The sequence below is a fragment of the Erpetoichthys calabaricus genome, chromosome 10, assembly GCF_900747795.2.
Source record: "Erpetoichthys calabaricus chromosome 10, fErpCal1.3, whole genome shotgun sequence".
Lineage (NCBI taxonomy): Eukaryota > Metazoa > Chordata > Cladistia > Polypteriformes > Polypteridae > Erpetoichthys > Erpetoichthys calabaricus.
This window is the reverse complement of record NC_041403.2, coordinates 1009673-1067500: the sequence shown is the minus strand read 5'-3', so window position 1 is coordinate 1067500 and position 57828 is coordinate 1009673. Positions and strand designations below refer to the sequence as shown.

The window sequence follows — 57828 nt, the reverse complement described above, 5'->3', positions numbered from 1 at the left end:
CTGTTCTCAAGTTATAAACTCATTTAAAAAGCTGCAGGTATAAACCAACAAGCAGTAAAGTTCTAAATCACTGGCGCCATGCAGGAGGAATGTGCAGGACAAGGGGGGGGGGGGGCTGGCAAAGCTGCTTGGTGAAGTCCTGTAAACTCAGTCCGTCCTCAGCTGTTTGGGGAAAATGAAAACTTAATAGAAGAAGAGTGTAGTTAAAAAACAAAATGAAGATTTTACACTGCAGGACAGACGGAGAGAGGGATGAAGACACAAAGGAACTTCCAAAGTGAATGACAATGAGGACACAAAGGAACTTTCAAAGTGAATGGCAATGAAGACACAAAGGAACTTCCAAAGTGAATGGCAATGAAGACACAAAGGAACTTCCAAAGTGAATGACAATGAGGACACAAAGGAACTTTCAAAGAGAATGACAATGAGGACACAAAGGAACTTCCAAAGTGAATGATAATGAGGACACAAAGGAACTTTCAAAGAGAATGGCAATGAAGACACAGGAAATAAGACACAAAGGAACTTCCAAAGTGAATGGCAATGAAGACACAAAGGAACTTTCAAAGTGAATGGCAATGAAGACACAGGAAATAAGACACAAAGGAACTTCCAAAGTGAATGGCAATGAAGACACAAAGGAACTTTCAAAGTGAATGGCAATGAAGACACAGGAAATAAGACACAAAGGAACTTCCAAAGTGAATGGCAATGAAGACACAAAGGAACTTCCAAAGTGAATGGCAATGAGGACACAAAGGAACTTCTAAAGTAAATGGCAATGAAGACACAAAGGAACTTTCAAAGAGAATGACAATGAGGACACAAAGGAACTTTCAAAGTGAATGGCAATGAAGACACAAGAAATAAGACACAAAGGAACTTCCAAAGTGAATGGCAATGAAGACACAAAGGAACTTCCTAAGTGAATGGCAATGAAGACACAAAGGAACTTCCAAAGTGAATGGCAATGAAGACACAGGAAATAAGACACAAAGGAACTTCCAAAGTGAATGGCAATAAGACACAAAGGAACTTCCAAAGTGAATGGTAATGAAGGCACAAAGGAACTTCCAAAGAGAATGGCAATAAGACACAAAGGAACTTTCAAAGAGAATGGCAATGAAGACACAAAGGAACTTCCAAAGTGAATGGCAATGAAGACACAGGAAATAAGACACAAAGGAACTTCCAAAGTGAATGGCAATAAGACACAAAGGAACTTCCAAAGTGAATGACAATGAAGACACAGGAAATAAGACACAAAGGAACTTCCAAAGTGAATGGCAATAAGACACAAAGGAACTTCCAAAGTGAATGGTAATGAAGGCACAAAGGAACTTCCAAAGAGAATGGCAATAAGACACAAAGGAACTTCCAAAGTGAATGACAGTGAAGACACAGGAAATAAGACACAAAGGAACTTCCAAAGTGAATGGCAATAAGACACAAAGGAACTTCCAAAGTGAATGGTAATGAAGGCACAAAGGAACTTCCAAAGAGAATGGCAATAAGACACAAAGGAACTTCCAAAGTGAATGACAATGAAGACACAGGAAATAAGACACAAAGGAACTTCCAAAGTGAATGGCAATAAGACACAAAGGAACTTCCAAAGTGAATGGTAATGAAGGCACAAAGGAACTTCCAAAGAGAATGGCAATAAGACACAAAGGAACTTTCAAAGAGAATGGCAATGAAGACACAAAGGAACTTCCAAAGTGAATGGCAATGAAGACACAACCATGCCGTGGTTAAGATGGACGGACGGACTGCACCTGACATATTGAAGACAAAGCAAAATATATCAAAAAAACAACCTGAGGTGACGAGTGTAAAATTACCCGAAGACAAACAAACTCCAAAGCGGAGGCAGCAGAAGGCGTCACTTGGAGAAATTCCAGGGTCAAATCAGTGCGAGGAAAACCATAGCAGACAAATGTCAAACTCTGTAAAGAATCAGTTCTGTGACTCATGTCAGAGATGGACATGGGGCAGCAGGGTGGCACAGTGGTATCAACAAGGAGACCGGGCTTCGTGCCCTGGTGTGACGTCTGCATGTTCTCCTCACGCCCTGCGGGTTTCCGTTTGGAGCTCCAGCTTCCTCCCACAGTCCTGAGACATGCAGCTTAGGTGCCATGTCGGCTCCTGATGTGTTTTTGGGTGTCTGTTTGCCCTGTGGTGAGTTGGCACCCCACTTTACACCCGGCGATTGCTGGGTTAGGCTCCAGCTGCCCTGCAACTCAGCTTGGAAAAATCCAGTTAAGAAAACGGATGGCCAGACAAACATAATTCAAAAATACAAAACAGATCAGCTGTCAGTGTTTGTCAGAATTCCCAAAGAGAATAAAAGGACATGAAATGTGCACAAAAGGCAATCAGGAGACCAAGATGTGTAAAAGAATAGAAAGCACAACACGCCACCCTTTGTCTAAAGTTAAAACAGAGTTCTTGGAGTGACTGATATGAGGAAGCCATTTTCGATTGTCATCATCCCAGAGAGAATTCTGTCGGCAGCTGGAAAGTACAAAACATGAGCTGATGATACAGAGATAAAGGAGAACAGGCCGAGAACCCACACACCCGGCCCAGCGTTACACTCGGCACACACACTCTTACTGTAAACGGGCGGCACGAGCTCAGGGTCCGTACGCCTGCTGGAACTCAAAACGCTTTCGGCCCTGAGGATTAAAGAGACTTGAAATGTGCAGACCCCCGTGAATGGAAATCTGCAGCCTTCTGGCCGCACGTGAAATGTGTGAAACGGAGGATGGCGTCTGTCTGACAGATATAAACGAGTCGAGTCAGCAAGTACTCAGACCCCTTCCTTCACTGTCTGCACACTTCACTGTGGTGAAGATTTCATTTTAAGTTGACCGATGTGTCGTTTTTGCTCACTGATCTCCTCTCAGTAACCCAGAATGACAAACTCAAACTTGTGTACAGAAAGATCTGCAAATGTATTAATAATAATAATAATAATAATTCATTACATTTATATAGCGCTTTTCTCAGTACTCAAAGTATTCAACGTGAAACCCTGAAACCCCTCATTCATTGAAGCACTCAGACCCTTCATTCAGTATTTTGTAGAAGCCCTGTTGGCACTCTTCTCAGGTAAGTCTCTATAAGTTTGGCACACCTGGACTGAGGCACTCGATTCCATTCCTCCTGGCAGATCCTCTCAAGCTCCATTAGACTCATGGGAAGTGCCCATAACCTGCCATCTTCAGGTCTCGCCACACCGGCTCTATGGGGTTTGGACTTCGGCAGGACCATTCGAGGACATTCAGAGACGTGTCCTGAAGCCACTGCAGCGTTCTCTCTTTGGCTGTATGCCTCAGGTCATTGAACTGTCACCCCGGTCTGAGGTGGCATGCACTTTGAAGCAGGTTTTCTTCAAGGTCCTCTCTGTACTTGGCTACACTCATCCTGCCCTCAATTCTGAGCAGTCCTTCCACCACCAGTACCACCTACTTCTCGGTAGGGATGGCATTAGGCAGGTAGTTCTGCCGAAGGAGTTCAATGTTTGTCTCATCAGACCACTCGGTCTTCTTTCTCATGTTCTCAGAGTCTTTTAAATGCCACGTGCCTTTTATTGAAGAGTGGCATCCTTCTGATTGATGGAGTGTTGCTGAGAAGTCATCCTTCCACCTCAGCAGAGCTCTGTTAGAGTAACCATTGGGTTCTTGGGGTGACCTCCCTGGCCAATGCCCTTGTTGCCCACTTAACTCAGTTTGGATGACTGAATCCTGGTGTTTGCAAACTTCATCTTCCCTTTCACAACTCTGGAGGTCCTGGGAGCTTCACAAATGATTTCATCCCCTTGGCCTGACCTGCACCTCGGCACAGTTTGACCATGGAGGTCCACAGAGAGTTCACGGCTGACATGCAGTGGGAATTGTGGGCCCTTCGATACACAGTGTGATGGACGGCCGGCACACCCAACGAGTAGAAGGAAGTGGGAAGGCAGCTACTTTGGGACACGGCCTCGCCCAGGACGCTAGATGGTGACTTCCCTGCAGCATGGCGGTGCCCCAGATTCCCACAGGGCACCATGGGATATGGAGTTCGGCTTTACAGTCCTGCTGGGTACTGTGGGTGCCGCCAGGAGACGCTGCAGGGACACAGGGGGACTTTAGCCCAGACGTACTCCCAAGTCACGGGGACGGAAGCCCCAAAGTACTTCTGGGCTGAAGAAAACTCAAGCCCTCCATTTGACCCGTGGGAGGAAGAACAGAAGCACTTCCGGGTCAAGGACTACATAAAGGACTGTTGGGAACACAGCAAGCGAGCTGGACTTGGGAGGTATGGAGGAGACAATTGCATTGGTATTGTAATTCTATTTATTGTGTGTTTGGAATCACCTGTTTATTGTGGCTGTGATGCTTCAGAAAAGAATGAAGACCCCCGTTTGTGCTTTTACCAGGTGTCCAGGACGTCTGTCTGTCGGGTATGGGGAGCAACAGCGCCTTCTAGTGCCACAACAGGTACGCGTTTGCCGTCCAGTCAATTCACTTTCTCAAAGGCAGACTCCACTCAAGTTCTAGAAACTTCTCAAGGAGGATCAAAGCAAACAGGAAGCACCTGAGCAGAATCTGCTGTGCCACAGCAAAGGGTCAGAATACCCCTAGGAGTGAGAGAGTCACCCGTTATTGAGTTTAATAAATTTGGAAACCTTTCTGGAACTATCTTGTCACTTTGTCATTATTGGTTATTGAATATAGACTGGTGGGCATAAACAATGAAATTAGTATCCATTTAAAATGAAATCCACACCATAATAAAGTGTGCAGAGAGTGAAGGAGTGTGAATACGTTCTGAAGTATTGCTTATATGTAGACAAAGACAATAACCGTAGTCCGTAGTCCTCCCCACCACGCACTTTGTCTTGCGGGTTTAACAGAAGTCGGAGACACAATGCTGTAATAATTATGGTCTGAGTTAAGGCTGCAGGTCAGGTGGTTGGCTCTCCTCACTCATCATGGCGTATGTTGACATGTAGACATTATTAACAGCGTACGCTTGGGTAATATACTGACGTCAGAAGAATAACAGCACTCTCTGAAGCTTCTGGACCAGCGTAAAATAAACCGATCACGCAGTCTACGCTTATTACAAAACAAACATGGCACCAAAATCACGTGAGCTCTTAACAAGGGGGACACCTCTTTCAATCGAGAGCATCTTACATTTATATGTCAGCAGGTCAGCAGGTCAGCAGGTGCCAGTAAGAATGTCCCTGACGATAAGGACCCTGTAAACCTCCATATGACTACACACCCTGTTTGTGTTTAAGACTGGCTGTTCTGTAACTTCGGGTACTGTGGATACAAACTGCCCTTGAATCTACTGGCACCAGTGCCAGTGGCTGTGTGCCATCTGCTTGATATGAAATAAAACAGAAACAAGCAAGACTATCGATGACATGATGCCGACTATAAACTGCACCATGGGGTAAATTACAAGCAATGCCAGCTGAAGATACCAGTCCCTCTGTGTTTGGGGTCTGCCCACCTGTCAGCAGTACAGAATTCTGTCCTGGCATAACCTGTCACAAGTGAAAAGGGCTGAAGTGGGCATATCATGGTGTCTAATGTTCTGTGTTGTGGAAACACTAGAGGAGCAAACACATTGCGATGCATTTTTGAGCACAGCCTTCCATAAAAACAGAACTGACTTCTTCATTTACATAACGAATACAAATCCTTTGAACTTTTCCAATTTCATTTTTGTTGCAGGTTTTGTCATAATGTTCTCCCCGTGTCTGCGTGGTGCGCTCCGGTTTCCTCCCACAGTCCAAAGACATGCAGGTTAGGTGGACTGGCGATCCTAAATTGGCCCTAGTGTGTGCTTGGTGTGTGGGTGTGTTTGTGTGTGTCCTGCGGTGGGTTGGCACCCTGCCCGGGATTGGTTCCTGCCTTGTGCCCTGTGTTGGCTGGGATTGGCTCCAGCAGACCCCTGTGACCCTGTGTACGGAGTCAGCGGGTTGGAAAATGGATGGATGGATGGTTTTGTCATAATATCAGCAACCATTTGTTCTGTTGGACAGTACTTCAGAGTAATGTTTCCATCCATCCATCCATCCATCCATTTTCCAACCCGCTGAATCCGAACACAGGGTCACGGGGTTCCATCATGTAATATTAATAATATAATAATATATAATATTAGTAATATAAATACCTGGGAGTGCAGCTGGACGATAAATTGGACTGGACTGCCAATACTGATTATCTGTGCAAGAAAGGACAGAGCCGCCTGTACTTCCTTAGAAGACTGGCATCCTTCAACATCTGCAGTAAGATGCTGCAGATGTTCTATCAGACGGTTGTGGCGAGCGCCCTCTTCTATGCGGTGGTGTGCTGGGGAGGCAGCATTAAGAGGAAAGACGCCTCACGCCTGGACAAACTGGTGATGAAGGCAGGCTCTATTGTTGGCATAGAGCTGGACAGTTTAACATCTGTGGCAGAGCGAAGGGCGCTCAGCAGGCTCCTATCAATTATGGAGAATCCACCACATCCATTAAACAGTGTCATCTCCAGACAGAGGAGCAGTTTCAGCGACAGACTGCTGTCACTGTCCTGCTCCACTGACAGACTGAGAATATCATTCCTCCCCCAAACTATGCGACTCTTCAATTCCACCAGAGGGGGTAAACGTTGAACATTATTCAAGTTATTGTCTGTTTTTTACCTGCATTTTTTATTACTCTTTAATTTAATATTTTTTGCTGCTGGAATATGTGAATTTCCCCCTGGGATTAATAAAGTATCTATCTATCTATCTATCTATCTATCTATCTATCTATCTATCTATCTATCTATCTATCTATCTATCTATCTATCTATTGCTCTGACGAAGTGGTACCTCATGTCCACCTCTTTACACCTCTGTCTGCTTACTGGGTTCTTTGCTATGACAATTGCACCCTGGTTATCCTCATAAATGTCTACTGGTTAAGGCTGAATTTCACCATCTGTTCCTTTAAAGAGCTGTATGAGGTCCATACCCTCCTGTACTGTGGCAGTAAGTGCCATATACTCAGCTTCACATGTAGATGACGCCACAGTGGACTGAAATTAAAGCCCCCATTTTATTTAGACTGAAACAGTATCCAGTTGTGCTGCGTCTCTCATCTGCTTCACTATAGGCTTGTAATTTGAATTGATCTTCACATTTTCTATAACATGTAGCATAGTCAGCAGTTCCTTTCAAATATCGTAACACATGTTTTGCTGTCACCCACTGTTGGTTTGGACAAGTACTGTGATAGCTTACTGATGACAGAACTTCAGTCTGGTCTACTGCACGTCGTTAAATCGATCAAACTGCCAACTAGTTCTCTAAACCTTTTGGGATCAATGGACGTATCATACTCCTGGTTAGAATCCAGCTTCTGCTCACATGGTGTTGCTCTTGTTTTACATTCTGTCAAGTCAATACACCTGAACACCAGCAAAACCAAGGAGCTGGTGGTGGATTTTAGGAGGACCAGGCCCCTCATGGACCCCGTGATCATCAGAGGTGACTGTGTCCAGATGGTACAGACCTATAAATACCTGGGAGTGCAGCTTGATGTTAAATTGGACTGCACCGCCAATACTGATGCTCTGTGCAAGAGAGGACAGAGCCGACTATACTTCCTTAGAAGGCTGGTGTCCTTCAACATCTGTAATAAGATGCTGCAGATGTTCTATCAGATGGTTGTGGCGAGCGCCCTCTTCTACGCAGTGGTGTGCTGGGGAGGCAGAATTAAGAAGAAGGATGCCTCACGCCTGGACAACCTGGTGAGGAAGGCAGGCTCTATTGTTGGCATGGAGCTGGACAGTCTGACATCCGTGGCAGAGCCTTTGTAATGAGGTCGACTCAGTGTACAAACTAATTACTGGTGGCTTGCCCTTACCAGCGTAATAGTCTCTTATGATTTTTAGTGCTTTTCTGCCATCATCAGCAGCTTCTCACATAATAAGGGAGAGGCTCTTATCGTCTAGAAACTGTATTAATTCAGCATAGGCTTCACCATTTCTTTCAGCGTCTTCCTCTCTGTCTTCATCTTCACTTGGCTCGTGTAGTATCGTCTCTTTTAACCCTTGTAACGGCAGATGGCCCGAAAATTTTGTTTCCCGCAGTTCATAGTTCTTCTCTTCTCCACGAACACTAACCTACTCCATCGGTTACCCTGTTCTCTCTTTTTAATTCCAGTAGCCCGTGCGTCTGCAGTACCCGCCATGCTGTCTTACTCAAAATGTCCTGCTAATTAACTCACACGTGTCCTGGGCCCATAGCCTGTTGACATGAAGACTAAATGTCCTTGCAATGGCAAGAAAATTATTAACAGCGTACACTTGGGTAATATAATGACGTCAGAAGAAGAAGAACACTCTCTGAAGCTTCTTGACCAGGGTCAAAGTACACCAGTCACGCAGTCTCCTTTTATTACAAAAACAAAAAAATCTTTAACATGCACATGCGCACCACCGGGCACCAAAATCACACAAGCACTTAATAAGGGGGACACCTCTTTCAATCGAGAGCATCTTACATTTATATGTCAACAGGTCAGCAGGTGCCAGTAAGAATGTCCCTGATATTAAGGACCCTGTAAACCTCCATATGACTACACACCCTGTTTGTGTTTAAGACTGGCTGTTCTGTAACTTTGGGTACTGTGCATACAAACTGCCCTTGAATCTACTGGCACCAGTGCCAGTGGCTGTGTGCCATCTGCTTGATATAAAATAAAACAGAAAAAAGCAAGACTATTGATGACATGATGGCGACTATAAGCGGAGCCATGGGATAAATTACAAGCAATGCCAGCTGAAGATACCAGCCCTTCTGTGTTTGCGGTCTGCCCACCTGTCAGCAGTACAAAATTCTGTCCTGGCATGACCTGTTACAAGTGAAAAGGGCTGAAGTGGGCATATCATGGTGTCTAATGTTCTGTGTTATGGAAACACTAGAGGAGCAAGCACTGGGCAGCCCGCTGCTCTCTCATATTTAAGATGCTTTCCTCAGTAACGAGGCTCCAATTCACTATTCTGAACTTGTGGCTTCTTGGCCGCCTTTCCCGCTCCCACGCTTCTATTTGTGTGCCTTTATTTAGGGGAAAGTTTACACGCAGCCCTCTGGAGAGTATTAGCCCTCCATTGAAAGGATTAAAGTCCAATCCGACGGTGCATTGTGCTCACATAAAGCGTCGCGCACGCGAGTTCTGTCAAGCGGCCAGAGTAGGGCGTGTCCTACGATAATGAGGGGCGGTGCCGCTGGCTCCTTGTACCGCCTCGATTTTAACGCGCCTCGTCCGCAGTTTGGCGACATTCGGGTGCACCGCCGGCTGCCCCCAAACGGAAGCGTTACTGTTGTTCGACCAGACACCTCGATCGCTGAATATGTGAGTAACTCCGTCGACACTGATGATGATGATGATGATGATGATGATGATGCTGCTGTGGCATCTTCCTGGATAGCAGCTGCATGGGTGAGCTCCTGTTCTGCGCGCTCAGCGAATCCCTCAGCTGTCCGCTGCTATTTATACCCTTGGACGGTGGCAACGGGAAGCTGTACTGACGGGCGGGAAGCGGGCGAAGTGTCTCGCCGAAATCCTTTCGAGACACAACATAAACGCCTCCTTCACGTGCCACAGGCTGCGAGGCCACTCCCCGCCGATGACGGACACAGACTGGCTGGCTGGCGCGTCTTCTCCGCAAAAGGTGAGTGCGAACTCGGGCCGCCACGACCGTTATCTGGAACCGGACCGCCCACGGGTATTGGTTTCAGCTGGTCTTGCCGGGAGATAGACACCGGGGTTCCGTTATAGCGCCCAGCGTGCTTCGCTTCTAGTCAAGGCGGCCCCCGTTTGAGTACTTCCCTCTTTCCTTCTCGTTGTTTTCGACTCTTCAAGGAAGAAAGCTGAAGGCGCTGACCTCCTAACACGCGAGTTCAAGACGCCTGGTGAACTGAACATATGCGCCATGGGCCGTCTCGACGTTTATTTAGTGCCAGGTACGTACGTCTGGGATGGCGCGGGGACAGCAACGCCCCTCGGCCGTCCATCAAAAACAATAAGAGGGGCAGCCCACCGCCCTCAGTTCATTTCACTCGCGACAGGTCCGCTCCTCCGTTCAAACAACGCAACGAGCGCCGTAGCAGTGCGCAGACGCCGCCGGTGATCACGTGGCCCCGCTCCGCAGGGACTCACCCGCTCTTTTCTTTCACTTAAGAATTTTTTGCCCCACAAAATGGAGAACCAAAGAACTCTCAATCTGTAGGCCAGGGGTCCCCAACTCCGATCCTGGAGGGCCCCAGTGGCTGCCGGTTATCATTCTAGCCCTTTTCTTAATTAGTGACCGGTTTTTGCTGCTAATTAATTTGTTTTGAATTAATTTTAATTGACTTGTTTTTTAAGATTTGTTCCCCTGAGTTGCTTCATTTCTTTCCTTAAATGGCACCCAAACAGAAGTTAAATGTGGAGTGAAGGAGCCAACAGACCACCAACTCAGTCAGGGCCTCAAACTTCAACCCATTTCACTCCAACCAGTTGCTTAATGAGGCGCTGATTCTTGTTGTTAATTAAACTCTTTCTTTAATTCCGTGGCCTGTTGCTGCTCTCATTGTGTAGTGGCAGACATTTCTGAAATTGTTGATTTTCCCTTTTCTAAGAGCAGATCAACATTCCTGAGACCCGCATCTTTCTTTATTTTCAGATCTTGTATGATGGACACAGCCTGCTGGTCCTGATTTGGCTCATTTTGTATCTCATTATTGTTTGGCAGCTAATGAAGGGGTCTGAGTCTTCAAGAGCAAGTCAATTAAAATGAATTCAAAAGAAGTTAATTAGCAGCACAAACAGGTCACTGATTAAGAAAAGGGTTAGAATGAAAACCAGCAGCCACTGGGGCCCTCCAGGACCGGAGTTGGGAACTGAAGAGCATTAATTTAATTTGATTTGTATGTGTGGATTATTTGGGTTGTTACCGACATCCAATGTGAATTTCATGTCAAGAGCCCCATTACAAATATCTTAACTGAGAAACACGTTGTGAGAGACACCCAGAGGATGGAAGGATGGGGAAGGCCGCTATTTTTGGGCACTGCCTCCCTCCAAGTGCTAGATGGAAGCTCCTCGAGTGTAGCGGTGCCCTGGGTTCCCGCAGAGCATCCTGGCACTTGGAGTTCAGTTTTACAGCCCTGTTGGGTACCGTGGGTGCTGTTAAAGGACCGGAGGAGCCAGTGCCTCATCCATAGCCCGTAAATACTCACAAGTCACAAGGACAGAAGCTCAGAAGTACTTCTGGGCTGAAGAACAAAAAAAAAACCAGTTGTCCATCTGACCCGGAAGTGCTAGCAAGTCACATGGGCGGAAGGTCAGAAGCAGTTCTGGGTCAAGGACTTCATAAAGGAGTGATGGGAGCCCAGCAAGTGAGCCGGAGTCGGAAGGTAGCAGACCACGCTTGCTGGGAGGTGTGGAGGAGAGCTTTGTGCTTTACGGTGATCGTTATTGTATTTATTTGCTGGTATTAGTGGTGGCTGTGCTGCTATTCCTAGAAGAAAGAAAATTAAATATCTTCTTGGTGCTTTCACCCTGTGTGTCTGTTGGGGTTAACCAGGCAACAGCGAGGGACCCCCTAGCGTTTACAGCGTTCAGTCCTTATTTTCCCAAGACATGAAGCTTTGTAGGGTCTCCCCTCTCATTTTTACACTCTTGTTGAACCATTTTGTGTGCAGGAAATGACTCAACAGTAGGAGTCAAAGCTTTTTATAAGTTTTCCTAATTTAGGAATCTACCGCTAACTTCACTAGGATTTTTGCAAGAGCTGGGGAGCTGTCCTGAGATTCAGGCAGACACCGACACACACATTCCAGGAGCAATGGCCAACAGTGAAGTCGTTAAGAGGTATCGATTTGACAGATCTGTAATAAATCTGGCAGGTTACCTGATGACTCTGCCTGTGCGAAGAAAGGAAGGTGTTGGTAACGTTACTCGTTACATGCGGCTTTACAATAACAGCGGTTTAGTGGGTCGCAGCCAGGCATTACTCGAATTTTACACCAAGCTTACGACACGCAAGGCAATACACATCTGTGAACATCTGTCCAGCACGCAGTGTAAGGTGATGTTACGGCAAATCAGCAGGCACAGAAAGATCACAAACACGTCCTCTGCGAGTGACATCACAGCAGCAACACACGGGTGTCATGAAGTGCGCAGTACTGGAGTGGCGGACATTTTATTGTGAATGATTGGGTGATTGACGGCAACACAGTGGCGTACATGGGGGGGGGGCAAGGGGGGACATCTGTTCCCGGGCACAGCATCCAGGGGGCACCAAATTTCCCTTCCCCATTGCATTTTGGTAAACAGGAGGGGGAGCGAAATCTTCAGTTGTCCCCGGTCCCCTGTGTCTCTGGTCACACAGTTACACTGAGCTCTGCGTTCTACAAGGCCCTTCGGATAATCGCGTCACAAATGTTCTCCTGCTGGCAGAGTGGGTATCCTTTTGGCCCCTGTGTGTGTGTGCGTGTGTGTTCACCCTGTGATGGACTGGTGTCCTGCCTTGCACCCAGTGCTTGCTGGGATGTTAAGATGGGTGGATAGATGGATTCTGTAATTGGATTTGTTGTCTGGGCTTTTTTTTTTCAGATGGTATTTGAAACTTGCTTTTGAATTTCCATTCGTTTTCAGACGATGCCAATGCTGGCACACTTTAAATACAAAGCAGCATTTTCCAATGAAAGCAATCTGTCCACACAAGCATTTTAACATGGTTTATATTTTAATTTCTTATTTTGCCTTTGGCGGCACGGTGGCGCAGTGGGTAGCGCTGCTGCCTCACAGTTGGGAGATCTGGGGACCTGGGTTCGCTTCCCGGGTCCTCCCTGCGTGGAGTTTGCATGTTCTCCTCGTGTCTGCGTGGGTTTCCTCCCACAGTCCAAACACATGCAGGTCAGGTGGATTGGTGATTCTAAATTGGCCCTAGTGTGTGCTTGGTGTGTGGGTGTGTGTGTCCTGCGGTGGGTTGGCACCCTGCCCGGGATTGGTTCCTGCCGTGTTGGCTGGGATTGGCTCCAGCGGACCCCCGTGACCCTGTGTTCAGATTCAGCGGGTTGGAAAATGGATGGATATTTTGTCTTTTATTTTTCTTTTCTTCATTATGTAAAGCACTTTGAGCTACTTTTTGTATGAAAATGTGCTATATAAATTAATGTTGTTGTTGTTGTTACGAAACTCAAAATCTCGTCTGCGCTAAAATGACTGAAAAGACATATTGACAGGGACTTATCTGGCTGACGCCTCCTTTATCCAAGGCTCCATCTCTTTTGGTTTTCCACGTGGAGCCCAGGCAGGTGACGTGACTTGCTCAGGGCCACACACTGGTGTCAGTAGTGGGATTTGAACCCACAAGATCAGGGTTTGAAGGCCAAAGCCTTAACCAGTGCACCACCCAAATAAAAATACATTTGAATTATATAGCGCCTTTCCTATGATTAAGGCGCTTATTTAAACAGCAGGGTTTACGGTATAAAACACTGCGGACAGATACGTCTGCATAGGACACTCAACAGATAAATACAGGAGAAGGACAAAGGAATTATAAAAAACAATAGAGTGTAGTGAAATAGTACATTCAGTACTGTAAGAACGGCCTAGCAAATAACATCACTTGTGATAAAACACACACACCAATTATCCTGAGCATCTGGACAGAGACGAAGACGAGACTAAAAGAGAAGGCCAAAGGTCGGCTGAAGTGTGACTCCTTCCTGAGCAGATGAGTTTTCAGTTGTTTTATTAAAGAATGAGTGGAGTCCGCTGATCTCGTTATTCTCATTCCAAATTCTGGGTGCTACAACAACAATAGCAACGTTTATTTCTGTCGCACATGTTCATACAGATGATGAGCTCAAAGTGCTTTACAGGATGAAGAAAGAGAAAAAAGACAAAATAAATAAGAAAATAGAATTAGGGGGCGGCACGGTGGCGCAGTGGGTAGTGCTGCTGCCTCGCAGTTAGGAGACCCAGGTTCGCTTCCCAGGTCCTCCCTACATGGAGTTTGTATGTTCTCCCTGTGTCTGCATGGGTTTCCTCCCACAGTCCAAAGACAAGCAGGTTAAGTGGATTGGCGATTCTAAATTGGCCCTGGTGTGTGCTTGGTGTGTGGGTGTGTTTGTGTGTGTCCTGCGGTGGGTTGGCACCCTGCCCAGGATTGGTTCCTACCTTGTGCCCTGTGTTGGCTGGGATTGGCTCCAGCAGACCCCCGTGACCCTGTGTTCGGATTCAGCGGGTTGGAATATGGATGGATGGATAGAATTAGGGAACACTACTTAACATAGAATAAAAGGAGGACAGAAAAAACAAAACAAACTCCAGACGGCTGGAGAAGAAAAAACAAAATCTGCAGGGGGTCCGAGGCCATGAGACCACCCAGCCCAGCCTCCTCTAGGCATTCTACCTAATATCAATGACCTCAGTCAGTCCTCAGGGTATTCAGGGTTCACATGGAAGAACTTGATGATGATGGTCATGTGGACTTCTGGCCTTTGATCCATCAATGGAGGGACATCACGGTGCTTTGATTAGGTGGTGGGGGCGCAGATCAACACCACAGAAAACTGGAAAAAGAACAGCAGAGAAAGTAGGGGTTATTACGGATTTCGGAGCCACCAGGAATAATAATGATACAGTAATTAATTGAATATACAGAGCATCAGGATTAAACTAAGATGAAGCTCTGAGAAAGCCATGTTGCAGTAATGTGTTTTTAACAGTTTTTTGCTCCACCGTATCAGCCTGGCGAATTTCTATCAGTCAGCTATTCCAGATTTTAGGTGCTGTGACACTAGAGTGCTCTGTCACTCCTCTAACCTGACAGATAAAAGTCCAGGGGCCTCATGTATAAACGGTGCGTACGCACAAAAATGTTGCATAAGAACTTTATCGCGATGTATAAAACCTAACTTTGGTGTAAAGACACGCACATTTCCACGGTAGCTTATACCCTGGCGTACGCAAGTTCTGCACTCGGTTTTGCAGACTGGCAGTACCCAGCGTCAAAGCAGTACTACTGTTTCTGTGTGGTTACCCTTTCTTTTTTAGATCCACATCACTGACGCAGCTTCATAAATTCACTGAAATTAACCGCATATTGTTTATTAGTTTAAGGCATCTGATTGTAATTAACCTGTAACAATATAATGGTCCACAGAATGGTCAAACTATTCTAAATACCATAGCTGCTTTAGCGTTGTTACTCTCACTGCACCTTCTTCTTCTTCTTCTTCTTTCAGCTGCTCCCGTTAGGTGTTGCCACAGCAGATCATCTTTTTCCATATTACTCTCACTGCACCACTCAGAGTATTTATATCACTGTATCTGAGTGTGGAATCACAGCAGCAGCTGATGAGAAAGACAATCATCGGGATGCAGCATCAAGCACACGCTGCCTCAGCCATTCGCTATTTGGACTGCTCTCATGTGACAAACGCTTCAGCCTTTCTTGTACGGACCTCACGGTTCACAAACAGTTTCATCCCAAGAACTATAAACGCACTCAATCAGTCATCAAGTGCTCCTTGTAGAACTGTCTGGACTTATAAGTTCAATCACCCCACTGTAAACTTGTGATACAGTTATAATATTACACAACCTGAGCCACTTTATAAAACACATATTTACATATGATGGCGATATCATTTAAAGATGAAATGCAGCAAAATATGTTTATTATATTATACAGATAAAACTTTAACTTTAACTACACGGTGCCACAGCGCTTAGTGAGGAGCTGGCGCTCCGTTCACGGATTGTTCCTGCCTCACGTTGTATTCTTGCTGTGACTGGCACGATACTAGAAGGATAGACGGATAGAATAATTAAACATGTACTATGAAGATATTTCAATGTTCCTTAAAAGTTTTGAAGAATCGGCGTTCTAAGCTTACAGATGGCTTCATGTCTATTACAGAGCTGATTGTGTGGCGATTGGATATTTGGAGAAAGAAAAGTAAGAACAGGAATTGGAAGTTAGTACGTTTGAAAGAGACAGTACTGCTGCAATAAATTATTTCATCGAAGGTCACACATGGCGCAGCAAACATCTTGCGTGAGGCTTCAACAATCACTGCGCCACCGTGTTCCCATGTTTAATAACATGCTTTAATTCCTATCATCATGAAAATGATATCACGTATACATCTCAGTATTTTAATTATTCAGAGAGCTGTAATATTACGAATGTCATGGATTCTGTGTCCTGTCGGAGGAAGAGAAAGCCTGGAAACATGTAGAGATTCACAGACACAGAGCACACAGAAGATCAAATACACAACAAAGCATTTAATGTGCTACTTTAGTTACGATGGGATTTGAGAAACTAGTAAATTAAACGATTTAAAGATGAAGTTTATGGCGTTCTACTTTAATGACAAAATAAACTACGTGATTAAAGTGGACATTTCAAGATGAAAGTTGACATTTCGTGCTTTTTTTCCCACCGTGTCCCAAATTATTTTTTTTTCTCTGTACCCTAATAAGCTTTCATATGACACTCAGATGGTGGGCTACAACTCTCCTTTTCACAGTGACTTTGATATCTGACCACTTCTTTTTTATTTCAGGCACTGTGAGACTTTCTGAACTTGAGCTTTCGAGTTTCTCCGACACGCAATGTCACTCGATCAGCTTCCTTTTCTTGTTTATACCACTGTTTAAACCCACAAATAGTACGTTTTTCTTTGCCTCCACTTGGTATTTGCTGAAATTCTTCTATTTTCCTTCGTACTTTTTCCATTGTCTTTTCACAGAATGCTGAGTGTAAGGGCTATTTATATTGATTTGCATATTCAAAGAGGCGTAATTCTGGGAGGAGTTGGGATGGGACAGCAGGCGCGTGCACGTGCGTTAATTTTCACACTGACTGGGATTTATGTAGCAGAAGAACGTGGAAGTTGGCGTTCGCACAGATTTATGCATCTGGATTTTTTTGTGCGTACACACATTTCCGCTTTTGTGCTTACGTCATGTTTTAGTGTGAATTCTACGCACAGCGTTATGCATGAGGCCCCAGGTCTTTTCATAACTCCCCCTGGCAGCACCCACTGAGAAACTGGACTCCAAGTCCCAGGATGCCCTGCAGGAATTCAAGGCCCCACTACACTCCAGGAGAACTGCCATCTAGTGTTTTGGGGTAGGCAGCGTCCTGAAAAAGCTGCCTTCCCCCATCCTTCCACTTCAGGGGCGTCCTAGCCGTCCACCACAGTACATCACACCAGAAGCCTGCCTCACCACTTCTTTTAAGTTTGGCTCTTGGAATTCTAAGCAGACCCTCATTTGAAGATCTACGGTTATGATGTGGAGTGTAAGGTGAGAGATAAAACATTCTGAGATAAAAGATGGAGCAGATTATTGAAGGCTTTGTAAACCATCAGCAGGATTTGAAAGTCAATTCTAAATAGTTAAGATTCTGGCAGCTCCATTCTGCACTCGTTGTAACCAATTGACGTCTTTTTTGGGTGGTCCTGAGAGGAGTGCGTTACAGTAATCTAGTCGACTGAACTCATTTCTCAGCATCTTGCAATGTTATAAGAGGTCTAACTTTTACTATATTACAGCTGAAGGTCCTGCTGTCACCCACAGAATGCAGGTTAGTGACGGACACAACAAGATGGCTAGAATCAGAGGACCTTAGAAGGCACACAGGAGCAGAGTGATGGAGAAGGTCACTGCTGTAGTCCGGTGGGAGGACATTTAAAGCTTTGCAGGTTAATAACAGAATTTTATATTCAATCATGTGAGACTCAGGGGATAAGTGGAGGTCAAGCAGGATGGTGTGATGTGCTCACTGTTGGTGGTCCGTGTCAGGAGTCTTGGAGCAGAGATTTGAATCAACTGGAGCTGTGATTTAAGATTTGAATGGAGACCTGCTAGTAGGGAGTTACAGTAATCAGTGAGGGACGAGTGTCTCTGCATTAGAAAAGGAGAGGAATACGTGACGGAGGAGGAAAGTAAGAAAGTTTCTTAATGTGGTTTATGTGGGTGGAACAAGAAAGGGAGGAATCAAAAATGACACCGAGATTCCTTGTATTAGAAAGTCTGATGAGATCATCGTCAAGAGTGGCTGAGAAGGAGCCCATTGTCTTAAGTTGTGCTTTAGTGCCAATTAGCAGGAGTTCAGTTTTGTTGCAGTTTAATCTGAAAGAGTTCTGCTCCATCCAGGTTTTAATTTCACTGAGGCAGGTTGTGAGCTGAGAAAACTCTGATGAAGTTTCACTTTTGACATTGAAATAGAGTTGAGCATCATCTGCATAAAAATGATAACCCAGTAGTCCATAGTTACAAATGACTTGGCCAAGGGGAAGCATAGAGATACAGAAGAGCAGAGGCCCAAGGACAGAACCCTGAGGAGCTCCTTGTGTGACCGGCGCTGAGCTGGACCTGCTGTGGTCTGTCAGTCAGATCTAAACCACTGGAGGGCAGCACCAGACACCCCCCAGCATGTTCTCCATTCTGGACAGTACAGGGTAATGTCTAATGGTGTCAAGTGCTGCACTGGGGTCTAACAGAATGAATACTCTGGTCTGTCCAGAGTCCCGAAGCCCTGACACCACATTGGAAGGGTTCCATCAGATTATTGTCATTGGAGAGCTGGGAGGCCGCAACTCACTCAGGAACTTTTGACAGAAAAGAGGAGTGAGAAATTGGCCAAAAATGAAGACGGGTCAGCGTCAAGAGCGGACCTTTATTCCCAGTGGGGTTGCAGAAGTGATTTTAAAAGTGGCTGGGACAATGACAGTGTCAAGGGATGCGTTTATTGTTGTTGTCATAGTCGGGATTGTGGTGGATTTGAGGAGTACGGTGGGGTTGGGGTCCAGCGCCTCATCTTACAGAGCAGGTCTTTAACAAACGCAGAAGTGGCTGGTGAACTGGATGGAGTGGGAAGACAGGGAAGGACCTAAACAGAGAATGGTGTCACGTTCGTTGAATTGCTTATTACAGAAAAAGTGGAGGAATTGTTCAGACTTCGGTAGAGGAGGTCATTAACTACAGAGAACAAAACCCTGGGGTTACCACGGCCACTATCTGTTACTCTGCCATATTGAGTGTTCTTGGCCGCAGTCAGTGATTCCCTGTAAGCCCCTTGGTGGTCAGAGAAGGCCTGAACGTGCACAGTGGGGCCAGTCCTACGTGACGTCCTCTCAAGGTGCTTTCAAAGGCTGTGATTCTGACTTGTACCCTGGAGCTGAGCGCTTAACGGAGACCACCTTATGCTTTAAAGGAGCTGTGTGGTCGCGTGCTGAATGAACGGCCGAGTTATAGTAGTCAACCAGAGTAGAGGAAGACAGAAGAAGATCAACAAGGATAGAAGGACAGACATTGTTAAGGTTTCTGAAAGAAATGGGACCTTTACAGGTAAAAGAGGTAAAGAGATGGTGAAGAGGACTGAGGGTCCCAGCTCTCAGTGTTGCCGACAGATAAGCCGGATGCCTGCCTGACTTGCGACGTAGACCCTCGCCTACACTTGGCATGGACCTTCATTTACAGCTCCTGTTCACACCACACTGTTCTTGTCCAAATCTGCTGATACTTGAAGAGGCGGTTATGTTGTCGGCCACAGGATTTGTTGCAAGACCGTAGCAACCTGTCAGCGATCTGCCTTTGGCGTATGAATGCAGCCTTTAAATCGGCAAAACGTCATTTACAGTAGATACAAACAGCTAAGCAACACAACAAGAGCCATGGAAAGCAACTCCTCGGTGTCCACTATGTTGGACTTTGTGTGCAGGGTGACCAGTCAGTGCATGAGACCCTCTAATGGGAGGGGCTACGTAACAAGCACAAACCAATCAGAGCGCAGTTGGAGACTCCTCGGGCTGTGAAGTCCAAAGCCTGAAGCCCACGTCACTCAGCTTGCCCTAAAATGCAGAACTTCACTTGACGCGAGGAGCCCCCCGACTGCTGTGCCCACTCGTTCAGTTTGGCTGTCCACGCCCGTGTATCATCCTGGCAGATGGCCTGTCGCATTCCTCTCTTTAAATACTCCAACTCGAATGACTCCAGCATACCAGCAAGATGCTTCCAGTGTCACGTCGGCCGCTTCTGAAACTGCAAAGTCATTTGAAATTCCTTTGGTTGACCTCATGGCCCCCAAAGAGCTGCTCCACATCGGACCGCCCTCTCGCAGACTTCCCAGACCCTAAATGTCCGGAATTAAACTGCCATCTAAGGAAAGTGAACCTCTGTCGGCTCGTCTTCTGACTTATTTTATTGCATTCATATTTTATGTTCATTGTTGCCTTTTACGTTATTTTGGGGGCTCAATGGTCTGCTCAGTTTCCACCTCAGCCCACCATTCTGGGTTGAAAGCTGACACCCTCCTGTTGCCTGTGTGCAGGTTACCTGCTCTTCCAGTATTTGATGTTTATTCCCACTGCTCTCTACTCACGGGCGTACATGTTGATATGTTTATTGTGAATTCTGAGCTGGGCCAGGGTGGGTGTCATGGGGCCTGAACTGGATTAGGCACGTCAAGGGTGGCACGTCCTGGGAGAGCAGCACCTCACTACACAGTCGGTGTCCTGACGTTCAAGTGCTGCCCACGCCGAGTGCCCTAAGCTGACAGCCCAGGCTTCTACCTGTGGTGACACGGGCACAGTCATCTTGGGCAGTGCTTGTATACAGTTTACAATACAATACAGTTTATTTTTATATAGCCCAAAATCACACAGGAAGTGCCACAGTGGGCTTTAACAGGCCCTGCCTCTTGACAGCCCCCCAGCTGTGACTCTCTAAGAAGACAAGAAAAACTCCCAAAAAAAAAACTAGTACAGAAAAATAGAAGAAACCTCAGGAAAGGCCATTCAAAGAGAGACCCCTGTCCAGGTAGGTTGGGCGTGCAGTGGGTGTCAAAAGAAGGGGGTCAATACAATACAATACACAGAACAGAACAAATCCTCAATAAAAAATTAAAAATTTTTTAGAAGTATGGACCAGAATTTAACAGTAGATGATATCACATAATAAGATTTAGATAATTTTAGAGTCCTGGAGACCTCATCCATCAAGCTGCCTCCCCCATTTGGCCATTCCACGGCTGAAACAGTGTTGGGCCAGCCAATCTGATGAAAGGACCCCTCTTTCTCACGATTCCTGCACTTGTATCTGGGTAGCACTGCCACCTTTCTAATGTCTCTCCGGTGCTCACTTCACATTTCTAGAGTCCTCAGCTGCTGATGGAGGTGGGCATATCTGTGCCGAGCAGACGTCCCTTGTGAGTTTACGTGAGACAGAGTGTCAAGGAGAGATGAGGAGCCTCTGGACTGCAGCAAGGTGCGGAGCAAATGGAAAAAGGTAAGAGCTGTGTGACTACTGGGATTGAGGGTCCATGTGAAATCAAGGTGGAGGATTAGTGGAACTTCAGACATTACAGTTTGAATTGGGGGTGAAGGTTGCTCATCATTTAATTAACTTCTGCCAGTGTTTGGTGACATCTCAGTGATGTCTGTCCTTGACCTCACTCACCACAGCCTCGCGTCACCGTGGCTCAGTAGAAGAAGGGGCTTAGATGATCACACAGCTGATTAGTTTTACCTTCAGCAATATTGGTAATTAATTAAAACAATGAAGAAGAAGCCCACCCAGGGGGAGCCAAATCAGTGTCAGTTGAGTAAGGGACCTCTGGGACACCGGAAATAGGAAGAGACCTGCACAGATTATGAACAAGATTTATAAAAGTCTACGTGAAGCGCTTTCACTTCGTCAGCTGTGATTCTCACGCAGCCATCAGCTCAGCGTCAGCAAACACACCTGAGTGGACAATAAACAGAATCAGACAATTGATTTATAATAACGTACAGTAAGGATAGAAGAAGATGGATAAGGATATGTATAGGTAGACAGTGTGTGTGTGTGTGTGTGTGTGTGTGTGTGTGTGTGTGTGTGTGTGAGGGTTTGTGTGTGTGTGCGTATGTGTCTCTGTGTGTGTGTGTGTGTGTGTCCGTGTGTGGGTGTGTGTGCGTGTGTGTGTGTGTGTCAGGGTGTGTGTGTGTCTCTCTCTGTGTGTGTGTGTTGGTCTCTCTGTGTGTGTCTGTGTGCGTGTGTCTCTGTGTGCATGTGTGTGTGTTTGTGTTTCAGGGTGTGTGTGTGTGTGTGTGTGTGTGTTGTCTCTCTCTGTGTCTGTATGTGTGTGCGTGTGTGTCTCTCGCTCTGTGTGTGTGTGTGTCAGGGTTTGTGTGTGTGTGTCAGGGGTTTGTGTGTGTGTGCGTATGTGTCTCTGTGTGTCTGTGTGTGTGTGTGTGTGTCCGTGTGTGGGTGTGTGTGCGTGTGTGTGTGTGTCAGGGTGTGTGTGTGACTCTGTGTGCGTGTGTGTGTGTGTCTCTCTCTGTGTGTGTGTGTTGTCTCTCTGTGTCTGTATGTGTGCGTGTTTGTGTGTTTGTGTTTCAGGGTGTGTGTGTGTGTGTGTGTGTGTGTGTGTGTTGTCTCTCTCTGTGTCTGTATGTGTGTGCGCGTGTGTCTCTCGCTATGTGTGTGTGTGTCTCCGTGTGTCTGTGTGTGTGTCTCTCTCACTCTCTGTGTGTGTGTGTGTGTGTGTTGTCTCTCTCTCGCTCTCTCGCTCTGTGTGTGTGTGTGTGTGTGTGTGTGTGTGTGTGTGTGTGTGTGTGTGTGTGTGCGTGTGTGCGCGTGTGTACACTCACTGGCCACTTTATTAGGTACACCTGTCCAACTGCCTGTTAACACCAATATCTAATCAGCCAATCACATGGCAGCCACTCTGTGCATTTTGGCCTGTGGACGTTGTCAGGACAACAACAACAACAACAACATTTCTTCCTATCACGTGTCTTCATACAAATGACGGACCTCAAAGTGCTTTACAAGATGAAGAAAAAAAAATAAAAATAAAATAACAAAGAATAAAATAAGGTCTGATGGCCAGGGAGGACAGAAAAAACAAAAACTCCAGTGGGCTGGAGACATCAAATGAAATCTGCAGGGGCTCCGAGACCACAAGACCACCCGCCGAGCCCCCTCGAGGCATTCTACCAGACATCAATGATCTCGATCAGTCCTCATGGTTTTCAGGCTTCACGTGGAAGAACTTGATGATGCTGGTCATGTGGACCTCTGGCCTTCAGTCCATCAATGGAGGGACAGCATGGCACCCTGAGCAGGTGGTGGTGGCGCAGATCGACACCACAGAAAAGAACAGCAGAGGAAGTCGAGGTGAGTACGGATTGTGGAGATGTGATAGGAATGATGACTCAATGCATGTACACTAACTCCATTAGAGTTACACTAAAAGTAAAACAACAACCTGACGTTCAGACTGAGCATCAGAATGGAGAAGAAAGGAGACTGAAGTGACTCTGAGCCTGGCATAGTCATTGGTGCCAGACAGACTGGTCTGAGTATTTCAGAAACTGCTGATCTACTGGGATTTTCACACACAACCATCCCGTGGTCTGAAAAAGGGAAAATATTCAGTGAGTGGCAGCTGTCTGCCTTGTTGATTCCAGTGGTCAGAGGAAGATGGCCAGAGGGGTCTCGTTACAACCGAGGTGTGCAGAAGAACAGCTCTGAACATGTTGAACCTTGAAGCAGGTGGGCTTCATCAGCAGGAGAGCATACTGGCTGACATTCCCATCAGCTAACAACTGGTAATTGAGGTGACAATTCACACCAGAATTGAACAAAAGATGACTGGAGAAACGTCACCTGCTCTGCTGAGTCTCGGTTTCTGCTGCGACATTCAGATGGTGGGGTCAACAACATGAAAGCAGGGATCCATCCTGCCTTGCATCAACGGTTCAGGCTGCTGCTGGTGGTGTGATGGCTATGTTTATATTTTCTTGGCACACTTTGGACCCCTTAATACCAACTGAGCCTCATTTAAATGCCACAGCCTACCTGACCATGTCCATGTCTTTGTGACCGCAGCGTCCCCATCTTCTGATGGCTCCTTCCAGCAGGTTAACGTGTCATGTCACAAAGTTCAGATCATCTCAAACTGGTTTCTTGAACATGACAAGGAGTTCACTGGACTCAAATGGCCTCCACAGGCAGCAGAACTCAACCCAGTAGAGCAACTTTGGGATATGGCGGAGTGGGAGATTCTCATATCATGGATGTGCAGCCCACAAATCAACAGCAACTGTGTGATGCCATCATGTCAATGTGGACCACAATCCCTGAGGAAGGTTTCCAGCACCTTGTAGAATTAACGGCATGAAGAAGTATGGGGGGGTCCAACCAGGGTGTACCTAATAAAGTGGCCGGTGAGTGCGTATAGTCAAAGGACAACAGAAAACCGCACAGGGCAGAACATCTCAAAAGCTTAGTTGAGCTTCTTTTCTGTTTTTAGAAAAAGGCACATAACTTATGAACAGAGAGCTTGGAATTCATGGCACTAGGATGGGCGAGTCCTTCAGCTGGTTATGGAGCTCCTGTTGCTGGTTTACTCGCAGGTGGTCTACACTGGCCTGCCCCGTGTGTGGGTGGGAGATGCTGCTCTGCTCCTTCCTACTGGATTTAGGAAGACACGTCTAACAGCAGGACATTCTCCTTCTCAAGGTTGTCATTCCCCTTTGGTTACGGTGACACCAATACCGTCACACATTAGATAGATAGATAGATAGATAGATAGATAGATAGATAGATAGATAGATAGATAGATAGATAGATAGATAGATAGATAGATAGATAGATAGATAGATAGATAGATAGATAGATAGATAGATAGATAGATAGATAGATAGATAGATACTTTATTAATCCCAAGGGGAAATTCACATTCTTCAGCAGCAGCATACTGATACAATAAATAATATTAAATTAAAGATTGATGATAATGCAGGTGAAAAACAGACAATAACTAGGCGCCTTTCCTCTTAATTCTGCCTCCCCAGCACACCACTGCGTAGAAGAGGGCGCTCGCCACAACTGTCTGATAGAACATCTGCCGCATCTTATTGCAGATGTTGAAGGACATCATTAGTTGACTTGTCCTAACTGCCGAGTTACCATTAATGGTTTTCTGATGTAATTAGGGGTTCTAGTAAAGGAGAAGCTTCGTCCCTTTCCTGGTCGGCTTTCTGCAGGCACATGGAGGACCTTCAGCGTCTCCTTCTTCTCTTCGGTCGCACCTTCTGGTTGCAGGTGATGCTGCAGTTTTACACCCAGCAAAATGACACCCGCTGGGTGAGCTTGCGATCAGTCGGCCCCCCTGTCGTTGGCAATGTGAATGCGTGGCTCTCACGTGTGGTCTTCCTCTGCTCAGTTCCATTGGTTTCTTAGGTCACGTGATCCCGTCCTTTATGGATGGCCCTGAAGGTGGCCACTTGTTGAACTGTAGCTCTTTGTTCTAACACGGGTGTCCGGATGGCGCTTTGAAGCGGTATCTCCAAGTGTCACTTGGTCTGTGATCGCTCACAGAGGCAGCGTTCTTAAGAGAGACCCCCCTCCATCAAACCTTACCAGCATCTTTTTAATCCATGCCAGTGTGTTCAGGAAGGTCACAATGGGTCATGCCAGTCTGTCCCACATCGCCGAGCCTTTTGAATGTGAGTGTCACTCTGTCACCTGTTGTCTTTCTCAGCAGAGTGTGACCTGTCCTGTCTGCCTTCCCTGTGTCCCTGTGCCCACCACACTGCGGTCTCTCGGACTATCGGACTATTGGAAGTAAAGAAAGACATCCTCGTGTGAACGCAGGTGAGTCTTTAAAGTGAGAGTGCGGACCTCCATAGCATATTGGCATTTTATTTAAGACGGGCACTTTACCAGCCCGAGGAGGCAGAGCAGCAGAAGGATACTGATAGTAATGCTCCACAATTTGATGGAGTGAGTGCCTTGTATAAGGGGTCTTACCACTGTGTCAGAGACCCAGACAGTACTAGGAGTCCTGGCACCTAAGGTGGGCTTGACGTGCCGTGACGTGGCTGAGTGTGACCCGTGGACAGAGCCGAGTGCCATCAGCGGGGTCTCAGCTCCTCGCCTTTACGCCTTTTTCACTTTGATGAGGAGTCCACATCCAGAGCTTCGCCCACATGCTGAAAACAGGGCAGCAGCGCTGCAGATCACACATAAAAGGCGCGTGGCGTGCTGCCACCATGTGTGTGTGTGTGTGTGTTGCAAACAATTTCACACAATTTCAGAAAAGTAAAAAGTGTACAAAGTAAATGCACACGTAATAAAAAATTAAGAGTAACCACACACGCAATGGGGGCTCAGAAGTGATTTGCCTCTTTTGTGTAAAGAAGCAGAAAATATTCAGAGTGGGTACTGAGTGGGCATCTGTCCACTATGTGTGGTGCCCATTGGCCTGCTGTGTGAATAGCAATGGTACCCTCTATTCTTGTATATTTGTCACACACTGAATGTCTTTATTGTTAGAGAAAGGAAACCCGAGCGAACATACAGAACAGTGGATTCAGAAAGACCCCTTCACTTTCTACACACTTTCCCATGTTGTGGATTTAATTTCAAATGGGCACAGGTGCCATTTTTGCCCATCCATTTACAGTCAATAACTCAGAGTGACAAAATGAAAACACATGTTTAGAAAGGTTGGCACATTTATTACAATACAATACAACTTATTATTGTGTAGCCCAAAATCACACAAGAAGTGCCGCAGTGGGCTTTAACAGGCCCTGCCTTTTGCTTTGCCCCACGCTTACCCCCATCGCCCCCCCTGCCTGCCAAAAAAACCCTTGTAGGGAAAAAATGGAAGAAACCTCAGGAAAGGCAGATCATTAGAGAGACCCCTTACCAGGTAGGTTGGGCGTGCGGTGGGTGTCAAAAAGAAGGGGGGGGGGGCTGTCAATAAAGTTCAATACAATACACAGAACAGAAGAAATCCTCAGTACAGTATAAAAATACAAATATTACAAGTATGGAGCAGAATTTAACAGGAGATGACATCCCATAATAAGATTTGGATCTGTTCAGAGTCCTGGAGACCTCGGCCATCAAGCTGCCTTGCCCTATTGGCCAATCCACAGCTCAGTCAGCACTGGGCCAGCCAATCCGATGACAGGACCCCTCTACCTGATGATTTCTGCAATCCTCCATTTATTAAAAATCGAACCCTGAAGTCTCTCCTTCATAAAGTCACTGTAGTTTGTCCCATAATTCAGTAGTTTTTAGAAGCCCCTCCAGCAGCTTTGAGTCGTCTTGGTGAGTCTCTACAAGCTTGGCACACCTGGATTTGGGCAGTTTATCTCGTTCTTCCACGTGAAGCCTGAAAGCCATGAGGACTGATTGAGATCATTGATGTTAGGTACAATGCCCAGTTGGGGTCTGGGTGGTCTCGTGGCCTTTTTTTGTTGTTTTTTCTGTCCTCCTGGCCATCGGACTTTACTTTTCTTCTATGTTAATTATTATTGCCTAATTTTATTTTTATATTTTTTTCATCTTGTAAAGCACTCTGAGCACCTCCATCATTTGTATGAAGACGTGGCTATAGAAACACGTTGCTGTTGTTGTTCTTCTTCTTCCTGGCTGCTGCTCTCCAGCTCCATTGGACTGCATGGGAAGCCCCTGTAAACTGCCATGCTGAGGTCTGTCCAGACCTGTTCTGTGGAGTTGAGCCCACTGGTGTAGCACAGGACTCTGGGGCCCTCAACATAATAAGCAGTGTCTGTGGACCCCCTCCTCTTCACAACAAACTTTTTATTCCAGACTTCGAAGCCCCCCTCCCCAGGGGTCATCATTACCCTTTTCCCCCTCACTGCGATGCCCAGCCACTCAGAGACTTGACCCGAAGCCTCTCCGCTGTTGTCTTGGCCGTGTGCTTCAGGGTGTCATTATGCTGAAAGGTCAACTGTCACCCCTCACTCAGGTGGCATGCACTCAGCTCTGTATTGGCTGCGTCCATCCATCCATCCATCCCTCAATTGTGAGCGGTCTCCCTGTCCCCTACACCCCCACATCATGGCGCTGCCATCTCCATCCTTCACCATGCAGATGCTGTTAGGCGGGTGGTGACCACTGCTTGGCATATTTGAAACAAAGAATGGCCTCAGACCTTTAGACAGGGCATGGGGTCTGAACACTTTCTGAGTCCACTCTAGTAAGTTGATTTATTTTATTTAGCATTCTTGGTGGAAAGCACCACAGCAAATGCACTTATTGATTGATAGATTGATTGATTGATTGATTGATTGATTGATCCACCCACCCATGTCCTACATCTTCAGGCTCAGGCCCGAGGCACAAATCAAACCTGGGCAAGATGCCAGTCCATCACAGGGCACAGTGTTGTCAACTGGGACTCCTCAGAGATGACAGTTAACCACCCAAAGAAAACCAGAGTGCCCAAGAATATCCGACCCAGACGTGGGGAGAGCATGCAAACCTGACATAGATGGCAGCCGTGCCAGTTCAGAGCCCGGTCTCTCAAAGCGCTCGCCACTGCGCCAGTGCACCACTTGTGTTGTGTGTCACACCTCGAAACCCATCAGACATGAAATGAGAGGGGTGGCTGACTAAAAAACACGGCACTGAGCCCAGGGGCCTGAGATTGGCACAGCAGAGAGGGAGGCTTTGCAGCGGCCGCCATTTTGATTTGTGTGGGTCAGCTGATAGTTGACAGCCCCCCCCCCCATTTCTTTCTTTTTTATTTGCTTTGATCTTCATTGCTTCGTAAATCAGCTGGAAAAAATCTTACTGGAGACAATCCAATGGGAAAAGAATTTGGGGGGGCCGAGCCTTCTGCAAGGGACTGTAGATAAAGCAGAGCAGATCTTTTACTAGAAGGCTTGAGAGCAACTGCTGTGACGGGGTGGGGGGCATGGGGGGGTGTACATCTCCTTGGTGGGTTCCCCCGTTTACCAGAATCCACTGTAACCTCCAGAGGCGGTGTAGGTGACGGGTGGACAGCTGGTCTGTGCTGTGCCCCCATGTCTGGGCAGACCATGTGGAGGTTTGGCATTAGTTCATCGGACTGGCGCCCCCTCCTGGATGTTTGTTGGATAAACTAAAAGACGACTAAGAAATCTGAGGCCCTCTTTAACTCAGCACGTTGAGATGCTCAGGCAGCTTGTGGACCAAAATGAAGTTAAACGATGGCGGCGATGCATTGTCACAAGAGTGAGACTTAGACATCATGAAGGTCCGGGGCAGCCACCCATATGTGTTGAGTTATCGTGAGCAGAGATGTTCACAGATTCGAGTCCACAATAGAACTGATGGCATTGAGGTACGAGGATGGCTTTAGAGGCCAGTAAAGGGAATGACGTCATCGAGGGGGCAAGGGGGGCACAGGAAGTGACGTCATCGGGGGGGCAAGGGGGGCACAGGAAGTGACGTCATCATAAGGGGTGGGACCGCAAACACCATTGTCCAGGAGGTGGGGGCGTGGTGGGCGGAAAGTGACGTCATCATCGGGGGGATTTCCCGTGGATGGTCTCCAAGACACTGAGAGAGACAGTCAGCGCACCCCGCCGTCCTCTGCTCTGGCGTGGAATTACAATCATTTAGGACCTTCAGCTGTCTCCCAGTCGCACGCATGTGACAACATACACAGACCGGTGGCTTTATCTCATACCCTGTAAGAGTCCGCCATCTTCTGCCTTTTGGAGGTGCTTGCTGTGGAAATCCACGCAGGTATATACGACACATGGGCAGTGGGTGAGCAGGCTCTGTCCTGGGCATCACCATGTGGGCCCTCAGCCTGACAGGAGGAGACTCTGGGTGTGGCAGTGGGTGAGCAGGCTCTGTCCATGGTATTACCAGCCTGACTGGAGGGCACTCTGGGGTGGCAGTGTCTGAGTGTGGGATTCTTGACCTTCCTCATTAGCTGCGTCTTCTCTTCCAGACCGGCAGCCATGAGCCCCTGGAGCTGTCCACAGGCAGCACACAGGAGGAGCCATGCAGATGGGGGCTACGGATGGGTGGTGGTGGCCTCGTGCTTTACGGTGACGGGCCTCACGGCTGCCATGATCAAGTCCTTTGGAGTTTTCTTCGTCGACTTCCAGGACTACTTCAATGAGCCGGCCACCATGGTGTCCTGGGTTAGCTCCATTTGTGTGGCTGTCTTTCACCTGGCATGTGAGTAGGTGCCCCTTACACCCGTATGTCACCTCACTATGACCTGCTAACTCTTGTTGTTCTACTATGCCAGGCCCCATCGCCAGCGCCTTGAGCAGCTGCCTCTCCCACAGGGCTGTCATCATGCTAGGCGGCTTACTGGTCACGCTGGGAGCCTCATTGGGATCGTTGGCGTGGAGCCTGCCGTGGATGTATGTCACCACTGGGGTGGTGCTGGGTAGGCCATTCTGCTTGTTTGATGTCCAAAGCCACTAACCTTTAAGACCCAGGCAGTCCAACACGAAGTGTGACAGTCTGCCCGGGTGGGAGGAGTTGGCAGTGGCGGTCACCTGTCCCCACGGTGGGTGTGAGTTGCAGTGAATGTCCTCGGGTGCTGTGGCTCTGGCCTGGCCTGCCCTGCCGCTCTGAACTCTGTCCACCGTTCCACTTACTAGCTCTTTGGTTGCTGATTGCAGGTCTTGGCATCTCCCTGGCGTGGGTCCCAGCACAGAGCATGGTGAACCAGTACTTCAGCGAGCGGAGGGCTCTGGCTAATGCCCTGGCCAGCAGTGGTGAGTGTGTGTTCATCTTCAGCCTGACACCGATGTTCCAGTGGCTCGTTACCATCATGAGCTGGCGGGGCGCCATGCTCATCATCGCTGGCATCCAGCTGAACTTGTGTGTGTGTGGTGCCCTCATGAGGCCCTATAAACACGTGGAGCCCCGGCCTGGCACTAGAGGCCCTCTCCTTGATCTATCTCTTCTCCGGCTGCCAGAGTTCATCTGTGTTGCCATATTCAGCCTCCTCACGGTCATGGCATTCTTTGTGCCCTCCATCTACCTGATTCCATTTGCCCAGAGTAATGGAGTGGACCAGCTGAGTGCCACGTTCCTGGTGTCTTACTGGGCCGTTACTGATTTGACTGGGCGTCTTAGCTGTGGCTGGCTGGCAAACTTGGCACTGGTCAAGAACATCCAACTGCTGGCGGTGATGGTGGCTATCCTGACTGTGGGCCTGCTGCTCATGCCCTCTGCCACCAGCTACACATCCATGGTGGCTCTCAGCTGCTTCTGTGGCTTCTTCTTTGGAGCCATGATATCCCTCCTCATCACCGTCCTCATTGATATTGTTGGAGTCTCAAAAGTGGACAGCGGTCTTGGCATCGCCATGTTGCTCAGGGGATTTGGGTGCCTGTGTGGGCCGCCACTCGCTGGTAAGTTGTGGGCAGACAGGGGGTGGCATGGCATTGTTAAACTATTTAACCCAAGTGCTTTGTGCCTGTAGGTCTCTTGGTGGATGCAACCGCAGACTTTGGCAGCAGCTTCTATCTGACTGGAGGTGCCCTCTTTGTCTCTGTGGTGTTTCTGCTGTTGGCCGACTTCTTCATGAAGAGGAATCATCAGAGGAGTGAGGACCAGCATGTGGTGGGCACCGAAGGAGTGCAGGGATGACTCGGAGGGACTGAATGTAAAGGGCACTTCCACTTGAAGGACCCCTTGTGTGGTGTCTGTCACTGGTGAGAGGTGCCAGGGCCCTGAGCCCAGCTGGTGACGTTGTCTCCACCGCCATCTGTTTTCTGACAGCTCTACTCGGGTCATGTGCTGCCCTCTTGTGCCACTGCACCCCAACAGAGACTCTCATATGAAGCTCCAGGTACTCGCCTACCTGTGCTAATTGGCTGTGCCACTCTCTGGATGGCATGATCAGTGAGTATTATTACCTTGTGGTGAAGAGTCTGCCTTCCTGACCTGAACAACCTCAGGACAATAGAAATGAAGCCCCAAATTAGATGGCGTGGTGGGCTGCCGCCCCATGACCTGAGCCCCAACTCACCACATGTGCCAAGTATTCTGCTACAGCATTTTTTATTATTACAGAGTCAAATAAATAAACCAGAGTGGCAGTGAAGCCTTGTGCCACGTGTCAGCCATGCTCCTGCTCGAGCTCGCAGCCGTCCTGCAGGGCTTCATCCACCTGCCCGTAGTAGAGGTCGTCGCACACAAAGCTGCCCTTCAGGAAGCTGATGCTCTCGGCGTGACAGCTGCATGTGCCCACACAGGGGTCTGAGTCGATCATGGCGATGTCCTCACAGTCCAGGCTGGAGTCTGCAGTCGCCTGGAGCGATGCCAGCGGGGCACCCGGGCTGCTAAAGTAAAAAGAGTGCTGTGTGAGTGGAGGGGATGACCTGTCCCAGACCCCCAGGGGTGACACTGCTGTCCCCACCCTCAATTGTTCCTGTGAGTCTCTCGCTCCGACTTCCTGGCTGCGACGGGAGAGCCAAACTGCCCCCCCCCCCATACTCCCATTTCTCACATTCCACTTTCAGAAAGCAAGGAAGTCCCAGCCTGGAGAAGTGCCAGGGTGGCATACAATAGGTGGGATGGCGGCCAGTATTCCAGGCAGAAGTGTGACAAAAACAGATGGGCGACGCCCAGGCCTGCTGTAATGGTGGCTCGGGGGCCTCGGCTGAGCCAGCTCTGAAGTCACCCCCTGGTATGGCTGCCTGCCTTCTGCCCATGCTCGTCGGGATAGGCAGTGATTATAGCATTAAAGGAGGGTAAAACATGCGCAGGTCTGTAATCGTAAGGGTCCAACTCCATTTCTGTTAATGGGGGTCTCGGGCTGCGGGTATCGGCTGAGCCTTCTCGCCCACCTGCTCATGTTTTCTGCTTTCTCAGTCGGGCTCAGTGTCAGAAGCAGGTGCAGAGATGGGCAGGGTGTGAAATACCAAAGGTCCTTGGCGCCTGTAGTGCCACGCCAGACGAGTAGGTGGGCTGCATTTATTTTTTCTCATCTCTGGATATCTCATGGTGTCCGTCTTCTGCCATACCCTGAATTAGCGGTTTCAGGGCACTGGTAGGTGGAAGGGTCATTTCAGATGGGTGCTGATCGGCCGAGAAAACACAGTGCCAGGTGTTAGTGGCAATGAGGCGGGCAGGACGGGGCAGTGCCAGTTGGGCTTTATGTGACCCACGCAGCATGAAGCGTCTGTGCCCACCAAATGCAATAAGACGAAGCAAGTGAACACCCGAAACGGGCACAGCTGCCCACCCAGAGTGACACAAACGTGACAATTGTGTTTCGATTACAAGTGAGACGGACGTGGCTGTAGACAAACTGCCCTCGCATGCCCAGTCATCCTCCATTGTGGAGGCCATGCAGCCCACTGATAAAGGGGGGCGGGGGTCTGCAATTAAACATCTCGTCGTAATCTAAAGAGAGACTTGCAGTTAATGTCTGAGATGTTTCGATCTTGTATGTCCTGATAGGAAACGAGCACGGAACCCACTCATTAAAATAAAACGGAGACATCGGGAGACGGCAGAGCGAGGGGCTTACACCCCGACTCTCCCCTTTTAAACTTTTATACCCCACAGTTCACTCCAAATTACCCGGGGAGCTTTATGAGCACACGTGAAAAGAAAGGGGGCAGTGATGAGCAGGGGACAAAGACACTGAGAGAACGTGCCAGCTGTGCCCAGGCACTGAGGAATGAGAGAGTAGGCAAAGCTTGTGTGCTGGGATTTGTCACCATCTGTGACTTGTAGTTGTCGGGTATGCCAGACTACTAGCCGACTGCAGTTGACGATCTTGTCACCTGACTGTCTCAATTTAAATGGCAGCTCAGATTTAGTGACTACATGACGACCTCCCAGCGCAGACGCACTCGCCCCTCGATCCGATAGCCGGTAACCTGCTGCCGCTGTACGAGGGGTTAACGGGCACAGCGTGCCACCGTGGTACACAAGGACAGAGTGACAGTCACTACTTTCAGCACGTTGTACCTCCAGAGGGGCAGTTGCTGGCCGACATCACGAGGACGACTTGAGACAAAATCAAACCTGCCTGAGGGGCGCGTCACCCACTGGTGGGAGTGGGTCACTGAGGGAGAATGAAGGTCACAGGAGCACGTCACCCACTGCCTCTGACTGAAAGTCAACTGACATGTCAAAGGAGGAAACAACTCGGGAAAGCGAAGCAGAAACCTTAAGAACCTCTGAGAGGAATCGGGATGAGATACGGGGACAGCAGAGCTGGGAGCTAAACAGACAGGTGACAGACGGACTGGGTGGTCTCCTCTTGTGGGTCAGACTTCGTGTGGAGAGTGGAGGTCCACACGGGCTGGCAAGAACTTCACCGTGTCACCAGATGCAGTGTAATGTGGAGACTCATATATGGAACACAAATATAGTGCCTTTCATGTCTGTCTCTGCTATGGTGCACTTCACATCTATCTATCTGTCTTCAAGCCTATCATTTATCTGTCTATTATATAGTGCATTTCACTCTATCTGTCATATAGTGCCTTTCATATCTCTAGCTATCTTATATAGTGCCTTTCATGTCTGTCTATGATGTCGTGCTGTTCACATCTATTTATCTGTCTTTTATATAGTGCCTTTCACTCTATCTGTCTATCTGTTATATAGCGCCCTTCATTTGTCTATCTATAATGTATATAGTGCCTTTTACTGTATGTATCTTATCTAGTGCCTTTTACTATATCTGCCTATTATGCCTTTCATCTGTCTGTCTGTCTATTACAGTATATAGTGCCTTTCATGTCTGTCTCTGCTATGGTGCTCTTCACATCTATCTGTCTTTGATATGGTGCCTTTCACTCTATCTGTTATATAGTGCCCTTCATTTGTCTATCTATAATGTATATAGTGCCTTTCATGTGTGTATATATATATATATATATATATATATATATATATATATATATATATATATATATATATATATATTGTTTTCAGAAAAGCGCTCTCGATATTTACATTTTGAAATCTCTTTTTTATTATTTTTTTTTTTTGCTCATTTTCTTTTCAATTCCTCATCTCCTGTTGAAGTTCCTCCTCTAATTGTATTCAAACACTGGCCATTAGTGTCGGGCAGGGCAGACATGGGGGACAAATTTCACTGAGTGCCAAAGGGACACCTCTATGCTAATTAGTAAGAAAAGCTGTAAATAACAAGAATATTAAAAATGAAAGAGCAACACGACCAAGTCAAAGAAAGTTGACATTTAAAGCTGCAAGCCCAGCATGGCTCCACCTTGGTGACCGTCACTTTCATGTTCGGGTTCACGCCAGCACGGTTTCTGAATGTAAATGAAGAGCCACAAAGCTGTGACATGCGCCCACCCTGAGGTTCTTCATTTAAGTAAGACGGGAGTGTCCACCGCTTCATCACTTCACGGGCAGTAAACAGCCACCATTATGACATGACACATTACATGACATGGGGACCTGTCTGTCTGTCTGCCTGTCACTGCACATCTCAGGTCTGCCTGTCTTCTCTTATATGGCGCCTTTCACATCCGTCTGTCCTCCTGAGGTGGTTCTGCTCACTGATGGCTGTGCTGCATACTGATGAGCACAGTCAAGCAAGACGTTCCCTGTGCAGGGGACACCACGAGCCCCCTGAGCATACGGCGCCTGGCCAGGGTCTTCAAGGACGTTTTCACATCTTCTGTGTGGTGTCTGGTTCATTGTCACAGAGCTGAACAGATGAGTTTGGGGTTGGAGTCAGCTGACCTGATTAATGTCGATAGGTCATTCCAGAGTCTGGGCGCCATACAGCTGAAGGCCCTGCTGTCACCCATGGAGTGTAGATTAGTGAGGGGCACAACAAGATTGCCAGAATCAGAGGACCTTAGTGGGCGTGCAGGCACATAGTGATGGAGAAGGTCACTGATGTAGTTTGGCGCGAGGTTATTTAAAGCTTTGTAGGTTATTAGTAGGATTTTATATTCGATTCTGTAAGACACAGGGAGCCAGTGAAGACGGAGCAGGATGGTGTGATGTGCTCACTGCTGCTGGTTCGAGTCAGGACTCTTACAGCTGAGTTTTGAATAAGCTGGAGCTGTGATATAAGATTAGAAGGGGCACCTGCCAGTAGGGAATTACAATAATCGATGCGGGATGTGATAAAAGCAAGGACAAGTTTCTCAGCATTAGAGAAGGAGAGGAAGGAGCGAACACAGGATATGTTACGGAGGTGAAAGTAAGAAAGTTTCTTAATGTGATTTATGTGGACGGAATAAGTGAGGGAGGAATCAAAAATGACACCAAGATTTTTTACAGTAGAGGCAGGTCTGATGAGATCACCGCCAAGATGGACTGGGAAGGAGCTCATTTTATTAAGTTGCATTTTAGTCCCAATTTGCAGGAGTTCAGTTTTATTGCAATTTAATTTTAAAGAGTTCTGCTCCATCCAGGTTTTAATTTCACTGAGGCAGGTTGTGAGCTGAGAAAGCTCTGATGAAGTTCCACTTTTAACATTGAAGTAGAGCTGAGTATCATCTGCATAAAAATGATAACCCAGTCCATAGCTACAGATAATATGGCCAAGGGGAAGCATATAAATACAGAAAAGCAGAGGACCGAGGACAGAGCCTTGAGGGACTCCTTGTGTGACTGGCGCTGTGCTGGACCTGCTGTCACCTGTCAGTCAGATAGGACTTGAACCACTGGAGGGCAGTGCCAGGGATACCCAGTGGCATGTTCTCCATTCTCGACGGTAGACTGTCATGTGTGACCTGAGTGTCAAATGCTGCACTGAGGTCTAACAGAATTAACATGCTGGTCTGCCCAGAGTCTGCTGCCATAAGCACATCATTGGTTACCCGTAGCAGAGCAGCTTCACAGACTGAGAGGGTCCATCAAGTTATTAGAAGTGAAGTAATTGGTGAGCTGGGAGGCTACAACACGCTCAAGAACTTTTGACAGAAAAGGTAAGTGGGAGATAGGCCGGAAATTGTTAAGATCGTCAGCATCAAGACCAGACTTTAACATGGGGGTTACAGAAGTGATTTTAAAAGTGAGCGGCACAGAGCCAGCGACGAGGGGTGAGTTTATTATTGTGGTAACAGTCAGGATTATGGCATGAAGGCAGGATTGAAGTAGTGTGGTGGGGATGAAGTGCAGTACACAAGTAGTCAGCCTCAGATGTGACTGGTGAGAACTTAGAGAAGGAGCTGGATGGAGTGGGAAAACAGGGAGAGATATAAACAGATGATGGATTTATGTTAGTTGAATTATTTAGATCTTTAATTTTGTTACGGAAAAAGTGGAGGAATTCCTCACAGACTTCAGTAGAAGAGGTAGTTGGGCCAGATGTGGGTTCGAGTAGTTTATTAACTACAGAGAACAGAACCCTTTGGTTATCGTGGCCACTTTCTATTATTCTGCCGTAATGGGTGTTCTTGGCAGAAGTTACTGCTTCTCTGTAAGCTTTTTGGTGGTCAGAGAAAGCCTGGATGTGCACGGTGAGGCCAGTCTTACGTGACATTCTCTCAAGGTGTCGACCAGCTGCTTTCATAGATCGCAATTCTGAGTTATACCAAGGAGCTGAACACTTACAGGAAACCTCCTTATGTTTTAAAGGAGCTGCTTTATCTAATGCTGAATGAAGGGCTGAGTTATAGTGGACAACAAGACTATCTAGTGGTGATGGAATAGGTGAAGATCAAAGAAGATCTGAAATGGATCCAGAGAGGACAGAGGGACAGATATTTTGAAGGTTTCTGTAAGAGATTTGTCACTTACAGGTAAGAGGAGTAAGAGGTCATGAGACAGTGAGAAGTGCTGCTTTATGGTCGGAGAGTCCCACATCAGTGCTGTGAGTGTCAGCCACAGATAGTCCAGAAGTGAAGATCAGATATATGACCACCAGAATGGGGGGGAAATCAACATGTGGTGTCAAGTCAAAACAGTCCAGTAAGGGTAGGAGGTCATATCTCAGTTTAGATGTGGGGGTGTCAATATGGATGTTGAAATCACCGAGAAGGACTCTCTGGGAGAAGGAGCTTAAGTGGGTTAAGAGTTCAGTCAGATCAGATAAGAAGGACGCGTTGTATTTTGGAGGACAATAAAGAACAATGAGTGAGACCATTATTAGTTTAAGAGCCGGACATTCGAATGACAATGGACAGTCAGTTGGGACTCGTTTGATGTTTAACTCCACTCTGACAATTACTGCTTGGTGTGTCCCAGCCAGCCAGCCATTTCATGACATCCCTTACAACACGTTGGCCCACCACTCCACGTGAGGTGACGTGACAGCACCCTGCATTCATGCAAATCCACAGCCCCTAAAGCTCATCGCCTCGAGTGACACCCACAGACAGGTGGGCACTGCAGCAGCCAGCATAGCAATGTGAAGGTGGGCGGGGCTGGATGGGTGATTGACATGTCACCGAGCTGTGCTGAGCTCTCATGGAGAGACACCTGCATGTGCACAGAGGCTCGAGGCCATCATGGCTGCCATCTGCTCAATACTGAAGAAGGAGCGTTTTACATTCGTCTGGGGTGTGCAACTTCAACCACCACCAATTTGCAGACATTTCTGTGCCACTACGCTCAAAACACATTAGGCGGTGATGAAGGGATGATAGACATAGCCAATTAGAGACAGGGGGACAATTGGGGGGGGCCAGGCAATATAGCCAGGGCACTGCGTACTCCCCTGCTCTTTACAAATGAAGCCCAGACATCTTTTATGACCGCAGAGAGTTGGCCCCTCAATTTTATGTCTCATCCAAAGGACGGCGCCACTTTTACAGTACAGTGTCCCTGTCACCGCACTGCAGCATTGGGATCCACACACAGTGTAACGCGCCCCCTGCTGGTCACCAACACCTCTTCCAGCAGCAACCCCAACTCTTTACCTAGATCAAGGGTTCCCAAACTTTTTTCAGCCTCAGACCCCTTTACCAAAAACTTTTAAAACCGTCGACCCCTAATTACATGCAATGGTTTTTCATATCCGCACTTGCTTTGATATGTTCGATAAGACAATGAATAGACATGTTTGTGCTACATGTATTTTTCATGCATTCTTACGTGTGACTCTTTTAATGACACATTTTTACCTTTTCGTTCGCAAATTTGGTATGTAATGTGTTTTTTTTAAATGATTTTACTTCTTAATTAGGTACCTATTGGAATCATAGATATTTTGAAGTAACAAACAAATAGCAGTAGTAAGGGGGTCTATTTTTGCTGTCGTTGACCCCCAAATTTTTTCATTGAAACTATCGACCCCTAGAAAGTTCAAATCGACCCCAGGGGGTCAATATCGACCACTTTGGGAACCCTTGACCTAGATGGTCGCCCATCCAAGTCCTGGCCGGAGCTGAGCAGGCTTAGCTTCAGGTGGGTTACCTGTTCGGATGTGCAGGTGGGGTGGCTGCTGGCAGTTTCAGGGGGCTGAATACCTGTGCAATCATTTCTGTTATATTTCTCACTGATGTAGACCCCTTTGCCAAGATGTGCTTTCACTTTACCGTTAAAGAGTCTTTGTCTGCTGATCAGTGTGAAAAAGCCAAAGGATTCAATGTAGTAAAATGGAGCAGAAGAAGGCGCAACAGAAACAGCGAAGCCGAACACCGAGGCTCCAGAAAGACAGAAGAAGAGGCGCAAACGAGCCACACGCACAACTCCAGGCAGCCCGAACCCCGTAACGATACGCGGGCACGCGCGCGCGTACACACAAACGCACACACGCACGCGCCAGTCCAGCCTCGTTAACCGCACGTCACGTCACATTCGGTGCACGCGCGCCGTGGACTCGCAGGTCACATCAGGTGAGACTCGCGAGCCGCGCGTTCCAAACGTCCCGCTCCACTCCGCTCCTCTCCTCAGCCGGCCGCAGATGGCACCGCAGCTCCTCCAGGCGGGTCACAAATCCGCCGGCCAAGTAACTTTCAGCGTCAGGAAGAAAAGCAGAGCGCGTCGGAGCGAACGTCTCGGAATTCCGACAGGCCGGCCATAACAAGTCTTGGATGTCTGAAACAAAAAGTCCCGACGCGCGCGCCGGCAAATCCTTCAAAAGAGCGGAGAAGGCAGAACTGAACTTGGAGGGAGAAGAAGCGACAGCAGAAGAGCTGATGGCACCACATGAGGGGAAACAAAATCAAAGCAAACACAGCGAGTCAAGTTTAAGAGGCTGCGACCCCTCGTTTGTTTTGTAGCACACTTTTCACATTTACTTGTTTCTTTGGTGCCCCTTACTGACAATTGAATCGGTCGTCCATTTTTATGTCATTTAGTGCACTTCACCAAGCGGCAGTGTGGCGTGGTGGTTAGCGTAGCTGCCCCCCCTTTGGGCTCCATCCAGGGCTTGGTTGCTGATTTGTGCCCAATTCTGGTGGTCTGTGGTGGGCCTGCAGCCCCCGATTATCAAACGCCTCTGCTCTCTCCTGGGCAGCGGGCATTTCATAATTTTCAGTTACCGCTCCACGGGCAGACTGGCACGGCTAACTTGTACCTTCAGCAGTCAATGTTGTCATCCTGAAGGAAGAGCCAACACCCCAGCAATGGCAGTTTCAGCTTTTCATTGAGTGTGACTTCTCATTTTGTCCTTTATCCAAAGTGACTTACAGCATTTCAGGTACGGCTGGCTTCATTTATTCTGTTTTTCCAGCTGGAGAGCAGGCAGGTGAAGTGACTTGCTTGTGGTCACGTGGTGTCAGTAGTGGGATTTGAAGCCACAGCCTCAGGGCTGGAAGTCGAGCACAGCTCAGTTTCACAGGGTGTGTGTGTGGCAGGGCACTCCAGTCGTGGGTGTCGAATGGTGATTACCTGGCGCCCACTGAATTGGGGGGCCTTGAAGCCAGGAATAATAAGTTTGTTTTGGAGAGGAAGGGGTCCACAGAGAGACTGCTTAGGTGTCCTATGCTACACCCCTACTCCAGTGAAGACTGGGCATCAGTCAGGCATGGGGCACCTCCATAGAGCACAGCTGAGGAAGGGAGTGACTGATGGTGAACTTGACCCGTGATCTACTCCAGGGGTTTCGACATCAGTCCTGAAGGACCCCTGTGGTCTGCAGGTCATTCTTATTCAGTAGCTCGTTGGTTATTCTTGCATTCACTCTAGAAGGAGACATTCCAGAATGAGCGTTTCTTGCCGTTAGCCCTTAAACTCGGAAACTTTCCTCTCGTGTTCCTCTGAGGTCCACCTTGTCCTGAAGAGTCTCCTCCTCTAGTCGTATCCAGGTTGTCACCAGCAGAGCAGACGTGGGGTGCCAATGACGGTGAGTGGCCGCTAAAGGCGAGTGGATAGGTAAGAAAAGGCTGGCATCACCAGGCCGTGAGAAACAGCAACACGGGAAGAGATCGGCAAACGAAAGTGGAGCTGAAGGACAACTCCACGTTTCTGAGTTTCTTTTACACTCTTCTAAGTACCGCCTTGTAATGGTGTCTCAGTGGCTGTGTGCCCCCCGTAGAGCCGTCAGTTGAGAACAAGCCTTGCTGAAGTTGAGTCTTTGGGCCTTAAACTGGTGGGCACCATTACTGTATGGTGGCCTACCTGTAGTAGGAAAGTCTGAACTCGGCCTTTGTGACTGAAAGCAGCTGGCATTTTATAAATCTCTTAGCATCTGTTGATGCCGATGAATGGAATAAAACACAAGGGAATCGCTGCTGGCTTTTTAAGGAACTAAAAATGGCTGCCCAATGGCATTGCTCTGCAGGAATCACCCTGGCACCTTCATCTTTAAGACTAAAGCACATTTAGCTGAGAGAGGCGTCTGAAGACCCTTCAGCTCACTGAACATCTGCCCCCCTGATGATGGCATTGATGTGGCACCCTTGGGTCTCGTGTCACTCGGTGTGGCTTGTGGTGACCTTGTCCGGTAACTCTTGTTGCTCCTAAACACCCATAGCCCCCAAACCCCAGCCCACTACTACAGTTGTCTCCAAGTACGGTCACCTACTTTGGAAGTCACTTTGGATAAAAGCACCGGCTAAGTGAGTAAATGTCATTGTAGGAGAAGAGGAATGCTGGCCGGATTCCATGAACTCCATAGAAGTTGGTCTGACGTGTCAAATCTGAAACTTGACTTCCACTTTCAGGCACCATAAACGTGAGGACTGTCCTGCTAAACTGGAGCGTTACGCCATCGGGCCGATTCTTCTTTAATTTATTAATTGATTTTTGATTACAGTTATCTCTCCTGTAAAAAGTGACACCGTTGTAGCTCTGACTTCTACATTCAGTAGAAGATAAACGCGCTGAGCGCTCTCACCTACAATTAGGACCCAAAGTTCACCTGCTTAAACAAACAATGAAAACGAGAAGTAAATCTCCACAGGTGCCCTTCGCCCAAAAACAGACACACCAGCATTGAGAAATGGCACTCAGAGAGCTCCTCAGGCTGGCACTTTCATGCACTGGAGAGAACTGAGCGCCAACGGGTCGCTTTCAGTGTGAATTGGCGCTCAGTCGAGTTAATCAGAGCGACTCAAAGGCACACAAAGAGCAAACCTTTCATCTAGAGCTTGGGGGGGGGGGGGGGGGGCAGGAAACCTCAGCTGACAGCCAGTGCCCACCGTCTGCCCAAAAGCCCGAGCCCAACCCGTCAATTGGTGAGACTGGGCAGAATGAATACCACTCTAAAAATGAAAAGGTGCCAAAGCGGTTCACAGTGATGCTGTAGGGGAGCCGTTCTTAGTCCGTAAAAGAGCTAACCACGTGAAGACTTCAGAAAAGATCTTCTTATTTAGATCTGTCATGAACTGAGCAGAAATAAACAGAGTGAAAGGCGCTATATCAAGGATAGGCAGATGGGAAAAGTACTAGAAAAATAATAGTCTCTACCATTTTTAGATAGAGATGAAAGGCACTATATGGTAGATAGATGTGAAATGCACTATATAATATAGACAGATAGATGTGAAAGGCGCTATATATAATATAGATAGGTGTGAAATGCACTATATAATATAGACAGATGTGAAACGGTGTTATATATAATATAGACAGATAGATGTAAAAGGCGCTATATATATATAGATAGATAGGTGTGAAAGGCGCTATATATAATATAGATAGGTGTGAAATGCACTATAATAATTAGACAGATGTGAAAAGGTGTTATATATAATATAGACAGATAGATGTGAAAGGCGCTATATATAATATAGATAAGGTGTGAAATGCACTATATAATATAGACAGATGTGAAAGGTGTTATATATAATATAGACAGATAGATGTAAAAGGCGCGTATATATTAATATAGATAGATAGGTGTGAAAGGCGCTATATATATATTAGATTAGGTGTGAAATGCACCTATATAATATAGACAGATGTGAAAGGTGTTATAATAATATAGACAGATAGATGTGAAAGGCGCTATATATAATATAGATAGGTGTTGAAATGCACTATATAATATAGACAGATGTGAAAGGTGTTAAATTATAATATAGACAGATAGATGTAAAAGGTGCTATATAATAATATAGATAGATAGGTGTGAAATGCACTATTTATATATACAGATACTGTAGATGTGAAAGGTGCTATGTATAATATACAGGTGCTGGTCAGAAAATTAGAATATCATGACAAAGTTGATTTATTTCAGTAATTCCATTCAAAAAGAGAAACTTGTATATATTAGATTCATTCATTACACACAGTACTGATGTATTTCAAATGTTTATTTCTTTTAATGTTGATGATTATAACTGACAAGTCAATGAAAGTCCCAAATTCAGTATCTCGGAAAATTAGAATATCAATTAAGACCAATGCAAAAAAAGGATTCTTAGAAATGTTGGCCAACTGAAAGGTATTATGACATGAAAAGTATGAGCATGTACAGCACTCAATATTTAATTGGGGCTCCTTTGGCCTGGATTACTGCAGCAATGCGGCGTGGCATGGAGTCGATCAGTCTGTGCACTGCTCAGGTGTTATGAGAGCCCATGTTGCTCTGTTAGTGGCCTTCAGCTCTTCTTGAATTGTTGGGTCCTGGTGTATTGCATCTTCCTCTTCACAATACCCCATAGATTAAACAATCTATCTAGCACCTGTAGATAGATGTGAAATGCGCTATATATAATGTAGATAGATAGATGTGAAATGCGTTATATATAATATAGATAGATGTGAAAGGCACTATATATAATGTAGATAGACAGATGTGAAATGCGTTATATATAATATAGATAGATGTGAAAGGCGCTATATATAATGTAGATAGATGTGAAATGTGTTATATAAAATATAGATAGATGTGAAAGGCGCTATATATAATGTAGATAGATGTGAAATGCACTATATAATATAGATAGATGTGAAAGGCGCTATATATAATATAGACAGATGTGAAATGCACTATATAATATAGATAGATGTGAAAGGCGCTATATATAATATAGATAGTTAGATGTGAAATGCACTATATAATATAGACAGACAGATGTGAAAGGTGCTATATATAATATAGATAGATGTGAAATGCACTATATAATATAGATAGATGTGAAAGGCGCTATATAATGTAGACAGATGTGAAAAGCGCTGTATCAAAGATAGGTAGATGTGAAAGGTACTATATAAATAATAATGTCTGCCATTTTTAGATACAAATGAAATTAAAGGTAGCTATATAATATACAATGTGAAAGGCGCTATAATAAGATAGATAGATAGATAGATAGTGCCCTTTCATATCTATCTGGTATAACACATTGATAGACAATAACCCTTGCGCCCAATGCTTTCTCGGATAGGCTTCAGCCGCCGCGTGCCCCTAACCCTGGATTAGCAGGCTGGATGGATGATAATAAATTGTCGAGAACGTCAATGGCTTCGTGATTTTTAAAGGACATTGTACTCCGCACTGACAATGCCCTGCTCTGATGTCCCCAGTCCGTCACTATTCTGTAGCCTACCAGACATTAAAGATTTCCGCTCTGTCGATATTTTTAGGATCCTTTTCAAAGCCCAAAGCACCAACTTCGCCTTCACAATAAAGAAGCCTTCCCAGAATGCAATGGTTCTTCGTCAACCCCTACTTCCACAAGGGTCCACAAAACCCTGTCGAGAGCCTTTAAAAGGACCCCGCATTTTTAAGCGTGCAGGGACTGAACCTGAGAACCCCCTGATAAAGACCCCCTTTCCAAAGAGGGTAAGATGGCGCTTTGTGACGTCAGCCAGTAGCGCTTCGAAGGAGTTTGCTCCCCCAGGTCTTATCCAGGACAGACACGGGTGCACACGACACTGATGTGAGTACTGCAGGGAGTGTGAACTCCACTCGTGTGCGCCTCAGTAAGAACGCAGTCAGGACCTTAAAAACAACAAGAATTTGGCAAACGAAAGTTGAGCTCAAATAAAACTGATCTGCCATCAGGGCGTTGTGTTCTGGGTGCGCGTTCAGGGGTCCGAGACACTCTATGGGGGGGTCAATGACACGATCAAATCTCCACGCGCTAAAATGACCAAGGGGGGCAACTCCAAACCACACACACCCCCACACACCTCCGACCGAGTCTTCGTGCGCCTCAGTCAAGAGTGAGAAATACCGCGCCGCCCAGTTAAAAGTCTGATCAAGACCCTGTTAAAGAGCTGAGTCACCCAGGGGCCTGTGGGGGTCTTCATCCGGAATGCTGTCACTAATGAGCATGCGCATGCTGCGAATTGGGAGAGTGAGACGAAGTCGAGAGTGAGGGGCTTCCTGATGACGTAGTGCGCCGACCCCCTGATCTGGTGGCCTGTTGTAATGTGAGACGCACATCAGCGAACTCCAAGTCCCCACCAGCTCTTTGACTGACGCAAATCAACACGCTGGAAACTCGGAGGGGGCAAAGAAGGTGACATAAAAATTTCAAACGCGTCGCCAGCAGGACATAACATACAGCGACAATAATTTTAGTTCCACTTCAAGCACCGATTAAGGCGTTTGTATGGTTAAGTGAGAGAGTGCGAGAGCTCGAAGAAGGATACCCCATGCCACCCTTAAAGGGGACTAAGACCCTGATAGCGAGGCTCATATACAGAAGTGACACAAAAAAAGACACCTGACACCTGAGCCCGCGACGAGCAGTGAATCCAAAATAATCTGTTTATAGCGCCATTGTTGTTTAATTGTTCTTGATAATCATAATAAAGCAAGCCTCGACTCCGACAGGTGTAGAGCGGCTCCTGGTGAGCATGCGCACTCAACACTCCAACTACCCTCACTCCGAAAGCCAAACCTGCACGTCATTTGCCTGAATGTGCCCGACCCCGAGCAGCCCATTGGGGACACAAAGGCGACATCGGTGCGGTGGGAGTAAGTACAAAATCATAAGCAAAGGAGCAGAAACAGAAGGCGTGAGACGAGCGGACACGCGGAGAGGCGTAGTGCTTTAGGGTTTGGACTGCAAACCCCGAGGTCGTGGGTTCAAATCCTGTGTGACCCTGAGCCAAGTCACCTCACCTGCCTGTGTTCTGAAAAAAAAAAGAAAAAAGAAATGTCGCCATTTGTACCACAGCTGCTGTAAGTGGCCTTGGATAAAGGCGTCAGCCAAGTGTCGTTACACAAAAGAGGGACACTGTCGAGTAAACACATATGTCGGAGTGGCGTTAAAATATTCAGATACAGTAGTTGTGAAAGGCGCTATATAATGAACAGATTAATAGGTGCATTGAATGCAAAGGAGGGATACTTTATAACAGACAGACGACAAAGGCGCTATATAATGAATACGCTTATAGGGTTTAGTGCACAAGGCTTTTCACTTCAAACCCCGAGGCTGTGGGTTCAAATCTTGTGTGACTCTGAGCCAAGTCACCTCACCTGTCTGTTCTGCGACTGGGAAAACAAAACGAAGTGTCGCCAGTCGTGTCCCTAAGATGTCACCACCCCAATTTTAATACTGATCATAATAACAGTCACACTTGGCACGGGGCACACGCAGACGGAGTATCTACACAACGTGCTGAATGGCGGCCAAACGCACAGTTAAGTGGTACGTGCGACTCATGACGGCGACACTCCGGTGACAGTGTCTACTTACCAGCCTAGAGGCTTGTCCTCCTTTTCCTCCTTCTTCTTCTCTTCCTCCTCTTCCTCCACCGGACCCGAGTCATCGTGGATGTCAGCCGTCGCCTCGACTGGCCCGGTACCCTCTGGGAGTCCGGTCTGCAGTGGCACCGAGGGGGGCGTCGACTGTACCTCCTGGGACTCCTTCGGGTGGCTCACGGTCACTTCAATGAGGTCGCAGTCTCGCAGGTTCGGCTCGCAGGACTTGCCGTTTTCCGGTCTGTAATTGAAAATTTAAAGTCACCACGTATTAGGGGTCCATTCCCGGTTAAGGACACCAGAGGCTGTCAGCACGTGGCGTCGAGCTGCGACCTCCAGACGTGTGTCCTGCTCGCTGCTGGCTCTGGCGCAGGTCTCAGCTGGTTCCACCTGGCCTTTCGGCAGGACACCTTGAAGGTCTCAAAGCAGAGCCAGCGTGCTGAAACGCCGGGGCCGGGACACCGAGGAGCCAGCGGCGGGCCAGGAGACGCGTCGGAGCCCCCGGATTTTCTTGTTTTCTCTTTCGGCCCACCTGTGACCCAAAACACCCCCAACTCTAACTCAGGTCAATTCACTGCATGGCTCAGTTCACTTCATTTTTGTATAGCGCCTTTCACGGACTGCAGACTCAGAGCGCTCAGGCAAAATGGAAATTCCAGCTTTACAGACTGAGTGACGACACCGAGTGGTCTTAAACTCGTTACCATGATGCCCATAATGGCAGGTGGAACTCTTTGGGTTTTCGTCCTCGGTCACCCCCACACACACACACACACACTCGCCGGACAGATGGCCGTCCCCCGTACCAGGTCACACCTGTGCTTGTGGGCGCCGCTGGTCAGCAGGTCCTCCTTGTACAGGAGAAGCAGTTCGGTCTCTTGGTCTGCGATGGGCACAAAGGTGACCTGCCGGGAGAAGCAGAAGCGCACGTGATGAAGCGGCGGCCTCAGCGCAGACCGCCGTGGGCACACACCGGACACACACGGCGGACCTTACCTTGGGGTAGCACTGGCACATACTCCACGCCAAGCCCATCAGCACCGCCAAGGAGCCCACGGCGCAGAAGGTGGCGTACACCTGCGGCTTGTCCACGCTCATCAGGAACATCCCCACCATCACCAGGAAGATACCGAGCACGATGAGCCCGTAGCGGAACGTCTTGTCTTCCGCCATCTCGCCGTAGCGCAGCTCTGCATGTAACCGTGCGTGCCGAAGCCCAACTGCGCCCTGCAGCCGCCGCCCCACCCGATCCGCTCCGCTCGGGTGCACCTGCGCCCTTCACCTTGCCGGGGGGCGCCGCACAGACGTGCACAGAATGAAAGAGCCGAGCGGAGGTGACAAGAAGCCGAGGGGAAGGACAGGCGCACCGCCCGAGTCAGTGCCACCTCGAAGGCGCCAGAAGCGACAGGTCGGACGGAGGGCACCACAAACACACCTGCCGGCAGGTGTGTCGGGGTAAACACGGGAGTGGCAGCGCGCCTGAGTCACTACGAGTGCAAGGGGCGTCACGGCCACGGACAGGTAGGGGCCACAAAAACTGGGGTGTGGGGGGTTTAAATGCACAGCAATAGGGGGTGCAGAAAGTAGCGGTTATTACTCATCATCGTCGTGTGTGGGTAAGTGAGTAGGTAAGGGTGCCCTGCGATGGACCCGTGCACACTGCATGGCATAGCCGCTCTGCGACCCAGAAATAAAACAAGGTGGGGGCGACTTGAGAACTGCGGCATGGAATGTGAACGGTAAGTAAGAAAAACGTGAAGGCGCAAATTCCGCCATTCGGAAATAAACGGCGAGCGGCCAGCCCTGCGGCACCTTCCAGTCTCCTGTCCATTAGGGACCCTCAGGTGCACTCGGACCCTGTGCGGCACGGCACCCTGTGCTCCAGCAGCCCCGAATCCGAAAATCCGAGCTGGCCGGGCCCCTCAAAAGCCAGGCGTGCCCAGGGTGGCAGAAGCTGAGGTTCTATGAGCTCCCTTAACGCTTTGTGGCTGACTTTTCTGTTATATAGTGACTGTCATCTATCTATCTATCTATCTATCTATCTATCTATCTATCTATCTGTTATATAGTGCCTTTCACTCTATCTATCTATCTATCTATCTCTATCTATCTATCTATCTAGCTATCTATCTCTATCTACTATCTGTTATATAGTGCCTTTCACTCTATCTATCTATCTATCTATCTATCTATCTATCTATCTATCTATCTATCTATCTATCTATCTATCTGTTATATAGTGCCTTTCACTCTATCTATCTATCTATCTATCTATCTATCTCTATCTATCTATCTATCTATTATATAGTGCCTTTCACTCTATCTATCTATCTATCTATCGATCTATCTATCTATCTATCTATCTATCTATCTGTTATATAGTGCCTATCTATCTATCTATCTATCTATCTATCTATCTATCTATCTATGTATCTATCTATCTATCTATCTATCTATCTGTTATATAGTGCCTTTCTATCTATCTATCTATCTATCTATCTATCTATCTATCTGTTATATAGTGCCTTTCTATCTATCTATCTATCTATCTATATCTATCTCTATCTATCTATCTATCTATCTGTTATATAGTGCCTTTCTATATCTATCTATCTATCTATCTATCTATCTATCTATCTATCTATCTATCTATCTATCTATCTATCTATCTATCTGTTATATAGTGCCTTTCTATCTATCTATCTATCTATCTATCTATCTATCTATCTATCTATCTATCTGTTATATAGTGCCTTTCTATCTATCTATCTATCTATCTATCTCTATCTATCTATCTATCATCTATCTATCTATCTATCTATCTGTTATATAGTGCCTTTCTATCTATCTATCTATCTATCTATCTATCTATCTATCTATCTATCTATCTATCTATCTATCTATCTGTTATATAGTGCCTTTCACTCTATATCTATCTATCTATCTATCTATCTATCTATCTATCTATCTATCTATCTATCTATCTATCTATCTGTTATATAGTGCCTTTCACTCTATCTATCTATCTATCATATAGTGCCTTTTCTATTTACATTATATGTGATGTGGTGTATTTCCTATCTGTTGTGTATTTCCAATCTATTTTATAGTGCCTTTCATATCTATTTATTTTTTGTAAATTTCCTGTCTCACTCATATAGTGTCTTTTATTTTCTTTATCTATTGTACAGCCCCACTCACATTATCTATTATTTTCACATTATCTATCTGTATGCATTTCCCATTTATTATATAGCCTCTTTCATGTTTATTTGTGGGCAGCACGGTGGCGCAGTGGGTGGCACAGACCCGGGTTCGCTTCATGGAGTTTGCATGTTCTCCCCGTGTCTGCGTGGGTTTCCTCCCACAATCCAACGACATGCACGTTCGGTGCATTGGCGATTCAAAAATATCCCTGGTGTGGGTGGGTGTGTGTGTGCCCTGCGGTGGGGGTTTGTATCCTGCCTTGTGCCCTGTGTTGGCTGGGATTGGTTCCAGCAGACCCCTGTGACCCTGTAGTTAGGATATAGCGGATTGGATAATGGATGTTTATTTGTTATAGAGTGCTTATCTGCCCCTTATATGGTGCCTTTTATTTAACCAAAATGTGAGGGTCGTTTGATAAGCACAATAAAAAAGCAAGTTAATCACCATTTTTTTTTTGTTTTTTTTCCGTTTCAAACGTCGGTAGCACGTAAATAACACGTCACTTTATGAAGAGTGGCACTTGCTAGCCGTGACATCACCAAATGACTTGTGGTGCCATCTCATAGAAACTGACCAAACTGACCAAACGAGCCTCATATGTGCATTTCCTGTCAGTTATATAGCGCCTTTCACTTTATCTATGTGTATTTTTAGAACATTTAACTCCTTTCATGTCTAGATATGCGCTATATAGTGCCTTTCACATCTGTCTGTCTTAAGCCGTTTTTTTTTTTTGATGTGCTTTTGTTAATCCCTGAAGTTAAATGCTGTCCTGCTGTCCCTGTACCTCTCCCTCCTAACACCAAGCCATGCTGAGTTTATGGACCCCGCCGATCTCGCTGACTTCATTCTTCATACAAATCAGAGGTGCAAATGGAAACTGAGACATCCTCAGCTGCAAAAGACGCCCAACTATACTGTGGCAGACGTGCCCTCATCTGTAAGGCCTCTGCTTCAGGTTAGCAGGGGGGGCAGAGCCAATCACAGCAGCACTGGGCACAAGGTGGAGGGTGGGGAGGGGCATTCACACACACCCCCGCCATCACACTCAGCACCTGACCTAAAACTCAGTGGCTTGGCATTTGAACCCGGGCTGGCTGAGTTGATCTGTGTCACGTGGACGCAGTGGAGGTGGTGGACATTAAAGGTGTGGAGCACAAACATCTGTGACATGTCAGGTGTGATAAGAACCGAGAAAGACCCTGAGATGAGCAGAAAGACAGAAGGAGCAGAAGACGGATCAAGTGGGGAAGCAGAAATGGAGTCGTGAAGTGGTGACCACCGCCGGCTGTCCACGGTGGCGCACACAGCATGAAGGCGGCGGGCAGGCCTGGCATGTTTCATTTGACACTAGGCGGCCCTCCTGCAGTCACAACACTCCTAACGTCCCCCTTTGCTCTTTTTGTATCTTGACATGACCATTGAGCCCCTTTGCCCACTGTTCCAAGCCTGGCATTGGATCCAGCTTGCCCCCTGCCCATCCCCATACCCACACGTCATGCCACCCTGAAAACTCCAGCACTTTAACACTTTGTGTTTGCTGCCTGGCCTCACCTGGCAGACTTGTTAAGAATGACACTGAGACTCTCATCGTCCACACAGCCTTTAATAAGGACCATCCAGCACAGCATCATGGGAAAAGCCACCCAACCGGGTAAGCACACAGAGGGGTCCTCCATTTGGGAGTGCTTGGACACTTGGGGTCATTCGTCTCATGGCATCTCCTTGGCCTCTGCACAGGCAATGAGCAGAGAGAGGTGACCTCACTGGACAGCAAGCAGGTCCACTACACTGGGAAGGACCGAGACCAGACTGCCCCACACTGGACTGGTGGGCTTCACTTTTCTTGGACTAGCCCCTTGACCTTCACCCACCAGGTCATACCTAAGCTACAAACTGGACAGTCCACTCACCACAGAGGTGCTGTAAATTCAGTCCATCTGGAACACAGAGGTGAAGGAATGAGAGTGCAGGCCGGCCGGCCGGCCCAAGCAGACTGGACTTGAGCCACTTGGTTGACACGATGGGTGACACTGCCTGAAATGCACTAAAGGACAAGTGTCAAGGTGACCAGGCTGAGCCACACGAGGCTGGGGCAGTGGTGAACTGGGCTGAGGTGGGGCTGAGCCAGACTGGACTGGGACTGGGTTGGACCGGGACTCCGGTGACAAAGGAGTCACACAGGACCAGCTTAGACTGGAATGTGCAGGATCACACTCAGCTCTGTTAGTCCTCCACGATGTGGACAAGTGGCCAGAGAGTCCATCAAGAAAGTCATTTGTTGCATTCAGAGGGTCAGTTTTAGTCTCTGATGAAAGGCACTATAAAATGTGGGGCCGTCAGATGATCTTTCAGGATCTCACCCCTGTGGCTCATGGCTATCGGTCAGTGGTCATCATAGTCCCACTGAGGCACTTTTTTTTTGAAGGCACTATAAACATTCCATCAATCCATCCAATTCACAGTCACGGGGGGCCGGCGCCCATTCCCACAAGCCTGGCCCCAGAGGTGGGCTAAGTGGGTCCACACAGGTGGATTCTCATCCCACCCTCACTTCTTCTGGAACCGGCCTGGCCTCACTGGTCAGTTCCTTCTGCTGGACGCCTCTGCCACGGCTCTCAAATATCAGCACTGAGCCCCCTGGAGGTGGCGAGAGGCACTGCACTCTGTAGGGCGGTGTCTGATAGGCTCCGCCTCAGGCTGGCCCGTCCAATCGTGCTCTTCATGACCATCTCATACGAAGGCGGCAGATCCAGCTGGTGCAAAGGGGGGCGACTGTGGAGATAGGGCACAGCGGGCAGGGACGGACGGCATCTACTGCCCACTTCATAGCGGGATCCCCTGGAAAACAAACACATGACTGCAGTGAAGCAGTGACCACCAGCAGCAGAGCCCCTGGCCATGACACACCCATGCACATACAATGACCCACTGGACCCACCTGGGCAGAAAGAGCAGGCGCGGCTCCGAGAAGCGGCTGGGCGTCTGCAAGTAGAAGAGCGACGGGGCACGGCTGTTGGTGCGGCTCAGCTTGGCAGTGTGGTAAAGGCCGAAAAGCAGCAGCAGGGTGCCCAACAGGCAGCTGCACAGACTCATGGACCGAAGCACTGACCACGGGCCACCGCCATCGAAGCAGACAAGCGTCACTGCGCCCGACAGCAGGAGAATCAGGCCCACCGTGTTGACGCCATTCCGGACGCTGGTCATTCTGCTCACGGGTGGGGCTGGGCACACAACTTGGGTGGGTAGCTCTCCTGGTGTTCACTGGTGCCAGTAGCATCAAGGGCTGAAAAACACAAAGCAGAAGGTCCTGGGGTGAACGTGGGCACATAATGAAGTGGACATGATTATAAGTAGCGGAGCAGAGGACAAGGCCTGGGCAAATGACTGCTGTGCTCTGCTTGTGGTGTCACATCTGAAGTGACACTCAGCGCCGCCAAGCAGCTGCTCCACAGTGACTCAGCGAACACAGGGCCATGTGATCGTGTCACAGCATAGTGACACCATGTGTGTGCGTGAGCTGGCATGCTGGAGCACCACTGATAATGGCCGGTGGTGTGGAGTCTCAGCAGGTCGTCAAGAGGGTGTGCCTTGGCACATGACCGTGCCCGCCTGTGTGTGCCCAAACATGTGTGTGTGTGTGTGTGTGTGCATTACATGATCCAGGCCTGCCTGCCCCTTGGGATTAATAAAGTATCTATCTATCTATCTATCTATCTATCTATCTATCTATCTATCTATCTATCTATCTGCTGTAGGAGCATTAAGACTAAACTGAAGTGGGCCAGGCCAGTGCCCAGACATTTGCCACTCCAATAACCAACAAATACGGTGAGGGCCAGCACAGGTTCACTTTAAAAACTCCAGTCGACTGCACTTGGGGTGAAGCGACTGAGGGATGTGATATTTAAAATTTAATATTGTGCCCTCTCATAACGGAGGCTGGCCCAGGAACTCAATAAACCCAGTCCATCCATATGCTTACTGCATTAAGCACTGGCACACTGGGCGCACACGAGCCTTGCCAGGGATGGCAGCATCCCTTCACTACAGCAGCCTGGCAAAGGATGGGCAGTGTTAGTGATGGACTTGGGTTCAAAATTGGAAGATTGGGCCTGCACCCAAGACACTGGCACATGAGCCATGGCATGCAGTGGACCGTGTCTGACCGTGTGCCCAGAACTGTCCAGTGTCTGTCTGTCTGGCAGAGCACTGGTCACACACCAGTGTCCTCCTTCATTTACATGCAGCTTTACTGGCAAATTGTGAAAATCAAAAAGGGGCATCACAACAACTACAAGACGGGCGATATACGGAGGACAAATACATGAAAGGCAGCATATGATGGAAATGAGAGGCCACTGTAGGATCAATATAAGGAGCGCTAAAGCATTGACTGAGAGATAGATAGATAGATAGATAGATAGATAGATAGATAGATAGATAGATAGATAGATAGATAGATAGATAGATAGATAGATAGATAGATAGATAGATAGAGTGAAAGGCACTAGATAGATTGAGTGAAAGGCGCTGTATAATAGATAGATAGATAGATAGATAGATAGATAGATAGATAGATAGATAGATAGATAGATAGATAGATAGATAGATAGATAGATAGAGAGAGTGAAAGGCACTAGATAGATAGAGTGAAAGGCGCTGTATAATAGATAGATAGATAGATAGATAGATAGATAGATAGATAGATAGATAGATAGATAGATAGATAGATAGATAGAGTGAAAGGCGCGATAGATAGATAGATAGATAGATAGATAGATAGATAGATAGATAGATAGATAGATAGATAGATAGATAGATAGAGTGAAAGGCACTAGATAGATAGAGTGAAAGGCGCTGTATAATAGATAGATAGATAGAGTGAAAGGCACTATATAATAGATAGATAGATAGAGTGACAGGCGCTATAGATAGATAGATAGATAGATAGATAGATAGATAGATAGATAGATAGATAGATAGATAGATAGATAGATAGAGTGAAAGGCACTAGATAGATAGAGTGAAAGGCGCTGTATAATAGATAGATAGATAGATAGATAGATAGATAGATAGATAGATAGATAGATAGATAGATAGATAGATAGATAGAGTGAAAGGCACTATATAATAGATAGATAGATAGATAGAGTGACAGGCGCTATAGATAGATAGATAGATAGAGTGAAAGGCGCTGTATAATAGATAGATAGATAGATAGATAGATAGATAGATAGATAGATAGATAGATAGATAGATAGATAGATGTGAAAGGTGCTATATAAATAATAATCTCTGCCAATTTTAAATAGAGATGAAAGGCACTAAATGGTAGATGTGAAAGGTGCTATATAACATAGACAGATATGAAATGTACTATATAAATAATAATCTCTGCCATTTTTACATACAAATTAAATGAAAGGTGCTATATAATAGATAATGTGAAAGGCGCTATATAAGATAGATAGCATAGTCAGAAGGATTAGATAGATAGATAGATAGATAGATAGATAGATAGATAGATAGATAGATAGATAGATAGATAGATAGATGTGACGGGCACTGTATCATAGACAGGTATAAGAGGTGCTGTATGGTCATAGCTATATAACAGACAGATCGAGAGATATGAAAGGAGCTATATAACAGATGCATAGCCAGGCAGACAAGCAGCAGAGCGCCCAGCCGCTCCAGGCCAGCCCGATGTTCGCTCCTCACCCCGCCGCTTTTGTCGTCCTCCGCCCGGTCGCTGCGCTGCGACTCCTGCCTTGCCGATTCGACTTGTCGCCTGCGTTCGGACTCTGGAGCTCCGCTCCGCTCGGCTCGGCTCGGCTCGGTGTGCTCGTCGGGTGGCGATCGCGAAGGCAGCACCGGCCAGCGACTGCAGCCGCCGCTCCGCCAGACATCGCTCACAGGGGCGTGGTGCCGCTGCGGAGAGAGCGGCGGCCGACTCGGGGGCGGGGCACTAATGTCGCCGCCCTCTTCCCCGCCCCGGACAGTGTGGCCGGAGTGTGGCCAGGCTGCGCTCAGTCAGGACCCGGAGAGGCACACAGGGCTTGCGGTGGGCTCCAGTTGCAGTTGACCGTGGTTCCCGTTTTAGATGAAAGCTTCAGGGCTGGTGTGGTTTTTCTGGCTCAGTGGGCCACTTCGTCGTGTGGTTTTCTTTGCTTCCTTCCCCGTTCCTATTGCCTGGAGTTCAAATTCCAGCCCGGCCCCATGTGTGAGGAGTTCTCATGTTCTGCCAGGGTTTCTGTGTGTAACTGGTGTCTCCACAGTGGCCAGATGTGTGCAGGTGAGAGGACTGTCAATGCCCCCATAGGGTTTGTCCCTGCAGTAGGTGGCTCAGATGATGCCCACCTTTGCTCTCTGCTCTGTTCCTATTCACGCCCTGCCAGTGTGACGTGGTGACCAGGGCTTTGCTGCTTCTGTCCCCACCCTGGCTCACCTTTTGTGTTTATGTTTGGCTAAAGTTGTTCAGCAAACGCCACACCGACTGTCCCGCCTGACTCTTTTATTGGATTTCTTATTCATTTCTCAGGGTTTGCTCTTTGGTTTGAACTGAACAGGAGTCCTAGCAAAACATACCGTCCTGATCACATGTGCCACTGTCCCTGCTCCTTCTGCCAGTCCTGTCAGTCTATGGTGACACACGAATTCAATACCACTGATGGGTCTCACTGATTCCTTCTACACTCCTGGCTGTTGGGATTTTCGGGTTTGAGGTCTGGACTGATTTTGAAGCACTCTCCATGTCCGTTTACTTCAGGGTCAAAATGTCCACCTTGCCCACTATTGTGACCCCTGTCTAGCAGATCCTGGTTTTTGGGAGGAGGTGCCTTTAAGGCGGCCTTGAAGAGGATGAGACCCGACGGGACAGCCAATCTAGCAGCCTTAAGACGAGGGCCAGGAGGAGGAGGAAGGTCCACCCATCCATCCATTTTGTAAACCCAGAGTCTGTCGTATCCCAGTTAAGCAAGCTCACTCGCAAGAGGGCTGGGTGGCATGGCCGGCATGGCACAAACGACAGTCTTCTACTTAACGCGCCGTTCTGAACTGAGAAGAGCTGACTGGTTTGCCGTCTCAAAGCATTCGCAATTCGTGCTTTCAACTAACGGAATGAGACGAGACGAACGTGGAGCGCCCAGGAGGCGTGGCTCTTCATAAATACGTCACAGGGAGAGCCGACTCAGGGGGGAACGTCTGCTTCCAGCTGGCCAATCAGAATTGCAATTTGGTAAACCTTAACCCAATCACCCGCTCTACTGGGCGGGGCTGTTCGCCAGAGTGGTGTGAAGGGCGCGTACACAGCAGGCGTCGGGTCTTCTCTGCGCGGTCCCGCTGTTCTCCCTGAATGCGAAGAGCGGGAGGCGCGGATGAAACGACGTGCACGAGAACTCCTTCCGGCAGCCTGACTTTATATAGCGCCTTTCCACCATCACGTCGTATCTTACCACGGCTTAAATATAACCGCTGCACGTTATGTCTTAAAACTGTAAATCAGACTCGCCGGAGCTGCAGACGCTCACTGGCAGTCCAGGGCTTGACGCACAAAGCCAGGGGTCTTCAACTGCAGGATTTTGCTCGCCACAATTCATTCATTTCAATTCATCGCATTCATTTTTTCATTCTTTCTTATCAGGGATTTCTGAAATTGTAGATTTTAGTTTTCCGAAACCATATATGAAAGGCAATCTATTATAGGCAGATAGACAGGAGAGACAATTTATAATAGATAGATAGATAGATAGATAGATAGATAGATAGATAGATAGATAGA

General features: G+C 47.4%; 3 protein-coding genes across 7 annotated transcripts; 1 reads left to right on the top strand and 2 right to left on the bottom strand.

Annotated features, from left to right (window-relative positions):
• The first annotated feature begins 9266 nt into the window (after positions 1-9266).
• Positions 9267-31937, top strand: LOC127525841 (monocarboxylate transporter 7-like). 4 transcript variants are annotated; one of them, XM_051932740.1, is made up of 6 exons: positions 9267-9719; positions 21220-21352; positions 29817-30049; positions 30123-30266; positions 30505-31242; positions 31314-31937. In XM_051932740.1, the coding sequence occupies exons 2-6, from the start codon at positions 21306-21308 to the stop codon at positions 31478-31480; spliced, it is 1329 nt and encodes a 442-aa protein (XP_051788700.1). In that variant the 5' UTR covers positions 9267-9719; positions 21220-21305; the 3' UTR covers positions 31481-31937. The 4 variants fall into 4 exon arrangements, with proteins under 4 accessions (XP_051788700.1, XP_051788701.1, XP_051788703.1 ...); XM_051932741.1 differs by having other exon boundaries at positions 9306-9400; XM_051932743.1 differs by lacking the exon at positions 9267-9719 and adding an exon at positions 25599-25708 and having other exon boundaries at positions 21218-21352.
• Positions 31938-31952: 15 nt separating this feature from the next.
• On the bottom strand, positions 31953-48326 carry bsnd (barttin CLCNK type accessory subunit beta). 2 transcript variants are annotated; one of them, XM_051932764.1, is made up of 4 exons: positions 47835-48326; positions 47655-47743; positions 46834-47079; positions 31953-32172 (listed from the first exon to the last, which is right to left on the bottom strand). In XM_051932764.1, exons 1-4 carry the CDS (start codon positions 48009-48011, stop codon positions 31953-31955), a joined length of 732 nt encoding a protein of 243 aa, XP_051788724.1. In that variant the 5' UTR covers positions 48012-48326. The 2 variants fall into 2 exon arrangements, with proteins under 2 accessions (XP_051788724.1, XP_051788723.1); XM_051932763.1 differs by having other exon boundaries at positions 31953-32175; positions 47835-48319.
• A 3311-nt stretch (positions 48327-51637) lies between these two features.
• On the bottom strand, positions 51638-56989 carry LOC127529429 (uncharacterized). The gene is made up of 4 exons (XM_051932939.1): positions 56743-56989; positions 55770-56071; positions 52987-53331; positions 51638-52886 (listed from the first exon to the last, which is right to left on the bottom strand). Exons 1-4 carry the CDS (start codon positions 56987-56989, stop codon positions 52872-52874), a joined length of 909 nt encoding a protein of 302 aa, XP_051788899.1. The 3' UTR covers positions 51638-52871.
• Between the last annotated feature and the right edge of the window lie 839 nt (positions 56990-57828).

Bases quoted from the DNA above. Each gene is read 5' to 3' on its own strand.
- bsnd (XM_051932763.1), bottom strand. From the start codon at position 48,011: ATGGCGGAAGACAAGACGTTCCGCTACGGGCTCATCGTGCTCGGTATC. The intron at 47,080-47,654 runs GTGTGACCTGGT...TTTCAATTACAG, and splicing joins AGCGGCGCCCACAAGCACAG to ACCGGAAAACGGCAAGTCCT. The intron at 32,176-46,833 runs GTAAGTAGACAC...TTTTTACTTTAG, and splicing joins GAGGACAAGCCTCTAGGCTG to CAGCCCGGGTGCCCCGCTGG.
- LOC127525841 (XM_051932740.1), top strand. From the start codon at position 21,306: ATGAGGAGCCTCTGGACTGCAGCAAGGTGCGGAGCAAATGGAAAAAG. The intron at 21,353-29,816 runs GTAAGAGCTGTG...CTTCTCTTCCAG, and splicing joins TGCGGAGCAAATGGAAAAAG to ACCGGCAGCCATGAGCCCCT. The intron at 31,243-31,313 runs GTAAGTTGTGGG...TTGTGCCTGTAG, and splicing joins GTGTGGGCCGCCACTCGCTG to GTCTCTTGGTGGATGCAACC.
- LOC127529429 (XM_051932939.1), bottom strand. From the start codon at position 56,989: ATGGATGGATGGGTGGACCTTCCTCCTCCTCCTGGCCCTCGTCTTAAG. The intron at 56,072-56,742 runs GTAGAAGGAATC...GACTGAGCGCAG, and splicing joins AAATCCCAACAGCCAGGAGT to CCTGGCCACACTCCGGCCAC. The intron at 53,332-55,769 runs GTGAGGAGCGAA...TGTGTTTTTCAG, and splicing joins AGGACGACAAAAGCGGCGGG to CCCTTGATGCTACTGGCACC.